At 40.6% G+C, this 72,089-nt stretch overlaps 1 long non-coding RNA gene across 4 annotated transcripts; it reads left to right on the plus strand.

The window, feature by feature from the left end:
• The first annotated feature begins 1,753 nt into the window (after nt 1-1,753).
• Nucleotides 1,754-52,850, plus strand: LOC126077475 (uncharacterized). 4 transcript variants are annotated; one of them, XR_007517757.1, is made up of 6 exons: nt 1,754-1,950; nt 11,632-11,722; nt 12,829-12,872; nt 13,243-13,440; nt 18,028-20,220; nt 52,615-52,848. It is a non-coding gene; the product is annotated as an uncharacterized LOC126077475 (long non-coding RNA). The 4 variants fall into 4 exon arrangements; XR_007517756.1 differs by having other exon boundaries at nt 12,829-13,440; nt 52,615-52,850; XR_007517754.1 differs by lacking the exons at nt 12,829-12,872; nt 13,243-13,440 and having other exon boundaries at nt 52,615-52,845.
• The last annotated feature ends 19,239 nt before the right edge of the window (nt 52,851-72,089 follow it).

Here is a 72,089-nt window from a genome sequence, read left to right on the forward strand (position 1 = left end):
AATCTAAGAACTTCACCTAACTTTTTTGAGCCCTGAAATTGCTAGAGCCAGAGATTCTTGAAAAAATGATATCTCAGCTCTGCTAAGGTCGAGAAGGGCAGAGTTAAGCTGTGAGGTGGAGTTTTTATCCTCTGGGACAGATGGGAGACTGACACCAGCCCTGTAGTAACCTTTAGAACCTACAGGGTAAATTCTGGAAAGAACCTGGCCTGGGAAATCCAAGTATCTGTAGGCAAAGTAGCTGAGCCTACCCATGTGAGTTTACCTTGGGGACCAGCTGATCCCTCTGATTCCTCCAACCCTTAGGAGCCACAGGGAAGCCAAACCACTGGTGCCCTGGGTCTTCTCAGCCCCTCAAGCTGGATGAGTAATATGTGCAGCAATTGCAGATGAAGAACTAGGCAGCAGAGCAGCTTCCTTATGGTTTGTGGAACTACCAGCTGGAGCTGAGACCACTATGCCTCCCAGGACTATGGAACTGCTACCCTTTAATGTATGCAAACAGCTGGACATCAGCTCTGAATAGCAGATGGTGGAAACCAATCACACTCCCCAAGAATCCAGAGAGGAAGAATAAACAGGACATGGAGCATGAAATAGACCAACAAAATAGTCCAGTTGGAAGAACAAAACATATTGAGTACACTTGAGGAAATTGACATCTAGCACAAATAAGTGATTTTAGAAGTGGGTTCCCTGTATAAAATTCGTCTTCATGGAAATTACTACGTGTAAAGAGAATGTGCAGAAAAATGGAAACACTGTGCTGTGTTGTAGGACTTATAGGTGACTTTTTTTTTCTTTAATCAAATTTTCATTTAAATAAATGTGATGAAGAAATTGCTTTCTAAAAGAGAAAACTGATGCATAAAAATTGAATGACTGAGCTATATAAAGTACTAGATTCATACGGTAGTGGAACCAAGGGAAAGCACATTAATAGAGGGCCTAGGGGCATGGGTTCTAGTCCTGTCTTTGCTCTTCACTATGTGAAGTTAAGTGAGTCATTTTTCTCATCTCTGAAGAAAGCGGGACTTTTCCCAGGAAAATTTCTCAGATTCTTTGGTTTAAAAATTACCATTATTTCAAAGAAATTGTTTGTCAAAAAGCACTGAGACATGATTATAAAGACTGAAGTTATTATAGTTTCACATTCAGCCCTCCACTTCCCTTCTGAGGCTCAAAAAGTCCTAGGGGTTTGAATGTCACCTAGCAACTGGGGACGTGGCCTCTGGTCTTCAGTCTCTCCTGGTTGTAGTTGAGATGCTCAGTGTCCATGCTTTTCTGGGTGGTAGGTCAATTCTCTCAGTACTTACCTGAGGTTTCCAAGCCATGGCATCCTGAGTCCAGCCTCTATAACCTTCCATACTAGAGACCCACCTGACCACCACGAGGGATCTTTATGGGAGTGGGGCACAGGCCCCTACCATGTTGAGAAATATGCCATCTCTCCAAACCCCCAGTCTTTGTGGAATCCAGTGCTCTTTCTCTGAGTTTGGATAACTTCCTACTGTCTACCTTAGAGCTCCTTCTGTTCCCCTTTGATGGTTAACATTGTGTGCCAACTTTGCTGGGCCATGATTCTCAGTGTTTTGGCAGTTGTATAATGCTGTGATCACTTCCCTGTTGAAATTCAATGTGTGATGTAATCTGCTGAGTGTTACTGGTAGGGGCGGGGCCTGTGGTGGCTCATTGCCCCTTAGCATTCACCTGTCCACGCTCTGCCACCTACTTCCTTTCTGCTCGCCTTGTCAAGATTTTTGGCTTGCTCTGGATTCAGCAGCTGCCTCTTGTCTGACCTCCCATTCTTGGAACTTCTGCTAGCAGTTTACCTGTCAGTCTTGGGACTCGTCGATCTTCACAGCCTTCAAGCAAGAGTTCTGCTCCCTGACCTGCCGTTCTTGGGTTTTCCTACCCATGGACTTGGGACGTTCCAACCTCTACAATCGTGTAAGCTGTTTCCTTGATATAAATCTCTCTATATATATATATTTATACTTTTTACTGGTTTTGCTGCTCTAGAGATCTCAGCCTAAGACTTCTTCCCCCCCCCATTCAAAAATTGGATCTCCATTTGTTAATAAAACAGAGTCTCATGAATTCTCCCTTGGATCTTTAGAATATAGAGCAGTAGTGGGGGGTGGGAAAAGTTGACCTGAGAAAAGTATTCTCAGCTTTTCATAGTCAGTTACAGCCAGAAGAGCAAGGTACAAATAAGCCATGCAAATAGTGAATCCTGAAATATTTTATGAAATTCTATACAATATCCACAATCCACAGTCCACTGCCATCGAATCAATTCTGATTCATAATATAAAAATATATATATAAAATACCATAAGTTTTAAAAGGGCACAAAGAAGGTACTTATAAGTATAAGCACCTAGGTTCCTTTAGAAGCCTTTAAGATTGAGTTTGGTTCTATTCAGTCATTCTGATAATCCTGATAACTCATCTACAAATATTTGTTGACCCTTGTCTACATGTAGGAGTTCCTCAGTGGTACAAAGAGTTAAAATGCTGGGCTGCTAACCCAAAGACTGGAGGATTGAGTCCACCCAGGGACACCTAGGAAAAAAGGCCTAGCAATCAACTTCCAGAAAATCAGCCATTGAAAATCTCATGGAGCACACTTCGACTCTGACATGTATGAGTTCACCATGAGCTAGAATTGACTCAACAGCAACTAGGTTTGGGTCTACATGTATGAGGCACTTCCATAAATCGCGGTCTTTGCTGTAAAGAAATTTACAGCCTATTTATATGAAAAAGAGTTCACGTATCAGAGTAAAATAAGAAAACTTGGTGTTTAGTATGTGCCGTGTGAGTGGTACTAACAATTAGTAGTTGATGGTTCTACTGATATGTTTACAGGGTCCAGAAGAGCATATGAGAGAAGAGCAGAGGCTGGTGTGGACACTGACATTTACTAATAATGTCACCTTGGGCAGATTGCTCTCTGTGCCTTAGTGTCTTCATCTATAAAATGAGGCTAATAATAAATAAGTGAATGATAATCTATCTCATATGTAGACAAGACTCAGTCTACTGCACAGATAGGATATAAGGGTTGAGAGGATCCATTTAAGCAATAAAAATAACATGGCTCCTGGCAGAGTCAGCAGTCATTATATGTTACCTATTACTATTATTACTATTATTAAGGAGCCATGGTAGTGCAGTGGTTAAGTAGTTGGCTGCTAACCAAAAGGTCGGCAGTTCAAATACACCAGCAACTCCATGGGAGAAGGATGTGGCAGTCTGCTTCCATAAAGAATACAGTCTTGGAAACCAGATGGGGTGGTTCCACTCTGTCATATATTGTCACAATGAGTTGGAATCTACCTGACAGCAAAAGACTTTTTTTGGATATTATTACTATTCCAAAACCAACCAAACCCAGTGCCATCGAGTCGATTCCGACTCATAGCAACCTTGTAGGGCAGAGTAGAACTGCCCCATAGAGTTTCCAAGGAGCGCCTGGCAGATTCAAACTGCCGACCCTTTGGTTAGCAGCTGTAGCACTTAACCACTACACCACCAGGGCTTCCATTACTATTAGGAACCATCAAAAGAAGATAGAATACACAGAGTCACTGAACCAAAAAGAAATGATTGACTTTCAGCCATTTCAGGAGGTAGTACATGGTCAAGAACTGATGGTACTGAAGGGACAGGTTCAAGCTGCACTGAAGGCATTGGCGAAAACCAAGGCTCTAGGAATTGATAGAACACCAATTGAGATGTTTCAACAAACAGATGCAGAGCTGGAAGTGCTCACTTGTCTATGCCAAGTAATTTGAAAGATAGCTTCTTTGCCAGCTGATTGGAAGAGATCCATATTTGTACTCATTCCAAAGAAAGGTAATCCAACAGAATGTGGAAATTACTGAACAATATTATTAATATCACAAACAAGTAAAATTTTGCTGAATATCATTCAAAAACAGTTGCAGCAGTACATCAACAGGGAACTGCCAGAAATTCAAGCTGGATTAAGAAGAGGAGGTGGAACTAGGGATATCACTGCTGACGTCAGATGGATCCTGGCTGAAAGCAGAGAATACCAGGAAGATGTTTACCTGTGTTTTATTGACTGTGCAAAGGCATTCAACTATGTGGGTCATAACAAATTATGGATAACATCGAGAAGAATGGGAATTCCAGAACACATTTTTGTGCTCATGACGAACCTGTACATAGATCAAGAGGCAGTTGTTTGGACAGAACAAGGGGATACTGGTTTAAAGTCAGGAAAGGTGTGTGTCAGGGTTGTATCCTTTCGCCATACCTATTCAATATGTATGCTGAGCAAATGATCTGAGAAGTTGGACTATATGAAGAATAATGGGGCATCAGAATTGGAGGAAAACTCATTAACAACCTGCAAAATTCAGATGACACAACTTTGCTTGCTGAAAGTGAAGAGGACTTGAAGCACTTACTGATAAAGATCAAAGATCACAGCCTTCGGTATGGCTTACTCATCAACAGAAAGAAAACAAAAATTCTCACAACTGGGCCAATAAGCAACATCGTGAAAAATGGAGAAAAGATTGCAGTTGCCAAGGATTTCATCTTGCTTGAATCCACAATCAAAGCCCATGGATGCAGTAGTCAAGAAATCAAATGATGCATTGCATTGGGCAAATTTGCTGCAAAAGACCTCTTTAAAGTAGTAAAAAGCAAAAATGTGACTTTAAGAACTAAGGTGCACCTGACCCACGCCATCGTGTTTTTAATCGCTTCATATGCCTATGAAAGCTGGACGACAAATAAGGAAGATGGAAGAAGAGTTGATGCCTTTGAATTGTGGCATTGGCAAAGAATATCGAATATACCATGGACCGCCAGAAGAACGAACAAATCTGTCTTGGAGGAAGTACAGCCAGAATGCTCATTAGAAGCAAGAATGACAAGACTTTATCTCACATAATTTGGACATGTTATGAGAAGGGATCAGTCCCTAGAGAAGGACATCAGGCCTGGTAACATAGAGGGTCAGCAAAAAAGAGGAAGACCCTCAACGAGACGGATTGACACAATGGCTGCAACAATGGGCTCAAGCATAACAAAGATTGTGAGTATGGTGCAGGACTGGGCAGTGTTTCGTTCTGTTGCACCTAAGATCACTATGAGTCAACAGCACCTAACAATAACATTATTATAATTATTACTTTTATTAATATTGCCACAGGAACTTAGACATGAGAAGATCACTAAGCTGGAGAGACCCAGGAAAGTTCGTGAATAAGATAAAAGGTTGAGCTGGACCTTACCAAAGCTGATCTATCTTAGATAGATATTTTTACCCCAAATAAACACCTGACTACAATTTCAGTTTCAGCTCCCATATGTAAAGAGCTTAGAAGTCATTGGTTCTATCTTTACAACAAGAAAAGGCTGAACAATTTGAAAACTAACTTTGACGCATCGAAGAGCTGAGATTGCGGGACAAACCACCACTCTAAAATCAGGAGAGACAAGCAAATTCGAAGACAGGGCTGAGAACTGCTTCCTTGCAGTAGAAATCAGTGGAGATGCAAGATGGTAGGAATACTGGAAACGGAAATTTTGAGGAATTGCTGCAGAGTGACTACAAACTAGCATGAGATTGAAAAATGACTGCACACCCCCACATTTTTATGAGTTTTACCTTTAGAAACCCTCACCAGGCTCTTACAGTGACAAGCCAAGAAAGATTCCCCTTGTAACTCTGGCAGGGTCTGGGGAACAATAAACTTTGTGAAATACACCCAGAGAATTCTCCATAGCAAAGGCTTACTCTCCAAAGAAACATCTTCGCCAGACTTTATCCCAGCAGGGGAAAGACATTCCTCCCACTCTGTTCCCTTCTAGCCTTTCTGTCTCTTTCTAAAGTGTATTGGGTACAGCGGAGGGAGGAGAGGAAGTGTGGAGAGAAAGCTACACCACTGGAAAAGCACTTGTGAAGCTTACACTCAGAGATACAGGCCTGCTAAAAGACTAAGGTTTAATAAGATTATAGAACGCTTCTCTCCCCCACTCATGGCCACCACAACAACACAGCTTTATACAATAACATTGGCTTATAGCTTAAACAGCTGGAAAACGAGGGCTGTCATTGAGGAGGAGTAGTTAGGAAAGCCCAAAATCAAGAGTAGAGAAGAAAACAAGGAAATTAGAGGAGTTGAAACCTCTAATACCTATAGCTACAGCAAATATTAAACACAGCCAAACTCCTAGCCCAATTAGCATAAATCCTCACACCAAAGAACTATTTATAAACACATATAGGAGGGTCTAGAAGCAATAACATCCCCATAGCCACAAGTATATTTAGCATCCAGATCTTGGTTTCAAATACCATTCGCCAAAAAAAAAGAAACCAGGGCTAATTCTACTCTGATTTTACTCTAGATTGGGGTAGGAAATATACAAGATAAGTCTGGAGCATCTTATAGCGACAAAAAGTAAGGAAGTTCCCCCCCAAAAAAGATACGGTATGTCAAAGAGACACAACAGCCTACTGAAAGAGGTTCCAATGGCCACAGCTGAAATAATTTGAGCAATAAAATAAAGTAGTATTGGATTATAGCCAAAACTATAAAACTTGTATGCATGAGTCCATACTGACATTAAATGTGGGATAAAAGACAAATCTTCCATGTAGAAGAATTCCAATGAAGTATTTAGGAATTCTGCCCTCAAGGAGGTAGAGCACAACTTTCCATTCAGTAAGTGTGGATGGCACATAGCAACTTCCTTTCAAAGAATACAGTATAGAAAGTGGGTAGGAGTGGGAAACAACTTTATAGTGGAGAAACCTGACAAACACTACCTCAGCCAGGTGACCGAGGTTACCACCAACACTGATGCTTCACGTAGATAGGATATACCCTTTGATAGTATGTACCCTTGATATGCTATGTGAAGAAAATGGCCTTTTATCACTGAGGTCTCCTCCCAAAATACATAATCCCAGTTTAATCATAAGAAAAACATCAGACAAATCCGGCTGAGGGACGTTCTACAAAATGCCTGACCGGTACTCCTCAAGACTGTCAAAGAAAGTCAGAAATCATCACAGTCAAAAGGAGCCTAAGGAGACATGACTACTAAATGTAATGTGGTACCCTGGATGGGCTCCTGCAACAGAAAAAGGACATCAGGTAAAAACTAAGGAAATCTGAATAAAGCACAGACTTTAGTAAACAATAATGTATCAATAGTAGTTCGTTAATTAACAAGTGTGCCCTACTAATGTAAGATAGTAATGGTAAGGCAAGCCCGCTATGGGGTATCCAGGAACTCTGCGCTCCCTTTGCAATTTTTACACAAAGCTAAACTGCTCTAAAATAAAAAGTTTATTTTAAAAAAGCACCTGACTACAGTAAGAGCATGAAATTTATTTTTTTAAAAAACTGTATACTATCCAATCACTCTAAAAAAAGTAGGAATAAGGAATGTTGGGTTGTAAAAGGCTTGAAGAAGTCTCTGGGTGGTGACAATGGGTAACACTCTTAGCTGCTAACCAAAAGGTTGGAGATTTGAGCCCAGAGGTGCTTTGGAAGAAAAGCCTGGCGATGTACTTTCAAAAAAGAAAAAAATCAGCCATTGAAAACCCTATGGAACACAGTTCTGCTCTGACACAGATGGGGTTGCCATGAGCCAGAGCTGAGTTGACAGCAACTGGTGTGGTTTTTTGTTCGTTTGCTTGCTTGCTTTCTGGTTTTTAAGGCTTGAAATAAGATAAGAAAACACCCTGGATTAAAATTGTACTGAATTCTGTTTGGAATCTCTCTGCTGATTCCCCCTGATTGGCTTGTTCACTCACTTTTGATGCTTCTTATGTTCCCTAGAACTGGAAATAACACCGATTTGTTTGTTCCAGTGGTTTCTGGCTTTTTTCTTGTTTTCTTCTGTTTGTTTTGTTGCTTTGTGTACAGAAAGTTACAGTAATCAAACTCTTCACTTCATGGAGTATTGAGATCACTTGTCCTTGAATCAATCATCTATTATTTTTCATTATGAAGTATTTCTGTTTAAACACAAACCCCACTTCCTCCTTCCACTCCACATAAGCAAACATCCTAACAGGTTTTACAAGAATCTGACAAGCACTCACCATCCCTCACCCCTACGTGTAGCCAGTGGTAATATAGCCAGTGCCTTCTTTCTGAACAGTAAAACCCTTATCTGAGATTAAAGTCACTTAAATAGGAGCTTTGGGGTTACCAGTGGTATCCAAAGGTTTGAAAGCTGGGGGTTTAATGGGACATTATTAAACCATTTAATCTCCCCTGCAGAGACATTTCATGCTGGCCCTTCAGGGGACCTGCCCTGCAGGAGGTTCAGGAGTCAGCCTGAGGCCAGGTTGGTGACAGTTTCAAGAAGTTCATCCTGCTCTAATTTCAATTGAGCAGCAAGGACACTCCCAAAAGGAAATTCAAATTTGAAAATCTCAAGGAAAAACACACACTGCCTTTCATTTTGCCACCACCGAGGATGTTAAACCCAGATGACCACAGTGAGGGCCAGGGAAAGACAAATGGCAAAAATAAGCACGGCTCTTCTAAGTCACCAGATCATTCCAAGTGACAAATCGGCATATTTTATTTCTAAGGAATTCACTGTCGCCTCTAGAGGGAATAAAAGCCAGCTCTTGGAACCTATTCCATCAAGGGAAGAGCAAGACCTAAGGAAAAGGATTATTTTGCAGAAATTCAGTTACATGAGATGACTTCAGGTTTGAATCAAGTATTGGGAGGTTTGTTCTGGCACCTTTTGCTGTGATCGAGCCCCTGGAAAACCTATGTATTGACATGCATCTCTGGCACCCCAAGTACAGCTGCCAACCTTTGTTCTTCTATACCCTGTGTGAGGCAGCAGACAAGAGCAGAGCTTTAGAGAAAGTTAATTTCCGCCCCCCCCCCCCCAAAAAAACCAAACCGGTTGCCATCTAGTGGATTCTGATCCATGGCGAACCCATGTGTTACTGAGTAGAACTGCTCAATAGGGTTTTCTTGGCTATAATTTTTACAGAAGTATATCATCAGGCCTTTCTTCCACGGCCCCGCTGGGTGGGTTAGAACAGCCAACCTTTAGGTTAGCAGCCAATCACAAATCACTTGTGCTACCCCAGGACCTTGAGGGAAGATACTTGGGTTCAAATCCCAACTCAGTCCAACGAACCCCTTTTGTGACCTTGGAGAAAGAAATAACCCTTTCTGGGTATCAGTTTCAGCTTGGTAAGATTAAGGAAAAAAAAAAAATACTAATGGCACATTCAGCAATTAAACTCTAAAGCAGATCACAGGGCAAAAATCATGGAGATTAAAAAGAATCTTTAAGAAGGCTGCTAGTGTGTAGTCAATGTGATTACTGTATTTCATTAAGTCCAAAGGAGCCAGCTTTTCCTCTAGTGTTGGAAAGGGTTGCTGCTTCTTCACTCGAGAGCCAGATGAAGTAGCTGGCTTGTATTTGGGGCTATATTGAATGCAAAATATGTAGCCTTAAACATTAAAATTGCACTCAGCAGAACTGATGTTCACAATATGAGAAGCATTTGAAACAGAGGACATGTAAGGGGATAATGGCTTCATGTGCCCATGTCAGGCCACTCCAAGCCCAACATTAATTAATTAATTAATGGAAAGGTAACCAGAAATGATTGTATTATTTAAATGCTTCCTGTGCAATTCTTCCCTTTCCCACTTACTACTTCCCCTTTTCCTCCTTCTCTCCACCTTCTGCCTCTTCTCCCTCTTCCTCTCCTCCCACACAAGTTTCAATGCACCCAAATTAAATGTACGTACAATTACACAGTGCAACCCCACTGTACCTAACTGGCAATGTGGTATCGAATGTGATAATAAGTGTAAAGCATGTAGCCTAGTGCCTTGCGCTTCACAGGTGTTCAGTAATTGGCAGCTGGTGTTTAAGACCAAGGCTTGGCTCTGTCAGCCCCTTATACACTCATCTCCACACCTTCTCACCAACTGCAGCTGAATGCAATTCCAAGACCTGGCTTTATCTTACCATGGCTTCTTCACAGAACTGCATTATTCCAAAAACCTTCACTTCTACTCTGCCAAAAGGCTGGTAATACACACAAACTCACATCAGAATTTTTGGAGTTTAGGAAAACGTATGTACTGCTGTTGTTGTTGGTTGCCGTTGAGTTGATTCCAACTCACAGTGAGCCCGTGGTAAGCCCATGTATACAGAGTAGAACTGCTCCATAGGGCTTTCAAGGCCGTGACCTCTCAGAAGCAGATCACCAAGCCCATCTTCTAAGGTTCTTTGAGTGAGTTTGAACCTCCAGTCTTTCAGTTAGTATTCCAGTGCTTAACCATTTGCGCCATCCAGGAATATGTACTAGAGTTTCACAATAAGGAAAAACCAAGAATGGAAAGGAAGAATGCATGGTATTAGTCAGTATGAAGCAAAAGAGAATGATGGAATTTGAAATTATATGTCCCAGAAATACGCTTTCCACAGTTTTACCTCCAGTAAAATAGATTGAAGTCGTCAAGGGTTTCATTTTACCTGGATCCACAACCAACACCCATGGAAGCAGCAGTCAAGAAATCAAAAAACGCGTTGCATTGGGCAAATCTGCCGCACAAGACCTCTTTAAAAGTATTGAAAAACAAAGATGTCACCTTAAGACTAAGGTGGGCCTGACACTAGCCATGGTGTTTTCAATCGCCTCATATGTGTAAGAAAGCTGGAAAATGAACAGGGGAGATGGAAGAAAAATTGACACCTTTGAATTGTGATGTTGGCAAAGAATGTTGAATATTCCAGGGACTGCCAAAAGAACGAACAAAAATGTCTTGGAAGAAGTACAACCAGAATGTTCCTTAGAAGCAAGTATGGCGAGACTGTATCTCTCACACTTTGGACGTGTTATCAGGAGGAATCAGTCTCTGGAGAAGGACATGTTGCTCGGTAAAGTACAGGGTCATCAAAAAAGAGGAAGGCCTTCAATGAGACGGATTGACACAGTGGCTGCAACAATGGACTTAAGCATAGCATCAATTGTGAGGACGGCGCAGGATTGGGCAGTGTTTCATTCTGTTGGAAATAGGGTCGCTATGAGTCAGAACTGACTCGACGGCACCTCAGCTTCTTCAAATGTAAAACTTGGACTTCTCATCAATTTATGCTTTATTCAGCATCCTAGAGAGGGGAAAACTAACCAATTATTTGTATCAGCCAGGGTCTAGACAAGAAAACAAACAACACCTTAGATATTTCAACAGGAAAATTTAATATTGTGAATTGTTTAAACTGCTTGATGGGCTGAAAAACAAAACGGAAGCACTGAGTTAGAACACTGTAGAGAAGCGGGTAAAGGAAGAGATTTAGGTGGTCAGAACCTAGCAGCTCAAACGAGAAGCCCTACCAAGCTGAGATAAGACCTCTAAGAAGATGCTGCTTCCAAGTGCTGGTGTCTCAGGAGTTTAGAGGAGGGACCCAGGGAAGCTGAACTTCAGCCTCTTTGAGAGGCATGATGTAGTTGGTTTCTTGGGTTGCTGAAAGAAGCCATAGGCTAGAGCCAAAGTGCTCTTTGGTGGCAATGTTAATGAAAAGAACACACAAAACAGGAAGAGTATGTCACTTTTCCCTCTTCCATCTTTCCAGTCCACTATAGTGCCTCCAGTGGTGGAAACTTACAGGGATGCAGCTGACAAAGGAGAACTGTAACTGCAGAGTCACGGCACAACAGAACATGGTAAGTGAGTTTGGAGCTAGGAGACAATAGCTTAATGACCAGCACTCTGTTCCTACTAAAACCACACAGTATAGCTCACACTGGACCAGCATTGACTCTTTAGTCTTGTATTCCAAAGAAAGAAGTTAAACTCTAAAAAAAAAAGAAAAGAAAAATGGAGCTCAGATGTTCTTGGTTATTTCCTGGAAAATTTATGGGTTGAATTGTGTTCCCTCCCCCAAAACACCTATTGGAATCCTAAATCCTATTTATACCTTGTTCAAACAGAACAAAGGGATATTGTTGTTTTTGCTGTTAGGTGCCATCCAGTCAGTTCCGACTCATAGCAACCCTACGTACGACAGAACAAAACACTGCTCTGTCCTACACCATCCTTACAATCATTGTTATGCTTGAGCCCATTGTTGCAGCCACTGTGTCAATCTCACTGAGGGTCTTCCTCTTTTTCATTCACCCTCTACCAAGCATGATGTCCTTCTCCAAGGACTGATCCTTTCTGATAACAGGTCCAAAGTATGTAAGACTTAGTGTTGCCCTCCTTGTTTCTTAAGAGCATCCTGGTTGTACTTCTTCCAGGATAGATTTGTTCATTCTTTTGGCAGTCCATGAAATACTCAATATTCTCTGTCAACACAACAATTCCAGGCTTCATTTCTTCTTAGGTCTTCCTTATTCATTGTCCAGCTTTCACATGCATATGAGATTGAAAACACCATAGTTTGAGTCAGGCGCATCTTCATCTTCAAGGTGACATCTTTGCTTTTCAACACTTTAAAGAGGTCTTTTGCAGCAGATTTGCCCAATGTAATGCGTCCTTAGATTTCTTGACTGCAGCTTCTGTGGGTATTGATTGTGAACCCAAGTAAAATGAAATCCTTGACAACTTCTTTTCTCTGTTTATCTTGATGTTGCTTATTGGTCCAGTTGTGAGGATTTTTGTTTTCTTTATGTGGAGGTGTAATCCACACTGAAGGCTGTGGTCTTTGATCTTCATCAGTAAGTGCTTCAAGCCCTCTTCACTTTCAGCAAGCAAGGTTGTGTCATCTGTATAATGCAGATTGTTAATGAGTCTTCCTCCAATTCTGATGCCGCATTCTTCTTCGTAGAGTCCAGCTCCTCGGATTATTTGCTGAGCATACAGATTGAATAGGTATGGTGAGTAAATACAACCCTGACACACACCTTTCCTGACTTTAAACCATGCAGTATCCCCTTGTTCTGTTCAAACAACTGCCTCTGATCCATATACAGGTTCCTCATAGGCACAATTAAGTGTTCTGGAATTCTCATTCTTCACAATGTTATCCATAATTTATTATGATCCATACAGATGAACGCCTTTGCATAGTCAATAAAACACAGGTAAACATCTTCCTGGTATTCTCTGCTTTCAGCCAGGATCCATCTGACATCAGTATTGATATCGATATTAATATGATATTAATGGTATTATTCAATAATTTCCACATCAGATTGTATCACCTTTCTTGCGAATAGTCATAAATAAGGATCTTTTCCAGTCAGTTGGCCAGGTAGCTGTCTTCGAATTTCTTCGCATAGACAAGTGAGCATTTCCAACACTGCATCCATTTGTCGAAATATCTCAGTTGGTATGCCGTCAATTCCTGGAGCCTAGTTTTTCACCAACGCCTTCAGTGCAGCTTGGACCTCTTCCTTCAGTACCATTGGTTCCTAATCGTATGCTTCCTCCTGAAATGGTGAGTGGCAACAAATTGTTTTTGGTATAGTGACCCTGTGTATTCCTTCCATCTTCTTTTGATGCTTCCTGAGTTGTTTAATAGCTTTCCCTTGGAATCCTTCAATATTACAACTCAAGGATTGAATTTTTTCTTCAGTTCTTTCAGCTTGAGAAACCCCGAGATTGTTCTTCTCTTTTGGTTTTCTATCTCCAGGTCTTTGCAGATGTCATTATAATACTTTCCTTTGTCTTCTCAAGCCACCCTTTGAAATCTTCTATTCAGCTCTTTTACTTCATCATTTCTTCCTTTTGCTTTAGCTCCTCAAAGCTTGAGAGCAAGTTTCAGAGTCTCTTCTGACATCCATTTTGGTCTTTTCTTTCTTTCCTGTCTTTTCAGTGACCTATTGCTTTCTTCATGTATGATGTCGTTATGTCATTCCACAAGCCTTGTGGTCTTCTGTCATTAGTGTTCAATGCATCAAATCTATTCCTGAAATGGTGTCTAAATTAAGACGGGATTATACTCAAAGCCATGCTTTGTCTCTCACTGACTTGTTCTAATTTTCTTCAGTTTCTACTCAAACTTGCATATGAGCAATTGATGGTCTGTTCCACAGTCGACCCCTGTCCTTGTTCTAACTGATGAGATTGAGCTTTTCCATTGTCTCTTTCCACAGATGTAGTCGATTTGATTCCTGTGTATTACATCTGGCAAGGTTCACATGTATAGTCACCGTTTATGTTGCTCAAAAAATGTATTTGCAATGAAGAAGTTGTTGGTCTTATAAAATTCTATCATGCAATCCCTGGTACCATTTCTAACACCAAGGCCATGTTTTCCAACTGCTGAGCCTTCTTCTTTGTTTCCAACTTTTGTATTCCAAATCACCAGTAATTATCAATGTATCCTGATTTCATGTTCAATCAATTTCAGACTGCAGAAGTTGGTAAAAATCTTCAATTTCTTCATATTTGGTCTTAATGTTTGGTGTGTAAGTTTTAATAATAGTCATATTAACTGGTATTACTTGTAGACATATGGATATTATCCTACTGACAGTGTTGTACTTCAGGATAGATCTTGGAATGTTCTTCTTGACGATGAATGCAATGCCATTCCTTTTCAACTTGCCATTCCTGACATAGTAGACCATCTGACTATCCAATTTAAAATGACCAATACCATTCCATTTCAACTCACTAATGCCTAGGATATCCATATTTAGGCATTCTATTTCATTTTTGACAATTTCCAATTTTCCTAGATTCATGAAATGTACTTCATACATTTCATGTTCCACTTATTAATGGATGTTTGCTGCTGTTTTTTCTCATTTTGAATTGTGGCTACATGGTTTAAAATCAGAAAAGATGTGCATCAGGATTGTATCCTTTCACCATACTTATTCAATCTATATGCTGAGCAAATAATCTGTATGTAGACAAACATACCAATGACCAGGAAGATGGCGCAGAACCAGGCAACGTTTTGCTCTGTTATCCATAAGGTCACCATGAATCTAAGCTGACGCTAGGGCAACTAACAACAACATGAAGCCATAAAAGATAGAATTTTTTTTGTTTTCAAATTTGATCTAAATGGAGTCTGTCATGCAGCATTTTTCATTCTACAACTTGCTTTTTTTATTATTACACAGCTTTGTGTTTTTGAGAAATATCCGTGAAGAAATATGTAGTCTCATTCGTTTTAACCACTATGAAGTGTTCCTAGTAAACATACACCACAATTTATTTAACTATTACCTTTTTGATGCTCACTCAGGTTATTTCCGGTATTTCCCTGTCATAGACAATACTGCTATGAATGTTCCTGTGTGTGTCTCCTGCTGCACAATGAGCAAAGATTCTCATAAATATACCTGGAAGTGGAATGAACGCACTGTGGTGTAGGCTTGTACTGGCATTGTTGATGTCCACCAAAATGTTTTCAGTTTTTTTGTGGCCTACACCACTTTAGGTGTTATAAGTGAAAGTTAACATCCAGCACCTGAAGATCTTCTTTGCCTGCAGGCAGAAAGCCTGAGGTATCAAACATACACTCCCCTACCCCCTCTGCCCTTGACTGATGTCCATGTGGTAAGCGGTGGAGAAGCAGGAAAGTCCAGTTTCCCCTGCCCTCGGTCAGGACACTCACAAGGTGTAACCTACACTCCAGGGCTCCCCTGTGGGATCAGGATAAAGCAGCCTCTGCAAGACTTTGCTGTGATTTCACCATTCTTTGGCCTCCTCCATTTCCCTGGCCTGCTCCGCAGCTCCCTCAGTGGTCTCCCCTGAGAACACTTCCTTAATAAACCACTTAGACACAAATCCTCAACTCAGAATTGGCTTCTGGGAAATCTAACTAAATACATGGGACCATTTCAAATGAACCAGATATGTCACATTGCTCCCCAAATTGATTGAACTACTAGATACTCCCACCAGCAGTAGTATGGGAGTTTCTAAGTTTTCACATCTTCCCCATGCCTGATCTAAACTTTAGAATTAACTGACTTAAAATTTGTTTTTTCAACCTGATAAGTGTTAAAAGGTATCTCATTACCATTTTATTTTGTATTTTCCAGATTGCTAGTGAGGTTGACCTTCAGTGTGTTGGCCATTCATATTTTCTCTTCTGTGGATTGCCTATTTATTTCCTTTATCCATTCCATTATCCTATTAAGGTGTTTGTCTTTTTCATATTGATATGTAGAAGTTATTTATAAATCTGAATACAAAAGCCTTATAACTAATATGGGTTGTAAATAATGTAACTTAGTCTGTGATTTGTCTATACTATCTTATAATGAACAATGTTCATTTTAATATACTCAAATTTATTCATCTTTTCCTTTATAGTTTGTGTTTTTTGTTACTCTTTTATCGTATCTTTTCCTAACCCAAGGTCATAAAGATTTTCTCATATATTTTCATCTAAACATTTAAACATTTTGCTTGTCACGTTTTTTGCCTATATTTTGTGTTCAGTGTGTGGTAGGGTTTTAATTTTAATTATTTTTTCCAAATATTATTTTGCTTGATAAATTTTGCCACTAATTTTTAGTGCCACATGTGTCATATAGCTAGAAGGCCTGGTGGCAAAGTGATTAAGCTCTTGGCTGCTAACCTAAAGGCTGGCGATTCAAATCCACCAGCCACTCTATAGGAAAAAGATGTGGCGGTCTACTCCTTTAAGAATTACAGCCTTTTACTGATTAATTAGTAGATAAGAACTGCTTTAGGTGAAGGGAAGGACAGCACTCAATACATGGAAGGTCAACTCAATTGGACTGGACCAAAAGCAAAGAAGTTTCCGGGATAAAATGAATGCTTCAAAGGTCAGCGGAGCAAGGGCGGGGGCTTGGGGACCATGGTTTAAGGGAACTTCTAAGTCAATTGGCAAAATAATTCTATTATGAAAACATTCTGCATCTGGCGTCTGGGGTCTTAAATGTTAACAAGCGGCCATCTAAGATGCATCAATTGGTCTCAACCCACCTGGAGCAAAGGAGAATGAAGAACACCAAGGCCACACGACAACTAAGAGCCCAAGAGACAGAAAGGGCCACATGAACCAGAGACCTACATCATCCTGAGACCAGAAGAACTAGTTGGTGCCCGGCTACAATCGATGACTGCCCTGACAGGGAGCACAGAAGAGAACCCCTGAGGGAGCAGGAGATCAGTGGGATACAGACCCCAAATTCACATAAAAAGACCATACTTAATGGTCTGACTGAGACTAGAGGAATCCCGGAGGTCATGGTCCCCAAACCTTCTGTTGGCACAGGACAGGAACCATCCCCGAAGACATCTCATCAGACATGAAAGGGACTGGACAGTGGGTAGGTGAGAGATGCTGATGAAGAGTGAGCTAATTATATCAAGTGGTCACTTGAGACTGTGTTGGCATCTCCTGTCTGGAGGGGGGATGGGAGGATAGAGAGAGTTGGAAGCTGGCAAAATTGTCACGAAAGGAGAGACTGGAAGGGCTGACTCATTATAGGGGGAGAGCAAGTGGGAGTACGGAGTAAGGTGTATATAAACTTATATGTGACAGTCTGACTTGATTTGTAAACGTTCACTTGAAGCTCAATAAAAGTTAATAAAAAAAAAAAATAAGGGAAAAAACTAAAAAAAGAAAAGGCAGGAAGGGACAAGAACTGGTCAAATGGACACAGGGAACCCAGGGTAGAAAGAGGTATGTTCTGTCATATTCTGTCACAAAACATTTTGTGTATAAATTTTTGAATGAGAAATTAACTTGAGCTATAAACTTTCACCTAAAACACAATAAAAATAAATAAATAAAAATGCAATCAGTTAAGGAAAAAAAAAAAAGAATTACAGCCTTGGAGACTCTGTGGGGCACTTATACTTTGTCCTACAGAGTAGCTATGAGTAGGAATCGACTCGATGGCAACTGGTTTTTTTTTTTTTTTTTTTTATAGCAAGTGGATATAATAACATAATACATTATAAGGGTCTACGAGTTGGAATTGACTCGACAGCAGTGGATTTAAGGAGTAAATTTAACAAGATATTTCAGATTTTTAATATTTTAAAAATTACAATTTTTTTTTTTTTTTTTTTTTATAATTTCCAGTCATTAAAACCAGATTCAGAAGAGGACCTGCAATAAGGAATATCATTGCTGATGTCAGATGGATCTTGGAGAAAAGCAGAGAATACCAGGAGGATGTTTATCAGCAACCTATGTTTTATCAATTTCCTGAAGATGTTTTACTGTGCCAATCACATCAAATTATGGATAACATTGTGAATAATAAGAATTCCAGAACATTTAATTGTGCTCATGAAGAACCTATACCTGAATCAAGAGGAAGTTCTTGGACGAGAATAAGGGGATACTGCATGGTTTAAAATTGGAAAAGGTGTGAGGCGAGGTTGTATTCTTTCACCTTCTGATTCAGTCTTTATACTGAGCAAATAATCTGAGAAACTGAGTTATATGAAAAAGAATTCGGCATCAGGATTGGAGGAAGATTCATTAACAACCTTAGATATGTAGATGACACAACCTTGCTTGCTGAAAGTAAAGACTACTTGAGGTGCTTACTGATGCAAGTAAAAGACTACAGTCTTCATTATGGATTACATCTCAACATAAAGAAAACATAAATTCTCACATCTCGACCAATAAGCACCATCATGATAAACGGAGAAAAGGTTGAGGTTATCAAGGATTTCATTTTCCTTGAATCCACAATCAACACGTATGAAAGTAGCAGTCAAGAAGTCAAACAACATATTGCATTTCTCAAGCTGAAAGAACTGAAGAAAAATTCGAGGCTTGAAGTGCAATATTGAAGGATTCTATGGGTAAAATATTAAATCATGCAGGAAGCATCAAAAGAAGGTGGGAGGAGTACACAGAGTCACTACATCAAAAAGAATTGGTCAATGTTCAACCATTTGAGGATCTAACATATGATCAGGAACTAATGGTACTGAAGGAAGAAGTCCACTGAAGGCATTGACGGAAAACAAGGCTTCAGGAATTGATGGAATATCAATTGAGATGTTTCAACAAATGAGTATAGTGCTAGAAGTGCTCACTCTTCTATGCCTGGCCAACCAACTGGAAGACATCCATATTTATGCCTATTCCAAAGAAAGGTGATACAACTGAATGTGGAAATTTTCAAACAATATCACTAATATCACATGCAAGTAAAATTTTGATGAAAATCATCCAAAAGCAATTGTAGCAGTACATAGACATGGAACTGCCAGAAATTCAAGCTGGATTTAGAAGAGGATGTGGAACCAGGGATATCATTGATGTTGTCAGGTGGATCCTGGCTGAAAGCAGAGAATATCAGAAAGATGTTGACCAACAAGGGGATACTGTGTAGTTTCAAGTCAACAATGGTGTGTGTCAGGGTTGTATCCTTTCACCATACTTATTTGATCTGTATGCTGAGCAAATAATCTGGGTAGCTGGACTACATGAAGAAGAACATAGACTCAGTATTAAGAGAGGCTCATTAATAACCTGCATTACGCAGAGGACACAACTTTGCTTGCTGAAAGTGAAGAGGACTTGAAGCACTTACTGATGAAGGTCTAAAACTACAGCCTTTAGTATGGATTATACCTCAACATAAAGAAAACAAAAATCCTCACTACTGGACCAAAAGCAACAACCATGGTAAACGAGAAAAGATTGAAATTGTCAAGGATTTCATTTTACTTGGATCCACAATCAACACCCATGGAAACAGCAGTCAAGAAATCAAATGATGCATTGCATTGGGCAAATCTGCTGCAAAAGATCTCTTTAAAGTGTTAAAAAGCAAATATGTCACCTTGAAGACTAAGGTGCGCCTGACCCAAGCCATGGTGTTTTCAGTTGCCTCATATGCATGCAAAAGCTGGACAATGAATAAGGAAGACCAAAAAAGAATTGGCGTCTTTGAACTGTGGTATTGGTGAAGAATATTGAATATACCATGACCTGCCAAAAGTATGAACACACCTGTCTTGGAAGAAGTACAGCCAGAATGCTCCTTAGAAGCAAGGATGATGAGTATTAGTGTCACATACCTTGGACGTGTTATCAGGATCAGTCCCTTGGGGAGGACATTATGCTTGGTAAAGTAGAGGGTCAGAGAAAAAGGGGACCCTCAAAGACGTGGATTTACGCAGTGGCTGCAACAACGAGCTCAAGCATAACAGCGATTGTGAAGATGGCACAGGACCAAGCAGTATTTTGTTCTGTTGTACACCAGGTCGCTATGAATGGGACCAACTCCACAGCTCTTAACAACAACATGTGTGTATATATATATATATATATATACGTGTGTGTGTGTGTGTGTGTGTGTGTGTGTGTATAGGAGACCCTGGTTAAGCGCTACGGTTGCTAACAAAAAGATTGGCAGTTTGAATCCACCAGGTGCTCCTTGGAAACTCTATGGGGCAGTTCTACCCTGTCCTATAGGGTCACCATGAGTTGGAACCGACTCAAGGGCACTGGGGTTTTTTTTGGTTATATATATATATGTATACACACACACATAAATGTTTTGTTGTACTGTGCTAAATTGTGAAGATTGTGCAGGACTGGGCAGTGTTTCCTTCTGTTGTGCATAGGGTAGCTATGAGTCAGAACTGACTTGATGGCACATGACAGCAACAACAACTGTATATGAACACATATGAAATCATGGCTAAGTACTAAATTTTATCCAGTGTCATTTTCTCCATTTGTTGAGATGATACATGGCATTAATCTGTTAATATGACAAATTACCTGATTAGATTTTCTCATGTAGCTCTAGCCTCACATTGCTGAAATAAGCCCTACCTGACATTGATATGTGTGAATATGTATGTATATGTGGCCCACACATATGTTGATTTCAACTTCTCTGTATTTTATTTAGGGTTTCTGCAACTGTATTCCCAAACGAAATTGATATATAAATTTATTTTATTTTACTTTCATGGCCTAGTTTGAGTATCAAGATTATAATATTCTCACAAAACGAGCTGAGTGGCTTTCATTCTATTTTAATTCTTTGCAACTGTTTTTATTATATGGTGATCTTTTGTTCATCAAAGAACTGGTAAAACTTTCTTATTAAAAACCATCTTGTCCAGAAGACGGATGACTTTGACGCTTGTATGGCTAGGGTTAATAGGTGGGAAGACAGAGAATTTTAATTACCATCTCAGCTTCTTTGATGGTTACTGTTTTATTTGTCTACATCTTACTGGGAGTCACTGTGTGGTGCAATGGTTCAAGTCCCCCCAGAGGTGCCTTGGAAGAAATGTCTGGCAACTATTTCCAAAAAAATCAGCTATTGAAAACCCTGTGGAGCACAGTTCTATTCTGACACACATGGGGTAGCTATGAGCTAGATGGACTCAACAGTAACTGAAAAAATAAAATCTTCCTGACTCAAACTGGCATTTTAAAAATAATTTTCTAAAATGTATAACAAAATTCTAACTCACACACACACACACAAAAATACAGACTTACTGGTCTGAAAGAGACTGGAGAAACCATGAAAGTATGGCCCCCAGACACCCTTTTAGCTCAGTAATGAAATCACTCCTGAGGTTCAGTCTTCAGCCAAAGGTTAGACAGGCCCATAAAACAAAATGAGACTAAATGGGCACGCCAGCCAGGGTCAAGGACAAGAAGGCAGGAGGGGTCAGGAAAGCTAATAGTGGGGAACCCAAGATTGAGAAGGGGAAGGAGCTGACATGTCGTGGGATTGGCAACCAATGTCACAAAACAATTTGTGCATTAATTGCTCAGGAGAGACTAGTTTGTTCTGTAAACCTTCATCTAAAGAACAATAAAAAAAAAAAATTTTTTTTTTAAGAAAATTGTTCATTTTACCAGTGCTAAAATTTAGTAGCATAAATATATGTCTGACATTTCCTTCTGATGTTTTTAAATCTCTATGGTATACTTTAGTTACATTTTTCATTCCTTTGCACCTTTTTTTCATTATCCGTCTTGCTAGTGGTTTTTCTATTTGATTAGTTTTTATTAAAGAACAGTATTTGAATTTCCTTGCTTCTTTTATTGTTCCTTTATTCTGTTTAGTTTTTACTCTTCTATTTATTATTTCCTTCTCACACAGCCTTTAGGTTTACCCTTTTTTAAGCCTCATAAACTGAATACTTAACTCATTTATGTTCAATCTTTTTTTTTTTTATGGAATGCATTTAAGGTACTATTATTGGTCTATTATTCCAATATTTTTAATTCTCATTGGGTCTTTTTATTTTATGAATGATTTGGAGTGTAATTTTATTTTTCTAAACACATGGGGATATTTTTACTATCTTATCATTGATTTCTAGTTTAATTTCTTTGTATTTAGATAACATGAACTTTATTATACTGATTCTTTGAAATTTATTGAAAGTTCCTCTGTGTTCTAATGTGATCATTGTGTAAATACTCCATGTACTGGAAAGGCATACAGATTCTCTGTTGGACTCAGAGTTCTATCTTTCAGCGTTAGTTTTTAATTATACTGCTTAAATCTTCTCTTAGTAATATCTCTTCGGCTTGTTCTGTAAGTATCTAATGGTGGCGTGTTAAATATCTCACTAAAATTGTAGATTTGCCCATCTTCCCTTACGTTTCGGTCCATTTTTATTTTGTATTTTTCTAGGATATGCTGTTAGGTGCAAACAGGCTGTGATCGTTGCATCTTCTAAGAGGGTCATTCTTTTAATTATGACTACGTTGGCCTCTTGTTCCTATTAATGCTTTAATTCTATTTTGTGTTATACTAATATTGCTAAAAAAGCTAATACGTTCTCTCATTTCTTTGTTTGTAACATGTCTATGTGATGTCCTGTTCTGTGGTGTCCTTTGTTAGTAGCATATGGTTGGATTTTGGTTTTGTATCCATCTATTAATCTCTGTCTTTCAAAGATTTAATCTACTTACGCATATTATAATACCTGATATATTTGGAATTATTTCTGCATTTTATTTTGTGTTTGGACTTTACCAAACTTTTCCTTTGCTTCTTTGTGTTTTCTCCTTTTCTTGCCTCCACTAGGTTGATAATGTTTCTTTCATACTTATTTTGTGCCACCACTGGCTTACAACCTATGGGTTTTATTTCCATTGTTTTAGTTAACTTTTTAACATATATAATTAGCAAACACTTTTTCTAATACCCAGAAGATTACAGTATATTATCTTCCTTCTGGACACAACAAGGATTTTAGCCTTCTTTAGCCATCAAATATTCCTCTTCCTTAGTTTTAAGAAAAGACACAAAGATACCGGGTTTTTTAAATTTCTGCTTCTTTTACATCACTTTTGAATGAAATTGGCCAACACAATTTATTAATTTCAGTACTCCCCAGTATGCCTTGTATCCTGAGACTTCCCTCTGTATTCACTTGTCTACTTTCTAATGCATATCTTTAATAATTCTTTATTGACCATCGAGCAAACACTTACAATTTTATATATTTAAAAATGTTTATTTGCCTTCATTCCTGAATAATAATTCATCTGAGTTAGAACTCTCGGTTGGCACTTCCTAATAGTACTCAAGAGCTCTCTGGCCTCGGTTTTTGCTGACTGAGAAGCCTGTCGAGAATCTCATTGGTGTCGCTTTGTAGGTAGCCTGTCTTTGTTGATTTTTCCCTTCCTCCTGATATTTTGCAGTTTCCCTACAATGAGAACACAGTGTTTTAGACAGAGGGAATTCCTCAATACTATATTCTATGTACTATACATGTATTACATACATAAAAAAAATACATAAATACTATTAAATAGATATTTTAAGGGTTTTATGCCTACAGTTTTTATCCTGCTTTAGATGAAGGTTTATAGAGCAAATTACTATACATATTGTTTTGTGACATTGGTTGCCAGCCCCACGATATGTCAACACTCTCTCCTTCTTGACCTTGGGTTCCCTGTTACCAGCTTTCCTGTCCCCTCTTGCCTTCTCCTCCTTGCCCCTGGGCTGGTGTGCCCATTTAGTCTCATTTTGTTTTACAGGCCTGTGTAATCTTTGGCTGAAGGGTGAACCTCAGGGGTGCCTTCATTACTGAGCTATAAGGGTGTCCAGGGGCCATACTCGGGGTTTCTCCAGACCAGTAAGTCTTTTTTTGTGTATGTGTGAGTTAGAATTTTGTTCTACATTTTTCTCCAGCTCTGTCTGGGACCCTCTATTGTGATCTCTGTCAGAGCAGCCAGTGGTGGTAGCCTACCACCATCTAGTTGTGCTGGACTCAGTCTGGTGGAGGCTGTGGTAGTTGTGGTTCATTGGTCCTTTGCACTAATCTTTCCCTTGTGCCTTTGATTTCCTTCATTCTGCCTTGCTCCACGTGGGGGTGGGATAAGTGAAGTATCTTAGGTCACCACTCACAAGTTCTTAAGACCCCAGACACTACTCAACAAAGTAGAATGGAAAACATTTTCTTTGTAAACTATATCATGCCAGTTGAGCTAGATGTTCCCTGAGACCATGGTCTCTAGCCCTCAGCCCTGTAATTCAGTCCCTTAGGGAGTTGGATATGTCTGTGAAGCTTCCATGACCTTGCCTGGGTCAAGCTGTGCTAACTTTCCCAATGTTATGTACTGTCTTACCTTTCACCAGTTACCACTTATCTATTGTCTAGTTGGAAACCCGGGCAGCTTAGTGGTTAAGAGTTTGGCTGCTAACAAAAAGGTCGGTAGTTCGAATCTACCACGGGTGTGTTTTTTTTTTAATGTCTAGTTAGTGTTTTTCCCTCCCACCCTTCCCCTCCCACCTAACCATCAAAGATTGTTTCCTTCTCTGTGTATTATATGAGTTTTCATAATAGTGGGCTTATACAGTATTTGCCCTCTTGAGACTGACTTGTTTCACTCAACGTAATGCCCTCTAGATTCATCCACATCGTGAGATGTTTTGAAGATTCATCACTGTTCTTTAGTGTTACGTAGTATTCCATTGTGTATGTACCATAGTTTGTTTATCCCTTCATCTCTTGATGGGCACTTAGGTTGTTTCCACCTTTTTACTATTATGAATAATACTGCAGTGAACATGAGTGTGCATATGTCTACTTGTGTGACAGATCTTATTTCTCTAGGGTATATTCATAGGAGTGGAATTGCTGAATCTTATGGTATTTCTATTTCCAGCTTTTTAAGGAAGCACCTTATCATTTTCCAAAATTGTTGTGTCATTTTACTTTCCCACCAGTAGTATATGAGTTCCAATCTCCCCAGAGCCTCTCCAAAGTTTGTTATTTTCTGTTTTTTGGATTCGTGCCAGTAATGTCAGGGTGAGATGGTATCTCATTATCATTTTGATTTGCATTTCTCTAATGGCTAGTGATTGAGAGCATTTCCTCATGTTTCTGTCAGCTACCTGAATGTCTTCTTTAGTGAAGTATCTGTTCATATCCTTTTCTCACTTTTTAATTGGGTTGTTGGTCTTTTCGTTGTAGAGATGTTGGATTTTCCTATAGATTTTAGACCTTTGTTGGATTTGTCATAGCTAAAAATATTTTTTCCAGTCCATAGGTTTTCTTTTTACACTTTTGGTGAAGTCTTTTGAGGAGAATAAGTGTTTAAGTTTTAGGAGATCCCAATGTGTATCGTTAGTTATGGTTTGTATCCTATTTTTGCTCTGTATTAGGGTATTGAACACCCATGGAAGCAGCAGTCAAGAAATCAAAGGACAAATTGCATTTGGGAAGATCTGCTGCAAAAGATCTATTTAAAGTGTTGAACAGCAAAGACGTCACCTTGAAGACTAAGGTGCACCTTACCCAGGTCATGGTGATTTCAGTCACCTCATATGCATGTGAAACCTGCAGACTGAAGAAGAATTGGTGCCTTCGAATTATGGTGTTGGCAAAGAATATTGAATATACCATGGACTGCCAAAAGAACAAACAAATCTGTCTTGAAAGAAGTACGATTAGAAGCAAGGATGCTCATTAAAAGCAAGAATGGTGAGACTTAGTCTCACACACCTTTGATGTGTTAACAGGAGCAACTAGTCCCTGGAGAAGGATATCACGCTTGATAAAGTAGAGGGTCAGCAAAAAAGAAGAAACCCTCAACAATATGGATTGTAGCTACAGCAATGGGCTCAAGCATAACAAGGATTGTGAGGATGGCACAAGACCAGACAATGTTTCATTCTGTTGTACATAGAATTGCTATGAGCCCCACCCGACTGGATGGCACCTAACAGCAACAACATTGTGTATATTCTATAATCCCAGTGCTATATATCCTATATATTCAATACTAATTCTTACTTCATGTCCAGTCTAGAGATGATTTTCTTAGGTAGGAACATTCATCCCCATTCTTCAAGTATCTACATAGAGGGACGCCCACTAGAGAGTAATGTCCTTTCTTCTTGCTCCACCTCTTACCAATCCTCCCACCTGATTGGTGGATAGTGACCATTACGCCACATCCTTTGATTGATAGGGTCACTCTGAGTCCAAATTGACTCCACAGCAGCAAGTTTGGTTTTTGGAATTCATTAAAAGGCTGGGGATTCAATCTATTTCTCCCTCTTTCTGGAGTCATGTGAGGAAGCAATCCGGGGTGTGTCTGTAGCCCCAAATTATTCCAAGAATGGGATCCAGGCTTTGTTGTGGGGATGAGCTGGAGGCGGGGCAGACAGGTAACATCAGCAAGCTCATTTAGCATTTGGTTGCATGGTTTGGCCATATCTTTCAACACAGCTTTTTTCCTTTTTATTTTTTTTAATTGAGATATAATTCACATACCATAATATTCACCCTTTGAAAGTGATCTTTATTAAGTGAAAGCAGCCAGATACCTAAGGCCACATATTGCATAGTTCCATTTATGTGAAATATCCAGAATAGACAAATCCATAGAGACAGAGTAGATTAATGGTTTCCAGAGGGTGGGAAAGGGGGTGACTGGGGAGTCACTTTTAACCACCATATCTGACTCCTTAATCTTTCTTTCAATTGGTTTCAAATACAGCACTGTAAAGAGGGGTGTTAATTATGGAACCCTTAAAACCCCAATGTAATTATTGACTTCTTAGTTTCAGTGATTATACTTTTCATTCCCAAGATTTACTTACAAAGGCACTTGTTCTTATTTCTGCCTAATTTTTTCCATTAAAAAAAGAAAAACTTGTGTTACAATATACATACAGAAAAATACATAAATCACTGGTGTGTACAGGGGTGTATATGATTCAACAAATTACGACAAGTAGCCAAGAAATAAGACATTGCTGTCTTATCATCCCAGAATCCCCTCAGAATCCACCTCACGGAGCTCATTGTTCTTCCTTTCTTTCACAAAGTAAATACTATGCAAAATTCTAACCCAGTATGAGTTTTACCTGTTTTTAAACTCTATTAAAAAAAGGAACCATGCAGTACATTTTATTATGCATTGGCTTCTTTTGCTCACCTTGTTTGGAAACGTTTTTCATTTTTAGTAAATAGTATGCCTTTGTTTTTTTTTTTTCTTTGAATGTCCTAAATGCAATAACACAAAAGTCTTTGTCATACTAATTCATAAAATAATTTCATCTGCAATGAATTCATGCTCTGATTTTGTTTCTGTTTCTGTTTTATTTTGTTCATTGTCCTTTTCAACATTAGTCTTTTTATACGTTTTAAAATTTTTACATGCTTGTTTTGAGTGGATGGATTTTTATTTCTCTGTTTGAAAGGTTTCTGGGTGGTGCAAATTGTTTACACTGGGCTACTAACTTAGAGGTTGGCAGTTCAAGCCCACTCAGTGGCACTGAGGAAGAAAGACCTGGCAATCTTTCTTCCATAAAGAGTACAACCGAGAAAATTCTATGAAGGAATTCTACTCTGTAACCCTCCTGGGGTTGCCATGAGCTGGAATTGACACAACAGCTACAGTTTCGCTTTTTTGTCTGTTTTAATGCTGTATTTGTATGTGTGTTTTGTTTTTCACACTCACATCTTTCTTGTCTATAACTTTTCCGGTTATCACCATCTGTCAACCTGGTCTCATAGTCCAGAACCACGCCTCATGATTACATTTTGCAGCTCCTGCTGTATTCTAGTGGGAATGCCACAGATCCACTTACAAAGCAAGCTGGCAGCTGGCCCAGTTCCTGATATGAAGTCATGTCTTTGTCCCTCCTGAACCTCAGCTCCCACCCTCGCTTTCCAAACTCTTACCCACTTCACAGCCCACAGCTTTTATAAGCCAATCACCAATTACAGTTATCACACTTTTTTTGTTCTACTTGGATCAACAATCGACACCCATGGAAGCAGCAGCCAAGAAAACAGTATTGCATTGGACAAATCTACCGCAGAAGGCCCCTTTAAAGTGTTAAACAGCATAATGTCGCTTTGATGACTAAGCTGTGCCTGACCCAAGCCTTAGTGTTTTCAACAGCCTCATATGCATGTGAAACCTGGGCAGTGAAAAAGGAAGACTGAAGAAGAATTGATACTTGTGAATTTGTGATGTTAGAATATTGACTATACCATGGACTGCCAGAAAAACAAATGAATCCATCTTTGAGGAAGTACAGCCAGAATGCTACTTAGAAGTGAGAATGGCGAGACTTTGTATCGCTTCCTCTGGACAAGGCATCAGGAGAGACCGATCACTGGAGAAAGACATCATGCTTGGTAAAGTGGAGGGTCAGCAAAAAAGAGGGAGACCCTCAATGACACAGTGGCTGCAACAATAGACTCAAACATAGCAATGCTTGTGAGGATGGCACCAGACTAGACAACGTTTCGTTGCTGTGCTAAAGCCGCTGTGAGTCAGAGTTGACTCAATGGCAACTAAAAAAAAAAAAAAGACATTTTTTATTCCAGTCTCCTTTCTTAAGGACTGGGGTCCTCGTGCAGCTGTAGTCAATGGACTTGACCCTGCTCCCCCACGTCACAAGGAGCATGTTTGCAGAAACTAAGATCCTAGATCCACTCCCTGCTTAAAAATGTAAAGCCTGGAAGGCCTGCAGCTACAGCTATGATCAACATTGTGTGCTTCTGTTCACTTTAGGCTTAGACCCTCCTACTAAGGCTTTTGTTACCTTTTTTATTTTTTTAATCTCTTATTGTTTGCTTAGAACAAAAAGGTATTTACACAGCATGAACTCATTGCCCCACCTTGAACTGATAGCTCTGCTCCTTCCTTAAGCTCTTATAACCTGGTTTATGGCAACAACACTCTCCAAAAAGACTCCCTTACATGACCGACCGGTCAGGACATCCAAGAGAAACTAGCTTTATTTCAGTCTTTATCCTGGTTGATCTTCCTGGGACATTTCACATTGAGGGCATCCCCCTGGACCATGCAGCTCTCATCTTCCTTGTTTTCCATTACTCTGTATCTTCCTAATTATCTTCCTGCCTCTCTAAGTGTTCCTTCTCTAGTTCCTACTCACTCTTCTTTGAGTACCCACTCCCTAAATGTATGAGTTTCCCAAAAGAAATCTCTGGCTTTGTTCCTCTTAACTTCCTCCCTATACTCTTCCTTGCATTTTTTTTTTTTTAATAACTTTTATTAAACTTCAAGTGAACGTTTACAAATCCAATCAGTCTGTCACATATAAGTTTACATACATCTCACTCCCTACTCCCACTTACTCTCCCCCTCTTGAGTCAGCCCTTTCAGTCTCTCCTTTCTTGACAATTTTGCCGGCTTCCCTCTCTCTATATCCTCCCATCCCCCCTCCAGACAAGAGTTGCCAACACAATCTCAAGTGTCCACCTGATATAATTAGCTCACTCTTCATCAGCATCTCTCTCCCACCCGCTGACCAGTCCCTTTCATGTCTGATGAGTTGTCTTCGGGGATGGTTCCTGTCCTGTGTCAACAGAAGGTCTGGGGAGCATGGCCGCAGGGATTCCTCTAGTCTCAGTCAGACCATTAAGTTTGGTCTTTTTATGAGAATTTGGGGTCTGCATCCCACTGATCTCCTGCTCCCTCAGGGGTCCTCTGCTGTGCTCCCTGTCAGGGCAGTCATCGATTGTGGCCGGGCACCACCTAGTTCTTCTGGTCTCAGGATGATGTAGGTCTCTGGTTCATGTGGCCCTTTCTGTCTCTTGGGCTCTTAGTTGTTGTGTGGCCTTGGTGTTCTTCATTTTCCTTTGCTCCAGGTGGGTTGAGACCAATTGCTGCATCTTAGATGGCCGCTTGTTAGCATTTAAGACCCCAGACGCCACATTTCAAAGTGGGATGCAGAATGATTTCATAATAGAATTATTTTGCCAATTGACTTAGAAGTCCCCGCAAACCATGTTCCCCAGACCCCCGCGCTTGCTCCGCTGACCTTTGAAGCATTCATTTTATCCCGGAAACTTCTTTGCTTTTGGTCCAGTCCAATTGAGCTGACCTTCCATGTATTGAGTGTTGTCTTTCCCTTCACCTAAAGCAGTTCTTATCTACTGATTAATCAATAAAAAACCCTCTCCCACCCTCCCTCCCTCCCCCCTCGTAACCACAAAAGTATGTGTTCTTCTCAGGTTTACTATTTCTCAAGATCTCATAATAGTGGTCTTATACAATATTTGTCCTTTTGCCTCTGACTCATTTCGCTCAGCATAATGCCTTCCAGGTTCCTCCATGTTATGAAATGTTTCAGAGATTCGTCACTGTTCTTTATCGATGCATAGTATTCCATTGTGTGAATATACCACAATTTATTTACCCATTCATCCATTGATGGACACCTTGGTTGCTTCCAACTTTTTGCTATTGTAAACAGAGCTGCAATAAACATGGGTGTGCATATATCTGTTTGTATGAAGGCTCTTGTATCTCTAGGGTATATTCCTAGGAGTGGGATTTCTGGGTTGTATGGTAGTTCTATTTCTAACTGTTTAAGATAACGCCAGATAGATTTCCAAAGTGGTTGTACCATTCGACATTCCCACCAGCAGTGTATGAGAGTTCCAATCTCTCTGCAGCCTCTCCAACATTTATTATTTTGTGTTTTTTGGATTAATGCCAGCCTTGCTGGTGTGAGATGGAATCTCATCGTAGTTTTAATTTGCATTTCTCTAATGGTTAATGATCGAGAGCATTTTCTCATGTATCTGTTGGCTGCCTGAATATCTTCTTTAGTGAAATGTGTGTTCATATCCTTTGCCCACTTCTTGATTGGGTTGTTTGTCTTTTTGTGGTTGAGTTTTGACAGAATCATGTAGATTTTAGAGATCAGGCGCTGGTCGGAGATGTCATAGCTGAAAATTCTTTCCCAATCTGTAGGTGGTCTTTTTACTCTTTTGGTGAAGTCTTTAGATGAGCATAGGTTTTTGATTTTTAGGAGGTCCCAGTTATCGGGTTTCTCTTCATCATTTTTGGTAATGTTTTGTATTCTGTTTATACCTTGTATTAGGGCTCCTAGGGTTGTCCCAATTTTTTCTTCCATGATCTTTATCGTTTTAGTCTTTATGTTTAGGTCTTTGATCCACTTGGAGTTAGTTTTTGTGCATGGTGTTAGGTATGGGTCCTGTTTCATTTTTTTGCAAATGGATATCCAGTTATGCCAGCACCATTTGTTAAAAAGGCTATCTTTTCCCCAGTTAATTGACACTGGTCCTTTGTCAAATATCAGCTGCTCATACGTGGATGGATCTATGTCTGGGTTCTCAATTCTGTTCCATTGGTCTATGTGTCTGTTGTTGTACCAATACCAGGCTGTTTTGACTACTGTGGCTGTATAATAGGTTCTGAAGTCAGGTAAGGTGAGGCCTCCCACTTTCTTCTTCTTTTTCAGTAGTGCTTTGCTTATCCGGGGCTTCTTTCCCTTCCATATGAAATTGGTGATTTGTTTCTCTATCGCCTTAAAATATGACATTGGAATTTGGATCGGAAGTGCGTTAAATGTATAGATGGCTTTTGGTAGAATAGACATTTTTACTATGTTAAGTCTTCCTATCCATGAGCAAGTTATGTTTTTCCACTTAAGTATGTCCTTCTGAATTTCTTGTAGTAGAGCTTTGTAGTTTTCTTTGTATAGGTCTTTTACATCTTTGGTAAGATTTATTCCTAAGTATCTTATCTTCTTGGGGGCTACTGTGAATGGTATTGATTTGGTTATTTCCTCTTCGGTGTTCTTTTTGTTGATGTAGAGGAATCCAAGTGATTTTTGTATGTTTATTTTATAACCTGAGACTCTGCCAAACTCTTCTATTAGTTTCAGTAGTTTTCTGGAGGATTCCTTAGGGTTTTCTGTGTATATAATCATGTCATCTGCAAATAGTGATAACTTTACTTCTTCCTTGCCAATCCGGATACCTTTTATTTCTTTGTCTAGCCTAATTGCCCTGGCTAAGACTTCCAACACGATGTTGAATAAGAGCGGTGATAAAGGGCATCCTTGTCTGGTTCCCGTTCTCAAGGGAAATGCTTTCAGGTTCTCTCCATTTAGAGTGATATTGGCTGTTGGCTTTGCATAGATGCCCTTTATTATGTTGAGGAATTTTCCTTCAATTCCTATTTTGGTAAGAGTTTTTATCATGAATGGGTGTTGGACTTTGTCAAATGCCTTTTCTGCATCAATGGATAAGATCATGTGGTTTTTGTCTTTTGTTTTATTTATGTGATGGATTACATTAATGGTTTTTCTGATATTAAACCAGCCTTGCATACCTGGTATAAATCCCACTTGATCAGGGTGAATTATTTTTTTGATGTGTTGTTGGATTCTATTGGCTAGAATTTTGTTGAGGATTTTTGCATCAATGTTCATGAGGGATATAGGTCTATAATTTTCTTTTTTTGTAATGTCTTTACCTGGTTTTGGTATCAGGGAGATGGTGGCTTCATAGAATGAGTTGGGTAGTATTCCGTCATTTTCTATGCTTTGGAATACCTTTAGTAGTAGTGGTATTAACTCTTCTCTGAAAGTTTGGTAGAACTCTGCAGTGAAGCCGTCCGGGGGAGGGCTTTTTTTTGTTGGAAGTTTTTGGATTACCGTTTCAATCTCTTTTTTTGTTATGGGTCTATTTAGTTGTTCTACTTCTGAATGTGTTAGTTTAGGTAGGTAGTGTTTTTCCAGGAATTCATCCATTTCTTCTAGGTTTTCAAATTTGTTAGAGTACAATTTTTCATAATAATCTGAAATGATTCTTTTAATTTCATTTGGTTCTGTTGTGATGTGGTCCTTCTCATTTCTTATTCGGGTTATTTGTTTCCTTTCCTGTATTTCTTTAGTCAGTCTAGCCAATGGTTTATCAATTTTGTTAATTTTTTCAAAGAACCAGCTTTTGGCTTTGTTAATTCTTTCAATTGTTTTTCTGTTCTCTAATTCATTCAGTTCAGCTCTAATTTTTATTATTTGTTTTCTTCTGGTGCCTGATGGATTCTTTTGTTGCTCACTTTCTATTTGTTCAAGTTGTAGGGACAGTTCTCTGATTTTGGCTCTTTCTTCTTTTTGTATGTGTGCATTTATTGATATAAATTGGCCTCTGAGCACTGCTTTTGCTGTGTCCCAGAGGTTTTGATAGGAAGTATTTTCATTCTCGTTGCTTTCTATGAATTTCCTTATTCCCTCCTTGATGTCTTCTATAACCCAGTCTTTTTTCAGGAGGGTATTGTTCATTTTCCAAGTATTTGATTTCTTTTCCCTAGTTTTTCTGTTATTGATCTCTAGTTTTATTGCCTTGTGGTCTGAGAAGATGCTTTGTAATATTTCGATGTTTTGGACTCTGCAAAGGTTTGTTTTATGACCTAATATGTGGTCTATTCTAGAGAATGTTCCATGTGCGCTAGAAAAAAAAGTATATTTTGCAGCAGTTGGGTGGAGAGTACTGTATAAGTCAATGAGGTCAAGTTGGTTGATTGTTGTAATTAGATCTTCCGTGTCTCTGTTGAGCTTCTTACTGGATGTCCTGTCCTTCTCCGAAAGTGGTGTGTTGAAGTCTCCTACTATAATTGTGGAGGTATCTATCTCACTTTTCAATTCTGTTAAAATTTGATTTATGTATCTTGCAGCCCTGTCATTGGGTGCGTAAATATTTAATATGGTTATGTCTTCCTGATCAATTGTCCCTTTTATCATTACATAGTGTCCTTCTTTATCCTTTGTGGTGGATTTAAGTCTAAAGTCTGTTTTGTCAGAAATTAATATTGCTACTCCTCTTCTTTTTTGCTTATTGTTTGCTTGATATACTTTTTTCCATCCTTTGAGTTTTAGTTTGTTTGTGTCTCTAAGTCTAAGGTGTGTCTCTTGTAGGCAGCATATAGATGGATCGTGTTTCTTTATCCAGTCTGTGACTCTCTGTCTCTTTATTGGTGCATTTAGTCCATTTACATTCAGGGTAATTATAGATAAATAAGTTTTTAGTGCTGTCATTTTGATGCCTTTTTATGTGTGTTGTTGACAATTTCATTTTTCCACATACTTTTTTGTGCTGAGGCGTTTTTCTTAGTAAATTGTGAGATCCTCATTTTCATAGTGTTTGACTTTATGTTAGTTGAGTCGTTACGTTTTTCTTGGTTTTTATCTTGAGTTATAGAGTTGTTATACCTTTTTGTGGTTACCTTATTATTTACCCCTATTTTTCTAAGTAAAAACCTAACTTGTATTGTTCTATATCGCCTTGTATCACTCTCCATATGGCAGTTCAATGTCTCCTGTATTTAGTCCCTCTTTTTGATTATTGTGATCTTTTACCTATTGACTTCCATGATTCCCTGTTATGTGTATTATTATTTATTTTTTTAAATTAATCTTAATTTGTTTGTTTTTGTGATTTCCCTATTTGAGTTGATATCAGGACGTTCTGTTTTGTGACCTTGTGTTGTGCTGATATCTGATATTATTGGTTCTCTGACCAAACAATATCCTTTAGTATTTGTTGTAGCTTTGGTTTGGTTTTTGCAAATTCTCTAAACTTGTGTTTGTCTGTAAATATCTTAATTTCTCCTTCATATTTCAGAGAGAATTTTGCTGGATATATGATCCTTGGCTGGCAGTTTTTCTCCTTCAGTGTTCTGTATATATCGTCCCACTCCCTTCTTGCCTGCATGGTTTCTGCTGAGTAGTCAGAACATATTCTTATTGATTCTCCCTTGAAGGAAACCTTTCTTTTCTCCCTGGCTGCTTTTAAAATTTTCTGTTTATCTTTGGTTTTGGTGAGTTTGATGATAATATGTCTTGGTGTTTTTCTTTTTGTATCAGTCTTAAATGGGGTTCGATGAGCATCTTGGATAGCTATCCTTTCGTCTTTCATGATGTCAGGGAAGTTTTCTGTCAGGAGTTCTTCAACTATTTTCTCTGTGTTTTCTGTCCCCCCTCCCTGTTCTGGGACTCCAATCATCCGCAGGTTATCCTTCTTGATAGAGTCCCACATGATTCTTAGGGTTTCTTCATTTTTTTAAATTCTTTTATCTGATTTTTTTTCAGCTATGTTGGTGTTGATTCCCTGGTCCTCCAGATGTCCCAGTCTGCATTCTAATTGCTCAAGTCTGCTCCTCTGACTTCCTAGTGCATTGTCTAATTCTGTTATTTTATTGTTAATCTTTTGGATTTCTACATGTTGTCTCTCTATGGATTCTTGCAACTTATTAATTTTTCCAGTATGTTCTTGAATAATCTTTTTGAGTTCTTCAACAGTTTTATCAGTGTGTTCCTTGGCTTTTTCTGCAGTTATCCTAATTTCATTTGTGATATCATTAAGCATTCTGTAAATTAGTTTTTTATATTCTGTATCTGATAATTCCAAGATTGTATCTTCATTTGGGAAAGGTTTTGATTCTTTTGTTTGGGGGGTTGGAGAAGCTGTCACGGTCTGCTTCTTTAAGTGGTTTGATATGGATTGTTGTCTCCGAGCCATCACTGGGAAACTAGTTTTTCCAGAAAATCCGCTAAAAAAAAAAAATGCAGTCAGATCCCTATCAGAGTTCTCCCTCTGGCTCAGGCTATTCAGATGTTAATGAAGCCGCCTGGGGAGGGTGGGGGAGGGAACAGAGAGATAGGAGAGTAGCACCTCAGAATATAGCCAGAGTTGCTCCTCTTGCTTGGAATGACTATTATATCTGAGATTCCCGCGGGCGCGTCACCTATGTGTGCTGGCTGTGTGGAGATTGCCCCCGGGGGGTCTGGCCCGCTGGAGTCACGGTCAGATCCTCCGCTTCCAGCCCCACGCCCAGCGTCAAGGCTCCCCTACTGGGACGGTGCACTCTCGACTCCAAAATCAGTCTCTGCCTCCCGAGGCCTTCTCGTCCCTCCAGCCGCGTGGCCGTGCTGCCCCGAGAACCAGTTGAGTCTCCTCCCGGGGTTAGTTCAGATGGGTGGAGCAGGTCCCCGTGCTTGTGCTGTGACCGAGTGTCCCGGCTGGGACGCTGTTCTCCCCGCTCCAATACCAGTCGCTGCCTCCCGGGGACTTCTCCTACCGGCTGCGTCCCACGCCGCCCGCGCGACCCGGCTGGTCCCCTTCCCGGGCTTAGTTCAGGGGGGTGGAGCAACTCTCCGTGCTTATGGCGTACCTGCGTCCAGTCCAAATCCCTGCGGGACAGTTCCCCGGCTCGGATGCTGCTCTTTCTGCTCCAAGACCCGTCACTGCCTCCCGGGGACTTCTCCTACCGGCTGCGTCCCACGCCGCCCGTGGAACCGGCTGGTCCCCCTCCGGGGGTTAGTTCAGGAGGGTGGAGTAGGTCTCTGTGCTTGTGCCGTACCTGACTGGTACGCTGGCTCCAGGCTCTGGAAACAATCGCTGCTTCCTCGTATTAGTTCGTTCTCCGTCTCTAAATCTGTGTTTGTTGTTCAGGGTTCGTAGATTGTTATGTATGTGATTGATTCACTTGTTTTTCCGTGTCTTTGTTGTAAGAGGGATCCGAGGTAGCGTCTGCCTAGTCCGCCATCTTGGCTCCGCCCCCCCTTCCTTGCATTTTTATGGCTTCTAACATCACTTCGGAGCCCTGGTGGAGCAGTGGTTAAGAGCTCAGCTGCTAACCAAAAGATTGGCTGTTCAAATCCACCAGCTACTCCTTGGAAACCCTATGGGGCAGTCCTACTCTGTCCTATAAGGTCACTATGAGTCAGAATGTACTTGATAGCAACAGGTTTTTCTGTGTGTGTGTGTGTGTTTTTTTCTAAGCAGAAAAAAAAAAAAATCCCGTGTTTAACTGTGACTTCTGACATGTTGTTTTTAGGTGCAGTTGAGTCATAGTGACCCTATAGGACAAAAATAGAACTGCCTCATAGGGTTTCCAAGGAGCAGCTGGTGGATTTGAACTGCTGAACTTTTGGTTAGCAGCCAAGGTCTTAACCACTGTGCCACCAGGGCTCCAGTTCTGACACGGTATATAATAAAATACTCTCTTCTGGGAGGAAGCTGGAGGGGTAGGATGGATTGATGTTCTCTCTGTAGGAAGCCAAGGGAGCCTTGTTTTCTCTATGGTCTGTTCACTTATACAGGTAGCCGGGGAAGCAGGTGTTCCATGGGGTTAATTAGCAGTGTCCACGAAGGAGAAAGTTCCCAAGTAGGATGCGGAGGTAGAAGGAATCACTTGCAGGAGCACACATACTGGCTACATTGTTTCCTGAACAGTGATGACAGATGGAGGCAAGAGTCTGGATTAAAAAGCCCTTCTGGTACAGTTGTAGAGACTTGAAAGTCCAATGTCCGTGGGTCAGGCATCAGGCTGGAGGCTTCTGCTGACTCACTTAGCTGCAGGGACTGATGAACCCAAGATCAGCAGGGCAGACAGCAGACCTCTGGCTCTTGGGCTACAGAGACTGACAAATCCAAGATTGGCAGGTAAGACAGTAGACTGTCAGTTCACAGACTGCAGAGGCCAGTGAATCCCGAGATCAGCAGACGATACAACAGGCTGCTGGCTCAAGTCCCAAGAGCCAGAGGTCAGATGATGACAAGCTGGATGCAGGATCCAGAGCAAGCCAGCAAGCTTTGCTGAAAGGTCTGTATATATGTTAGATGCAGGCCACACCCATGAGGAAATGCCATTTAAAACTGATTGGCCAATCATATCAGATCACATCATGGAGGATGATTACATCATTATATAACTGCCAAATTACATCATTATATTACTGCCAAACTACATCTTTGCATAAATGTCAAACTACATCGTGACATAATGCCAAACCACTGAGAATCATGACCCAGCCAAGTTTACACACAACTTTAACCATCAGTTGATATCAACTTAACGGCAATGGGTTTGGTTTTTTTCTGACCTAGGGAGCTCTTCCTACAGTGCTATGTTGTACAGTGTTCTGTTGTGACCCATAGGGGTTTCACATGTCTAATCTATGGAAGTGGATTCCCAGGCCTTTCTTTCTAGTCTATCTTAGTCTAGAAGGTCCAATGAAACCTGTTCAAATGTGGGTGACCCTGCTTGTATTTGAAATACCAGTGGCATAGCTTCCAGCATCACAACATGCAAGCCAACACAGTAGGACAAACTGACAGATAGGTGTTGATTTTCCCTCCCGTAGCCTAGCCAAAATGCCCTTTGCTTATGACACAACGTTGCAAAGGGCTTCTCTTTCTTTTTTGAGGACCTATAAGCCTGAGCGCTCAGTGTTCTGGCCAATTGCATTTGAATTCTTCCCAGCGTGTATGGTCAGAAGGGGTTCTATTCAGCTTCTTTTGGCAAGAAGAGCAACTTCTTGACTTGGAACTCTCCTCTGATCAAAAGCAGGGATGCTGGGGCACTTCCTACATACCCCTGTGACAAATCCTCTGGTTACAGTACCTCAAGGGTGTTACTGTTAACCTTTTCATATGCAGTCCTGAGTGGTCTGCAGTAGGATACACTGCTATAGGATCAAACAGTCTGTTGTTGTTAGATGCCATCAAGTCGGTTTGAACTCATAGCGACCCTACATACAACAGAATGAAACACTGCCTGGTCCTGTGCCATCCCCACAATCAATGTTATGCTTGAGCCCATTGTTGCAACCACTGTGTCAATCCATCTCACTGGGGGTTTTCCTCTCTTTCACTGACCCTCTACTTTAAAAAAACATGGAGTCCTTCTCCAGAGAATTGTCCCTCCTGATAATATGTCCAAAGTATGTACCTAAGGCAAGGTCATGGAAGTTCCATAGATATGACCAAATTCCCTGAGGGACAGTATTACTGGGCTGAAGACTGTGAGGTCCATGGTCTTGGGTAACATCTAGCTCAACTGGCATAACACAGTTTATAAAGAAAATGTTCTACATTCTACTTTGGTGAGTAGCATCTGGGGTCTTCAAAGCTTAGAAGCAGCCAACTAAGATACTCCACTGGTCTCGCCCCATCTGAAGCAAGGGAGAATAAAGAAAATCAGACACAAGGGTAAGATTAGTCCAAAGGACTAATGGACCACAACTACCACAGCCTCAATCAGGCAGCCCAGCACAACTATATAGTGCTCGGCTACCACCACCAACTGCTCTGACAGGGATCACAATAGAGGGTCCCAGAGCTGGAGAAAAATGTAGAACAAAATCCTAATTCACAGAAATAAAAAAGGACCAGACTTACTGGCCTGACAGAGACTGGAGAAACCCCAAGAGTATGGCCTCCTAATACCCTTATAGCTCAGAAATGAAGTCACTACAGAGGTTTACCTTTCATCCAAAGATTAGACAGGCCCATAAAACAAAAAGAGACTAAATAGAAGTGGGCACACCAGCCCAGGGGCAAGGAAAAGAAGACAGGATGGGACAGGAAAGCTGGTAAAGGGAAACCCAAGGTCAAGAAGGGAAGAGCGTTCACGTATCACGGGTTCACAACCAATGTCACAAAACAATGTGTGTATTAATTATTTAATGAGAAAATAGTTTGCTCTATAAACCTTCATTTAAAGAACAATTAAAAAAAAAAAAAGTATGTGAGCTGAAGTCTTGCCATCCTTGGCTCTAAGGAGCATTCTGGCTGTACTTCTTCCAAGACGGATTTATTGGTTCTTCGGGCAGTCCATGGTATATTCAATACTCTTAGCCAATACCATAATTCAAAGGAGTCAACTCTTCTTTGGTCTTCCTTATTCACTGTCCATCTTTTGCATGTATATGAAGTGATTGAAAGCATCATGGTCTGTCAGGTGCACCTTAGTCCTTAAAGTAACATCTTTGCTTTTTAACACTTTAAAGAGATCTTTTGCACCAGATTTTCCCAATGCAATACGTCTTTTGATCTCTTGACTACTGCTTCCATGGGCATTGATTGTAGATGCAAGTAAAATAAAATCTTTGACAACTTCAAGCTTTTCTCCATTTCCCATGATGTTGCTTATTGGTCCAGTTGTGAGGATTTTTGTTTACTTTATGTTGAGATGTAATTCATACTGAAGGCTGTGATCTTTGATCTTCATCAGTAAGTGCTTCAAGTCCTCTTCACTTTCAGCAAGCAAGGTTGTGTCATCAGCATATTGCAGGTTGTTAATGAATCTTCCTCCAGTCCTCATGCTGCATTCTTCTTCATATAGTTCAGCTTCCTGCCTTATTTGCTCAGCATACAGATTGAATAAGTATGGTGAAAGCATACATCCCTGGCACACACCTTTCCTGACTTTAAACAATGCAATATTCCCTTGTTCTGTTCGAACGACTACCTCTTGATCTATGTACAGGTTCCTCAAGAGCACAATTAAGTGTTCTGGAATGTCCATCCTTCGCAATGTTACCCATAATTTGTTACGATCCAAACAGTCAAGTGCCTCTGCATAGTCAATGAAACAGGTAAACACCTTTCTGGAATTCTCCGCTTTCAGCCAGGATCCATTTGACATCAGCAACGACATCCCTCATTTCATGTCCCCTTGTGAACCCTGCTTGCATTTCTGGCAGTTCCCTTTCTATGTACTGCTGCAACCACTTTTGCATAATCTTCAGCAAAATTTTACTTTCATATGATATTAATGATATTGTTTGATAATTTCCATAATCTGTTGAATCATCTTTCTTTGAAATAGGCATAAATATGGATCTCTTCAGTCAGCTGGCCAGGTAGCTGTCTTCCAAGGTTCTTGGCATAGACAAGTGAGTGCTTCCAGTGCTGCATCCATTTGTTGAAACATCTCAATTGGTATTCCATGGATTCCTGGAGCCTGTTTTTAGCCAACATCTTCTGCACAACTTGAATTTCTTCCTTCAGTACCATCGGTTTTTGATCATATGCTAACTCCTGAAATGACTGAACATCAGCCAATGCCTTTTGGCACAGTGACTCTGTGCATTCTCCCCACCTTCTTTTGATGCTTCCTGCGTCGTTCAGTATTTTGCCCATAAAAACCATACCAAACCCATTGTCGTGAAGTCGATTCCGACTCATAGCAACCCTATAGGACAGAGTAGAACTGCCCCATAGAGTTTCCAAGGAGCGTCTGGTGGATTCAAACTGCCAACCTTTTAGTTAGCAGCCGTAGCACTTAACCACTACACCACAACGGTTTTCATTTTTCACATAGAACCCTTCAATATTGCAAATCCAGACTTGATTTTTTCTTCAGTTCTTTCAGCTTGAGAAACGCTGAGCATGTTCTTCCCTTTTAGTCTCCTATCTCCAGGTCTTTGCACATGTCATCATAATACTTTGTTTTCTCAAGTCACCCTTTGAAATCTTCTGTTCAGCTCCTTTGCTTCATCATTTTTCCATTTGCTTTGGCTACTGGACATTCAAGAGCAAGTTTCAGAGTCTCTTCAGACATCCATTTTGGTCTTTTCTTTCTTTCCTGTCTTTTTAATGACCTTTTGCTTTCTTCATGTACGATGTCCTTGATGTCATTCCACAACTCGTTTAGTCTTGGGTCATTAGTGCTCAATGGGTCAAATCTATTCTTGAGATGGTCTCTAAATTCAGGTGGAATATTCTCAAGGTCATACTTTCGCTCTTGTGGATTTGTTCTAATTTTCTTCAGCTTCCACTTGAATTTGCATATGAGCAATTGATGGTCTGTTCCACAGTTGGCCCTTGGTCTTGTTCTGACTGATGATATTGAGCTTTTCCGTCATCTCTTTCCACAAATGTAGTCAATTTGATTCCTGTGTATTTCAACTGGTGACGTCTACATGTATAGCTGCCATTTGTGTTATTGAAAAAAGATATTCACAATGAAGAAGTCATCGGTCTTACCAAATTCTATTATGTGATCTCTGGTATCCTTTCTATTGTCAAGGCCATATTTTCCAACAACCAATACTTTTTCTTTGTTTCCAATTTTCATGTTCCAATTGCCAATAATTACCAGTGTATCTCAATTGCCCATTTCATCAGTTTCAGTCTGCAGAAGTTGGTAAAATCTTTAATTTCTTCATCTTTGGCCTTAGTGGTTTGTGTGTAAATTTAAATAATAGTCCTGTTAACTGGTCTTGCTTATAGGCATATGGATATTACCCTGTCACTGACAGCACTGTACTTCAGGATAGATCTGGAAATGTTCTTTTGGAAGATGCATCTGATGCCATTCCTCTTCCATTCATCATTCCTGGCATAGTAGTCCATATGATTTTCCTATTTGGAGTGGCCGATACGAGTCCATTTCAGCTCACTGATGCTTAGAATATTGATGCTTATGCTTTCCATTTCATTTTTGATGATTTCCAATTTTCCTTGATTCATATTCCACATTCATTCCACATTCTGTTATAAATGGGTGTTTGCAGCTGTTCTGTTTTATTTTTAGTGATGCCGCATCAGCAAATGAAGGTCCTGAAAGTTTGAGTCCATCCATGTCATAAAGGTGGGTTGTACTTTAAGGAGGGAGATCTTCCCCAGTCGTATTTTGAGTGCCTTCCAACCTGAGGGGCTCATCCTTCAGCACATTATCAGACAATGTTACACTGCTATTCATAAGGTTTTCACTGGCAAGTTTTTTTCATAAGTAGACACCAGGTCCTTCTTCCTAGTCTGTTTTTTCTGGAAGCTCAGCTGAAACCTGTCCACCATAGCTGACCCAGCTGGTATTTGAATACCAGTGGCATAGCTTCCAGTATCACAGCAGCACACAAGTCCCCACAGTACAACAAACTGACAGACACATAGGGGAAAGAGTCTAGGTCCTTAAAAGAATCCACTGAAGTTTTGATGATACTCACCAAACCCACTGCCGTCGAGTCAGTTCTGACTCATAGCGACCCTATAGGACAGAGTAGAACTGCCCCGTAGAGTTTCCAAGGAGCGCCTGGCAGATTTGAACTGCTGACCTTTGGTTAGCAGCCATAGCACTTAACCACTATGCCACCAGGGTTTCCATTTTGATGATGGGGGAAGTAAATTTAGTGTATTCCATGTAACTAAAATGTGAATACCTTTTATGTACTAGGTGGTATGCTAGGAACTTCACATAAATGCTCTCATTTAATCTTCAGGATAGCTCTAGGAGGTACCTTCCAGGTGAGGAAACTGAGACTCTAAGAAATTAGTTGACTTCTACAAGATCAAGTTCACAAAGCCACTAAGACTAGATCCAGGATTTTAACCCAAGTTTGTCAGGCTCCAAATCCTACATTCTTTTCCTGTATGTCTACCATGCTACTTTGTCAGTGCTTTACCAGCCACACATTATACAGTGAACAAATACAAAAGAGAAGTGAGACACAGATATAAGGTGATTTCCAGGGGCTAGTGGGTGGGAGGGAAGAGGACTCACTGCTTAGGAGAAACTGAGCTTCTGTTAAAAGATGATGGAAAAAAGTTGTAAATGGATCATGGTGAGGGCTGCCCAACATGATGAATACAATTAATGTTACTAAATGTTACTAAATTGCAATTGAAATAGCAAATATTTTGTTACTTGTTGCCATCGAGAGGATTCCCGCTCATAGCAACCACATAGGACAGAGTAGAACCGCCTCACAGGGTCTCCAAGACTGTAATCCCTACAGAAGCAGACTGCCACATCATTCTCCTGAGGAATGGCTGGCGGGTTTGAACCACTGACCTTTCAGTTAGCAACTAAGCACTTTAGCCACTGTGCCACAAATATATTTTACAAAGTGAAATGAGAAAGTGGTGTCCTGGCTCTGCTCTAAATCTTCCAAGCTCAGAAATGGAGTTGCAGAGGGCTGAGACATCCTTTGCTGACTTACATATCTCGGAGTGTCCTTTCTCATCAGACAGAGCACAACTTCCCAATCCTACATTGCTCTCCCATCACATCCTACCTCCAGCCATACCCTGGCCTGTTCTCATCCCTCAAGTCACGTATCCAGAGCTCCAAGACATCTCCAACTGCGTATAAGTAGCCCTGTGACCTCAAGCTCCTCACCCTCCCCTTACCCAGCTTCCCTATTGTCCAGCTTCTCTGTCCTTGCAGGCTCTGCTGGTGTCCCATCAGGTCTGCAACGGCAACAGGTTTTAACATCATGTCTACGTGAGTGACTTCCAAATCTTTGCTTATACTGCTGATGCTTCTTCCTGGTAGTTTTATTTTCCCATGTCCCATTGTTTCCTGGACATCTCTACCTTGATAATCAACTTCCAGCTCCTTACACTTAGTCATCCATCTCTCACATTAGCTCCACAGACCTGTTCTTCCTCCTCAGCGTCACCACTTTCCCAGGTATTTGAATAAAAACTGCTATGGTAACTTCTACCTCTTTCTTTCCCTTGTCCTCCAAAATTACTCAGCCCTGAAATCCCCCAAATTTAACACCTGTCCCATTCTCGTGGTTACTGCAGCCAATTCTCTAGAATGAACTCTAATTACCTCTTCCCTGCACCATGTAATCGCCCCCAGTTTTTTTCCCTGACTGTAGTCTCTTTCTTCACCAATCTACCAGACATTAGCTCCTTCAGTCATCTTCCGGTAGTACAATTTCATCATGTCATCTCCTTGCTTGAAAACTGGTAGTGATTCCTCAGTTCCTGCAGAATAGAGCATGACTTATTTTGGCTGCCCTTCAAAGAATCCAATGTCCTAGCAGAAACATGCCTCTTCACATGTTTCCCTCTAGCCAGGCTTCTAACCAGTTACTTCTCTAATCATGTTCTATGATGCAGCCAAAACTAACTTCTCCAAGTTCCCTTTATGCAACTCTTTCATCTTCTCTCTTAATGGTCCACCTGGAATTCCATTCTCTCACATCCCTACAAACTCAAACCTTTCATCACTTCTGTATGCCTCAGCGGAGAGCCACCTCTTCCAAAAAAAGAAAAAAAACCAATACCCCTGTTTTATTCCCTCAGCCAAAACTCATCTTTCCCACCCAGAAACTCCTCTACCATTTTATCTCTATTTTTATAGCACCCATCCCTGTCCATCATCTAGTACATGTAAGAACTTGTAACATACTTGCTACTAGACTATAAGTCTCTTACTGATATCTGAATCTTTCGCAGAATCTGGCACAGTCCCTGGCTGGCTCAGTGTAGACATTCAATAGTATTTCCCAGCTGAGCGAAAACATGAGAGAACTAATAGAAGACTTCCGTGTCTTGGGTTGGAGGCTGAAATAAATGAGCTAAAAAATTTTCTTCTCTCAGTTTCAATAACCCACAAATTCTCAAGGTTCTGATACATCGAAATATATTACCATAGAAACTTGTGGAAATTTCTCATCCAGACAGAATTAATAGCATAGACAGAAACCTTTTTGGCATATTTAGGCATAGTAGTACTTGGGCCAAGTGAAACATTTAAGATGTGTCTCAATGTTATATCTAATCCTACATGACACTATTAACCAAAAAACAAACCTGTTGCCATATAGTCGATTCCAACTTATGGTGACCCAATGTGCTACAGAGTTGAACTTTTCCACACGGTTTTCTTGGCTGAAATCTTTATGGAAGCAGATCACCAGGACTTTTTTCCATGGCACTGCTTGCTGGGTTCAAACTATCAACCTTTACTTTAGTAGTCAAGTGCAAACTGCATGCACCACCCAGGGACCACCTCAACATACAAGCCCAGGACACTATTCCAAAAAACCATTGCGATCAAGTCTATTCCGACTCATAGCAATCCTATAGGACACAGTAGATCTGCTTTATAGGCTTCCGAGGAGCAGCTGGTGGATTCAAACTGCCAACCTTTTGGTTAGCAGCTGATCTCTTAACTACCGTGTCATCAGGGCTCCATGACACTTTTCCAAAAAACCAAACCCACTGCCATCAAGTCAATTCTGACTCATAGCAACCCTAGAAGACAGAGTAGAACTGCCCTATAGGGTTTCCAAGGAGTGCCTGGTGGATTCGAACTGACAGCCTTGGTTAGCAGCCAGAGCCCTTAACCACTACATCACCAGGGTTTCCATGACACTATCAGGCTTCCATAATTTCAAAATTCCGAAGGAAAAACTTAGAAGCTAAAAAACACCTTTAGCTCTCCCTCTGGCCATAATGAAGCTTAGCAAAAATCATGCTTGGCCTCCAAAACTCAGACTTTACACACCCACCAAGCATTTTTCAGGCTCTCTACCTCATCACTAAAAGGGTCACTGACACAACATGAAGCATAGTCTCTAGTGCTGAAACTAGGATGTTTGATGCTGAGTTGAAATAGTTACATATGTATCTTACAGGCAGGAATAAAGAAACTTTTCAAGAAGTGAAAGCAGCAGGTAAAACTTAAATTTTTAAGTACAAAATCTATCTAGTATCATGGATGGGCAGAATGGGAAAACCAGAGGCAGGGACCACCCCTCATATTCTAAGATGTAATACAGTCAGAATCAGGAATTCTAACCCCTCCAAATCAAATTTGCAATTAATATATTGGCACTGTTTTCAGAGCATAACAACATATTTCTAGAAAAAGTCTGAGCAAAAATGGTAAATTGCCCTCCAGGCATGTAAATGTTATTGCATGATTAACAGAGACATGGATTAATGTAACTAAATTCATGAAAACAATCTCCATTACTGTATCCTGAGAGTTTTTTTAACCCGAGCACCCACAGAATTCACTGTTTCAGCTCTGTTGTAACATCTAAGATTTTCTCTCCAGTAAAGGTTCAAGATTTCAAAAAGCCACGGGCTTTAATGAAGAAGGAGCTCGGAGCACTTTGAAAGATGCTTAAAGAGAGCATTGCCAAAGACAAGCTTTCAGCCAGCTCCAGGAACATTTGTGTATCCGTGCTCCCAGCGGGACGTTTACCTATCTCTGGGGAAGATGTTTTCTCTATAAAACCTCTGATCACTTAGGCAGTAATTAAAGTGAAACTAACTGCATACATTCAGAAATCACTACTCTCTTAATGAGGTGTCAGAAAGTTAGGATGTAATTTTTCCTACCACCTTTACCAACACTTTAACCTACCTCTTCCCACCAAAAAAAAAAAAAAAAAACTAAACCTGTTGTCCTTGAGTTGATTCCAACTTTCAGTGACTCTATAGGACAGGGTTTCCAAGGCTGTAATTTTTATGGAAGCAGACTGCCACATCTTTCTTCCAGAGAGTGGCTGGTGGGTTCAAATCACCCATCTTTCACTTAGGAGACAAGTGCTTAACCACTATGCCATCAAGGCTCCTCCCAGACCTAGATGAGCTCCTATGGGACTAAATCAGAGGCATTTCAACTCTTTATTATGTTTTGCCTTTAGACAATTTCATATGTGAAGCCCATGTATCACTCCACATCTTCTATTCTCCCCTCAAAGCTTGTTTTTTAGTGCTATTAGGTTGTATTTAGCAAGCAACAAACATACCAATTTAGTTACACGCAACATAAAGCTCTGTTTGAGGCATTATTTGTCATTTTCTCAGCAAATCGCTACTTAATTCCAGACAGACAATGGTACAGTCTACTGAATTCTTCCTCCCAGACCTCCCAGGCCTGTATTCTAGGTTATGCCCTGGGAGAATAAAAATATCTTAAGCCATTCACGCAGTGGTGTCAGGAAACTTTTCTTTGAAAAGCCTATGAAGATTTGATGAACTAGAGAGAATAGCCAAAGGTCCACAGCATACTACACCTTATTAGGATAAAATGTCTCATTTTGTGGTTATCATTTGCATTATTCCAAATACCAAGTCTCTTACCGTAATTCTTAACCACTTCATAAAGGATTTAGTCCTAGTATTAAAAAAAAAAGAAAAAGAAAAACCCTTGCCATCAAGTTGATTCCAACTCATAGCAACCCTATAGGACAGAGTAGAACTGCCCCATAGAGTTTCCAAGAAGTGCCTGGGGGATTCAAACTGCCAACCTTTTGGTTAGCAGCAGTAGCTCTTAACCACTATGCCACCAGGGTTTCCAGTCCAAGCATAGTTTTTTTCAAAATCCAAAATTTTACCTTTGCCTTTTTTCTAAAGAAATTGATGGAAAATGGACTCTACCTCTACTAAAACGACAACTGCTAATCATAGTAGTAGACTTTTTGGTTGAACATTATTAAAACCAACCCAAACAAACGTCATTGCAACTCAAATTAGCATAAGCAAGTGAGAAAGAAATTCACTAGTGTTGGTGGCTGGGAGGAATATTTTATAACTTGAAGGATCAAAGGAAAAGCTATAGGAATAGAGGCCTTAAGAACTTGGAACTGCTCTGACTCTCTCAGCCTCTTCTCTTCTATCTCTATTTGTCTCTGCTTTTTGTCCTAATTCTTGCCCATTCCAACTGACTTTCTACTATGTGACTAGGGAATATGACCATTGGCAGCTCCACACCTACATCAGGCCAGCTGTCTTAGTTTCCTAGTGCTGCTGTAACAGAAATACCACAAACGGGTGGCTTTAAAGAGCAGACTTTTATTTTCTCACACTTCCGCGGGCTAGAAGTCCAAATCAAAGCTCATGTTGATTGCTTCTTTGTAGGTAGTCCCAGGCGTCCCTTGGTTCCCTAGCTTGTAGACAATCCTCGTGTGCATCTGTCTTTCCTCTATGTGTGCATATTTCTGTGTCTATCTGTTCTTTTTATAATTTAGATTTGATTAGATTTAGAACACACCCTATTCCAATTAACATAACAAAGAAAGCTCTGTTTCTAAGCAGAATAACATCTATAGGTATTAAGATTACAACACATATTTTGAGGGAGACATAATTTTTCCATTATACCAGCTGATCAAAAAAAAAAAATTTTTTTTAGCTGATCACCAGAGTGGGTAAAAGATAGCTTAATGCTCCAAAGGTCCACATATGGAGCCCTAGAAAGAACCTGATTAGTCCTACCTAGGTGAAATGTCCACACCTTAGATAGGGAATGTTGATTGGTCAGACCTGAGTCATATGTCCAACCCTGTTACAAGGGAAAAAGTATATTACCAGAAACAAGGAGATGGGCAGGCTTATACTGAAAGGCTAAAGAAGAGTAGCTTCCAATACCCATTAAAATTTACAATAATTGTCATCTGCATAATTTAAAGGTAGTACAAAGAGGCAAAATGTGTTTTCCTTGGTCTTTTAAAAGTTGAATTACTCTCTACATTTCAAAATCCTGAGGTTGTCGCCATCTCCTCCAAAAAAAACTTAGCTCCCGATTCCCTTCAAAAATGCAAATATCTGCTCACATTCCTGAACGTTAACAAATAGAGTGAGTTGTGGTCACCTCTTTTCATTGGGGCATACCCTTTCATCTTTACCCTGACCTATTCCACTCATCTATGTCACCAGCCTATAAAGAAAATAAAAATTCTCACAACTGGACCAATAAGCAACATCATGATCAATGGAGAAAAAATTGAAGTCGTCAAGGATTTCATTTTACTTGGATCCACAATCAATGTCCACAGAAGCACTAGTCAAGAAATCGAAAGACCATTGCATTGGGCAAATCAGCTGCAAAAGAACTCTTTAAAGTGTTAAAAAGCAAAGATGTCACCTTGAAGACTAAGATGCGCCTGACCCAAGCCAGGGTGTTTTTAATCACCTCACGTGCATGTGATGTGAAAGGTGTATAATGAATAAGGAAGACTGAAGAAGGATTGATGCCTTTGAATTGTGGTGTTGGAGAAGAATATTGAATATTCTGTGGACTTCCAGAAGAAGGAACATATCTGTCTTGAAAGGAGTACAACCAGAAAGCTCTTTAGAAGCTTTTTTTTTTTTTTTTTTTTTTTGGCTTTTTAACTTTTTTATTTGGTGTTAGCTCCACAAGAAAACAAAAAATCAGTTACTCTGGTGAAGGTGAAATCAGAAGGCCACAGCTGGGTCTGGGCCCGAGATAGAGCGGGCTCAGGGCTCTGGGTGTGCGATCGCATCATACCGCAGTGCAGGTCGGCATTTTGCCAAATTTTTAATGCTTTTTCTTTGTGATCATCCTTCACCAAACTAAAAACCACAATTCTAACTCTGTTGCCAAAATCCTCTGAGTTTCAGGCACTGAACTTTCTGCGGAAGCCGTGTGTCTGTGCTCCCGAGAGCCTCTCCCCAGCGCACCTGGCTTCATACATAAAATAGGACACCCTTTTTTTATTGAAGTCCAACAGGTGCTCGTTGCTGGGCATGTCTTTAATATCTTGTTATTCTTCTAGGCCATTCTCTCCCTTGGCATTAGTGTAACATTCTTCACACTCGGACTCAGGAAATAGAGGAGAGAAGAAGGCTTTTCTCCACCAGGTTGGCTCCTCCTGACATCTCCTTGTTGCTTGCACCTCCGTATTCAACACACGAAACTTGTCCAGCTGTCCTGAAGAAACCAGATTATCTTCATAAGCAGGAAACTGACAACCTGCAAAAAAGACTAATTTCTTCTTCACATTGTGCCATTGGTGAGTCTATCTTACATACTTTGACATGGTGTCAGGTGGGATCAGCCCCTAGAGAAGGACATCATGCTTGATAAAGTAGAGGGTCAGCAAAAAAGAGGAAGACCATCAACGAAATGGATTGACACGGTGGCTGCAACACTGGGTCAAGCATAACAATTGTGAGGACGGTGTAAGACCAGGCAGTGTTTCATTCTGTTGAACATAGGGTAACTGTGAGTTGGAACTGATTGGACAGCACCTGACAACAACAACAACATGTCACTGGCCTAGTCCCTGCAGGCATTTGAGAGCATAACCCTTGACTAGTCCAAACCCTTTGCCATCGAGTCAATTATGACTCATAGCGACCTTGTAGGACAGAGTAGAATTGCCCCATAGGGCTTCCAAGGAGCAGCTGGTGGATTTGAACAGCTGGCCTTTTGGTGAGCAGCTGAACACTTAACCACTGCACTACCAGGGCCCTCCTTGACTAGTGGAGCCCTTCAAATTTACAGACATTATTTCTTTTCATCTTCTCAGCAACCCTTTGACATTGGTATCGTCGTAGCCCTGAGGAAGCCGAACTCAGAGAGTTTTCATGATGTGCCCATGGTGATACGGCTAGTAAGTGGAAGAGCTGAGACTTGTAATGCACGTTTTAAAGGGAAGTTTTCCATCTTATTTCAAGCAGCAAAACACTTTCTGTCAAATGAAATCTTAGGTGGATCACACATATGTCAATAAATCGAAGCTGAGCTCTCTAACTGAAACAGGAGTGGAAGGTTGAGAGTTCAGATTGGAGTCTCCCCAGGCTTGAAGCCCCATCCTGCACTCTTTGTCATCACCCCTACTTCTGTCCTCTCTCCAAGGCACTTTTACAAAGCAAAGTGGGAGATCTTCTTGTCATATTAGAATGACAAGTATTAGGTAGAATGAACCAAATTGGCTGCAAAAGACCTCTTTAAAGGTTCAAAAAGCAAAGATGTCACTTTGATGACTAAGGACAGGCTGACTCAAGTCATGGTCTTTTCAGTCACCTCATATGCATGTGAAAGCTGTACAGCTTAAAAGGAAGACAGAAGAAGAATTGATGCATTTGAATTGTGTTGATGAAGAATATTGGACTGGCAGAAGAAGGAACAGTCTTAGAAAAAATACAACCAGAATGCTCGTTAGAAGAGAGAATGGTGAGACTGTGTTTCACTTACTTTAGACATGCCGTCAAGAAAGACCAATTGCTAGAAAAGGACATTATGTTTGGTGAAGTAGAGGGTCATTGAAAATGAGGGAAACCCTCAACAAGGTGGACTCACACAGTAGCCACAACAAACATACCAATGATCATGAAGATGGCGTAGGACTGGGCAACATTTCGTTCTGTTGTACATAAGGTCACCACAAGTCGAAGCCAACTAAATGGCAACTAGCAACAAACTCTGAAGAGGGGTGATATATACATATATGCATGTATGTATGTATATGTATAATTCACATAAATTGCTTTTGAAGATGTTTGCAATGTAAAATAATATACATGCTTGGTTATGGAAATACTATTCTAGGAGAAGAGTTCCCAAAACTTTAGTAACCAAATAACTCAGGAGGAAGGGGGTATCTCAGCCAGGATTCATCCAGGAAAAGAGAAGCCACTGCATTGTTTCACTATAAAGGATTTAATATAGGAATTAGGAATTTACACTATCACTGGAAGATCTAAAGAACAGGTGAGGAAAGTTGCCTGCAAAATCAGGAAACTGACACCCAAGGTCAGGGAAGTGGCTGCTGAAGAACTCAGCTGGAATCACCAAAGGGTAGTGCCTAAAGCTCCCTGGGGAACTACTCTGAGTCTGCAATGAGCCTCCCCTCTTCATCCTTGCAAATTTTATATGAATTCCTCTCATTCGCAAATTTAAGCCAGAGCAATATAAGGAAGGGGGCATGGATAAGTGTGATTCTTGGCTTCTCCTGCAATGCAGAGAAGATCTTAGAAATGGTGATAGAGACACCGAGATGACAACAAACAATCCATATAGAAAACTTTTCTAGTAAATAAATTTGTGCAAAAAAATAATATATTCATCATGTACATGGGTACCAATTGAGTTATATCTGTTCGAATGTTTCAGGGGTTTACACAGGGGCACGGTACCTCCTGGTTCTTCTCTCCCTTGATGAGCTGGAGTAATGAAAGTTTAAGAAGGAGAGAATCTGACCAAAAATTGTCAAATTCAGGACAATATGTACATCCATCAAGGCACAGAGCGTAAGTAGTATATAAGTTGAAATCAGCATTTAATGCAAGAAGAAAAATAGATACCAATGGAAACTGGTAGGATGGGACTCCAAACAAGAATGGTCTACTGAAAGTGTAAAGTTTCTTCAAAAAAAAAAAAAAGATGCATTAGAATGAAGGGTAGAGCCACATAACTACAGCAGAGGCTGCCAATTTCGTACTCTGACATCGAGTCTCTTCTCCCTTCTAATTAAAAAAAAAATTAAATATTTAGCAGGACACATTGCCACCTGAGATAAAAGTCTACTTTTCTCACCTCCCTTGTAGTCCTGTAACTAAAAGCTGGCCTTCTTATAATCATAAGCAGATGCATTATGTGGAACTTCCAGGAAGTATGCATCCTTTTATACTTCCTCCTTCCAGCTTCCTGGGATGGGAGTGTGATGTAGGGGTTCTTGCAGCTATTTTGTACCAGGTAACCTCAAGAATGGAAGCTATACACCAAGCATGGCAGAGGAAAAAAGAAGACTTAGTCCCTAATAAAACTGTAAAGCCTACTTCCAAACTTCTTTTATATGAGAGAGAAATAAGTTTCTATATTACTGAAAACACTATTGGAGGAGAGTCTTTGTTATAATAAACCCGATTGTTATAATAGGCAAACTTAATTCCCAATAGTCTTGGTTACCAATACTGCTGTAACAAAAATTCCACAAGTGAGTGACTTTAAAGAACAGAAATTTATTTTCTCACAGTTTTGGAGTCTAGAAGTAGAAATCAGGGCATTGGCTCTGGGGCAGGGTTCTTCCTCGTCAGTAGCCCTGGGAGGTCCATGGCATTTCTTGGAGTTTCATGGGATTCCTTGGTGTCTGTCTTCCCCATCCACGTATCTCCGTGTCTATTTATTCTGCTCAGATGGGATTAGGTTTAGGATCCACCTTACTCTGGTATGACCTTATTAACATAACAAAAGAACAACCCTATTTCCAAACAGGATCACATCCACAGGCATGGGGGCCAGGAATTTAATACATATTTTGGGACACACAACTCAATCTATAACATGAATTGATAGACAATTGAAGCTATCAAGGGATGACACTTGTTTGCAATGCAGGTCTAAGGGGCTGAAAGTGCAAATATCTTCAGAGGGTAGGTAAGTAATTAAAAAAAAACAAAAACCCATTGCTGTCAAGTTGATTCCAACTCATAGGACCCTATAGGACAGAGTAGAACTGCCCTATAGAGTGCCTGGTGGATTCAAACTGCTGACCTTTTCATTAGCAGCTATAGCACTTAACCACTACGCCACCAGCATTTCCAGGTAGGTAAAAAAAAAAAAAAAATTTTTTTTTTAATAGGAATAAATAAATGTCATAAATAAAGCGGAGGAATTAGGAAGTCCAAAACATGATCAGAAAACAGAGAGAATGCTAACTGGCTTTAACATAGAGAGTTGGAGATAAGTTATTAAGCATCCCTTTCAATATAAAACCCTCATCCTCAATAAGCTGGTTCTTCTACGTCACAAATATGACCATGTTTCTTCCCTGCTTAGAGTCATCTCATTGCCTCAGGATGCAATTCGAACTCCTTCCCATGGCCTACACAAGCCAGTCTTCTCTAGGGCCTGCCTGTCTTTCCAGCCTGGTCTCTGCCTGCTTTTCCTCACACTCCCTACACTCCACCAATCTACTGAAACATAAGAGTACTCTGCTCATTCTGGAAGGTCCTGCCTGGCCCCTGCCCTTCACTTTGTCTTCCTCGGAGAAACTCCTCATCATCACTTTCACAGAGGAATCCCAGTTCATCACCCTCTGTGTGAAGTCTTCTCTGAACACTGCGAGTGTTCAAAGCCTGGAGCTATTCCTTGCACTGGTAGGAATCCAAACCAAAAAAAACCCAGGAATCAGGGGGTAAAAAATATTAGTTGTAGAGGTGTGGCTTTAGATGGACTTAAATGATAAAGGAAGGGGAATGTGTATATTGAAAACAAAAATATCATAAACAAAGGTATAAAGGTGAGAAACGTGTTGTTTGTTCAAGGAGCAGCAAGTGTGCCGCTTGTTCACAAGACAGGACACACATAAGGCAACCTTATTAGCTGTTGTTAGCCGCTCAAGTTGGCCTCCAACACATGGCAACCCCATGCATAATGGAACATAATGCTGACTGGTCCTGCACCATCCCCATAATCAGTTACAATCGAACCGTTGTGAAGCAAGGGTTTTCATTGGCTTATTTTCAGGGGTAGATTGCCAGGCCTTTCTTCCTACTCTGTCCTAGTCTGGAAGTACCACTAAAACCTGTTCAGTGTCATAGCAACACACAAGCCTCCAGTGACAGACAGATGGTAGCTGTGCATGAGGTACACTGACCAGGAATTGAACCTGGGTCTCCCACATGAAGGCAAGAATTCTACTACTGAACACCAAAGCCTCATAGTAGGGGGAACTCTCAATGCTTGACTAAAGATGTGCAGTGAAAACAACATGGTGCAGTGGTTAAGAGCTACGGCTGCTAACTAAGAGGTTGGTATTTCGAAACCACCAGCCACTCCTTGGACACCCTATGGGGTAGTTTTACTCTGTCCTTTAGGGTCGCTATGAGTCAGAATCAACTCAACGGCAAGGGTTTTTTTTTTTTTTTTGGGGGGGGGAATCACGGGAGGGGTTCTACATCTAGAGCCTTGTGCTAGATTCAGCAATGATAAAGTCAAAGACACAGCCCCGACCCTTAAAGACTTCAAGTCTACTATGAGAAACAGAAATATAAACAAGTTATTTCAAAATGTTTTCGGTAATTATTATGATATGGATATGCATAGTATGCTGTGGGAGCACTTGAAAACAAGGCTGCTATCTTTTACTCAATGTCTAAAACACTGGGCACTTTATGTATATTTTATTTAAGAGTCATTGCAGTCCTTTAAAGTAGGTATTTTTATCTCCAAGTTAAATGATGAGGAAACTGAAATTCAGAGAACTTAAGCAACCCTGCCCAAGGTCACACAGATAAATTAGTAACATTCCTTCCACTACATCATGCTAAGGGGAGTTTACATAATTTGATAGGCAATGAGGTGTCAGGGAAGGGATTTGAACAGAGAAATGACAGACCCTGAGCTATGCCTCGGGAGGATTAATGTGGCAGAGAGACCAATTAGAAGACTATTGCAAGCTCAGGCTTGAAATGATGATGAACTGAACTAATTGCTTAAAAAAAAAAACCAAAAGATCTAATTATTCTTGTGTGTGGCGGTTATTAGCACTGTTCACCAAATATTCTCTTTCTCCTCCTCCTGTGCATATGGTAGGATTACACTTCCTTATCCCCTTGGAGTTAGATGTGGTCATGTGACTCGCTTTGGCCAATGAAATGAGAATAAAAATGAAATATTTTACCAGGCTGTTTGCCTTCTACCACAAAAACCAAAAATGATCCAGAGAGTAATGGTCCATTAGCTTGGGAGCTGGAGTGAAAATGATGTCAAGAAGAGCCCTCTCGGACACACGATGGACAAGTAGCACTAGCAAGAAATAAAACATGGTGGTTTGAACCTACCCAACTGCTCCACGGGAGAAAGACCTGGTGATCTGCTCCCATAAAGATTACAACCTAGAAAATCCTACAGCGGCAGTTCTACTCTGTCACGTGGCTTCACCATGAGTTCAAATTAGACTCAACCGTGCCCAGCAACAACAACATTTTTAACAACTAGGATTTGGGGCTTGCTTGTTACCCCAGCATCACCTAGCCTACCCTAATTGATAGTATGTGTTTTTCCAAGACCCAGTCGTTTAAAGCAGTGCTTCTCAGACTTTAATGTGTATGCTAAACACCTGGGGGTCTTGTTAAAATGCAGATTTTGGTTCAGTAGGTCTGAGGTGAGGTCCAAACCAAATAAACCAAGCCTGTTGCCATCAAGTCAATTACAACTCATGGTGATCACATGTGCTATAGAGTAGAGCTGTTCCATAGGGTCTTCTAGGCTGTTGTCTTTACAGAGGAAACCCTGGTAGTATAGTGTAGTGGTTAAGTGCTATGGCTACTAACCAAAGAGTTGGCAGTTCGAATCTGCCAGGCACTCCTTGGAAACTCAATGGGGCAGTTCTACTGTGTCCTATAGGGTTGCTATGAGTCGGAATCGACTCAACGGCACTGGGTATCTTTACAGAAGCAGTTTTTCAGTCCTTTCTTCTTTGTAGCCATTGGTTGGTTTCGAATTGCCAACCTTTACCAGCTGACCAAGGTTCTGCATTTCCAATGAATTTCCAATCCCAGGAGATGCCTATGCCATAGGTTCACGCTTCAGTACCCCAAGAGTTTAAAACTGCACTGTCTGAAATGGTAGCAACTAACCCTACGTGGCTACTTAAATTTGAACTCCTTAAAATTGAATAAAACTTGAAAACCATTTCCTTGGCCACACCAGCCATATTTGAAGTACTCAAAACATGAGGCCAGGTGGCTCCAGTACGGACATAAAGCATTTCCATCATCACAGAAAGTTTTGTTGAACGGTGCTGCTCTGGAGCAACACCCAGAAACATAAAGCGACCATTAGCCTTGGCAGCTTGAGGAACGGAATTGATCATGGTACAGGCAAGGAGAGCTGCTGATTTCAAACAATGACCCAGTGGAGAGCAGAGAGGTTAGAGTCCCAGGACACAAAGCTGAGCCAGAAACCAAAGTGACATTGGATCTAGATACAGGACAAATCCCTGCCCTGCCTAATCATTTTCTTTCACCTGTGGGTCATTTCAAGAGATCCCATTTCAGGGAAGGCAGTTCCAGGGAGCTTCCTCTCTTGTTGCCCTGATCTTGTCTGTCCAATTTGGCTGATCTATTTACCACCCCCAGAAAACCCACGACACCAAGGATAACACTTGTTTTTGATCTTTCCCAAGAAATCAATAACACTCAGAGAGTGTGTGGCTGTAAGCACTGCCAAAAGAGCTATAGGATTACACAGGACAGTAGGCAGGTGGCTGTGACTGGATGATAGCTGCTGCCTGCTGCTACTGATGTTCTACACTCGGTTGCCTGCTCAGCTCCCACCCCTTCCCTTTACTGGCAACTCAGACAACAGGAGAGAACCTCCTGGTTCATTTCATCCTCTTTTCCTCACCTCTATTCACCCTAAAAATAGTTATTGTTGTTAGGTGTCTGTCAATTCCAACTCATAGCAACTCCATATGACAGAGTAGAACTGCCCCATAGGGTTTCCAAGACTGTAAACTTTAAGGAAGCAAATTGCCAGGCTGTTTCCCATGGAGCCACTGGGTGGATTCGAACCACCAAACTTTTGATTAGCAGCCGAGCACATAAAGTTGCATCACCAGGGCTCCTTCCCTGAAAATAGTAGACCCCTTTTTTATTTAGACCTGGGCAAGGGTTAAAGAACCCTAGAGGTGCAGTGGATAAGTGCTCAGCTGCTAACTGAAAGGTTGGTGGTTTGAACCCACTGGTTGCTCCTAGGGAGAAAGATGTGAAAGTCGGCTCCTGTAAAGATTACAGCTTTAGACACCCTATAAGTCAGTTCTACTCTGTCCTAAAGGGTCACTATGAGTCAGAATGGACTCGAGGGCAGTGGGTTAGGTTTTGGGGCAGGAGTTCTTAACCTGAGATCCATGGACACAATGGAATCGTATCCACAAGTTTGGTGTATGTTGCATGATCCCCGATGGTCCATGAGATTACCAGGGAAGCGAGGACGGACCATAGCTGGCTCCATCCAGATTCCAGTGGCCCAGTGCAGCGTGGAGGTGCACAAAGAACACAAAATGAGCATAGGAATTAGCAGAGAGAGGGAAGGACAGACAGAAGTAAGGGACCACTTTGGGGGAATCTGCTGGAAAAACCACTGAAGACCAGCTGGGATTGAGGATAATGTCAACAAAGAAAAAAATCTACACCAGATGCCCTGCTAGACATTAACTCTATTTTCACTCTTCCCCATATTACAAAGGTCTTAGTCACATTCCCAGGGAAAAGAGAATAACTCCAAATGGGTTGATATTAAAGTTCCTTATTCCTGGCAGCCAAGAAGCCTATGTTGTTGTTGTCATTAGGTGCCATCAAGTTGATTTTCAACTCACAGTAATCCCATGTGACACAGTAGAAGTGCCCCATAGGGTTTTCTAGGCTGTAGACTTTACAGAGACGGATCACCAAGTCTTTTTCCCACAGAGCTGCTGCGTGGATTCGAACCACCAACCTTTCAGTTAGCCGCCGAGGGCTGAACCATTGCTCCACCAAGTCTGCTTAAGAAGCCTATACTAACATTGAATCAAAGTTGCCTTCTGCCTCTCTAAAGTTTCTGAATAATATAATTTTTTTTTAAAGAGTCTACAGCTTTTAGCAGATTCTCAAATGGCACGTTGTACTTAAGGTCCATGTCTGTGCCCAGGAGCCTGACAAAGGCTATGGTGCATCTGGCTGGGGTCAGCCTTATCCTTTCAGGGCCTTTCCAATCCACCTTCTCACCTCCTGCCCAAACCCTGCAGGAGGTTTGATTTCACTGCCCCAAGCCCCACTGTTGGGAATGTTGGGTTCAGGACTTGCAAAAATGCAGTGACTTAGCCCTTCTCAGACAATTCCACCCAAAGACCTCTAATTGCAGGAGAGAAGAAATTTGTACCTGTCACCCACCTCCGCATTCCAGGGGTTTAAGGCAGAGCTCAAAATTGTTCCCAATTCAAATAGCATTTACATAAATTTAAACAGCCACATGTGGCTAGTTGCTGGTCAATTTCCTTGAAGTCTTGTCCTCTACCTTCAAGCATTCTGAGTTTTTCCTCTGTAATCTAACCATGGTTGTTTAAATATAAAAAGTCATGATTTTTACCATAGATCTCCGTGTACTATCAATACCGCAGAAAGCTAGATCATTGTCAGATCTGTGGATGCAGTTACTTCCTGTCATGCCACCACGAGCCCCCCAAACTTGTAACTCAGTGTGACCAGCAGGACAATTTTCTGGGATTCCTTGGACATTTTGTGTGTCTCTACCATAGGCTTGCCATTGTCAGATGCTTATAATACACGGTTTTTTTTTTATTAGTAGTATTGTTATTATTAAAAAAAAAATCTTGCCCTCAAGCAACTCACTGTCTAGTAGAAGGTACCACCAGTTGCCATCAACTCAATTCCAACACATGTATGTCAGAGTAGAACTGTGCACCGTAGGGTTTTTAATGGACGATTTTTCAGAAGCAGATTGTCAGGCCTTTCTTCCAACATGCCTCTGGGTAGATTCAAGCCTCCAACCTTTCAGTTTTCAGCCAAGCACATTAACCGTTTGCACCACCCAGGGACACCTCCAGTAGAAGGTACAGACCAGCAAATGGACATGATTCTGTACATCGGTGTGAAAGGGGTGCTGGGGACAACAAAGGCAAATGAGAACTACCAAAGGTATATAGAGATAATCTAGACAAAAGCCTTTGCTTTATAATTTTTCTCAGCAGCGTGAGGCCTTTCAAGGATGGAACAAAGAATTCCTTGGGTTTTCTTGAGTACCCAAGGCCATATGCTCGATCTTTTAAAAGATGAAGGTGGTGGACTTGTTGGCAGTAGATCCAAGCACCAGTTCTACCTTCTCTGCAGAAACATGTGTGGTCCCTGCCCCGTCAGTTATGTTCTGTGGGTGTTGATTATCACATAAATCAAAACCAAACTAGTTACCATGGAGTTGATCCCAATTCTTGGCGACCCCACGTGTACCACAGTAGAACTGTGCTCCGTAGGATTTTCAAATACTGTGATCTTTCAGAAGTAGATTGCAGGCCTTTCTTCTAAGACACCTCTGGGTGGACTTGAACCACCAACCTTTTGGTTAGCAGCTAAGCACTTTACCATTTGTGCCATCCAGGAACTCTGATTATCACACGAACTCTGATAAAATGGAAGGATGACAGAAGAGCAAACAGAGATGTCTGTAGCCACACATCTTCCCTCAGAAGGGGGGCTACAAGTTGAGGCCACTGGAAATATAAAATGGGTTCTTGAGCAAGTCTCTGGTAAATTTAAAATGAGTCAGTTAAAAAGTCCGTATGCCTGTAATGCATGGGCCAGCTTTTTTTTTTTTTTTTTTTGTAAAGGGCCAGCTAGTATTTTCTCTGCCAAAACTACTCAACTCTGTCATTGTAGCAGGAAAGCAGCCATAGAGGATACATAAGCAAATGGACATGGCTGTGCTCCAGTAAAACGCTATCAAAACCAAACAAGCCAGTTGTCTGGGGTGGATTCTGACTCATGGCGACCCCATGTGTGTCAGAGTAGGACTGTGTTCCTTCAGGTTTTCAGTGGCTGATTTTCAGAAGTAGGTTGCCAGGCCTTTCTTCCAAGCCACCTTTGGGTGGACCTCCAACCTTTCGATTAAAACCAAATCTGTTGCCATCCATTTGATTCCAACTCATAGCAACCATACAGGAAAAAGTAGAACTGCCCCATTGGGTTTCCAAGGAGTGGCTGGTGGATTCTAACTGCTGACCTTTTGGCTAGCCGCTGAGCTCTTAACCACTGCACCACCAAGGGCTCCGATTAGCATCCTAAAATTTGAATTGCATATATTTTTCACTTGTCGAGAAATAGTATCCTTCTAATTTTTTTCCAAGCATTTAAAAATGTAAAAATCGGTCTTAGCTCTCCCACTATACAAAAACTAGCTGCAGTTGGCAGACCTAACTCCTGTTCTCTCAGTAAAGCTTCTGCTCATCCATACAGGATGGAGGTTGATGTCCAGTAATGCCTTCCCCTGTGCACCTCATTACCTGAGTCTGCATGGCTACATGGCCATGATGACTGGAGTCTAGTTGAGGTTATGAAGATTAGCTTGTGTGAACAAAATACTTCTTTTCACTCTGAGCAATCTTTCATACTGTCAGATCTAAACCACAGTAAGTCTGGTTTCCAGGAGATAAAGGTTTTTTTTATTTTATTTTATTTTTGGTAAAAATGTACACAACAAAACACACACCGGCTCCCCAATTTTTATATGTCCAAGTCATTGACAATGGTTCCTGCTTCACATTGTGTCACCATTCTCACTATCTCTACCCCTATTGTTTCACCACCATTAACTTAGACTTTCTGCCCCTTCAGGTTCTCATCTGTGGTTTAGAGTTACTGTTGTCTGTTTAATGGCATACAGGTATTTCTTTAAAAGAGCACAACGCTTAAGGCGAACATTTTTTATTAAATGGGCTAAATTGTTGTTTAGTTTAAAGACAAGGTTTAATTTTTTCACTGCTTAATTCCAACAAACAAATAGGAGGAATGGGAAGCCACACTGCAAGCAGAGTATAAGCAGCAGCCTGGGAACAATAACAAATGGAACAGGTGTTGGGTGGGCAGTACCAGGTGCTGCGCGTCTATGAGCCTCCAGAACCTGGGTGCAGCATGAATGACTGCAGTCAACCCACTATGTGCAGCTCCCCCTGCCACCTTGCCTATTAAGGAAACCATGATTCATATGCAAATCACCGGAAGTTGTGTATTCCTGTGAGTAAGATGAAACCCCTGAGCCCCACACACTTCACATACCCACCAATTCCAGGAAATGTTTGTCACCAAACACTGTTTGCGTCATAAGCCGTGAGCAGGGCGAGATGCTCAAGGGTGGAATGTTCTAGTTGTGGGAGAGTTCTCTGCCAAGTAAAGTGCTGCTGAGCTCCTTGGAGACCCAAATTGAATTTCTTTTTCTTTCCTTTTTTTTTTTTTTGTTCTTCTTCCTTTCTAACTTCAGGGTTCATCTTGGATAGCAATTTAGGTATTTGTTCAAGGGCCTGGGAAATAAACTAATTGTTTTTGTGCATTTTGCCAACTCTATTCCCTTTCCCCTCCCATGTCTATCCTCTCACACTCAGACTGTGAGACACTTCATTTTCCTTCGGTTCACTTTATACTTACTGAGTTCATGCTATGCGTCCTATGCTAAGCTAGCTGCTGGGGTAAATCAGACAGATCTCTTGGACTAGAAGCCTAGCAGAGAGAATAAGCATTTAAATAGTAATTCAAGTATGAGAACTAGGACAGTAAGAGACAGATCAAATGCTATGACTGCCTCTAACCTTCTCCAGATGTAAAGAAGGCCTCCCTACAGAAGGAACCCAAAGCTGTTGACTAGTGAAGAGGAACAGATAAAATTTCCAGAAGATAAAATAAGGCATGTGGAGAACTCAGAGTCAAGAGAGAGCGTAGTGCATTCACAGAAATGAACTTTTACGCCCAGAGAAGCTGGAAGCGGGAGAATAATGATAGGGGGCTGTGTTCTTGTTCAGCTCTGATTCCAGCGCAGTACCTGGCATGAGTATTCAAAAACTGTCGGGTGTAACACCCAGAATATTTCAGTGGTCGGGTGTGGGTATTACACCTGACAGTCACTAAATGATTCTTCTGGAGATCATATGGGGTCACTACGAGTCGAAATCGACTTGACGGCACCCAACAAGAATATATACACCTACCTTCTGTATAGAACTTTATTACAGAACCTCTTACATGGTGGATCAATCATTTGTTTAAGTTCATTTTCCCCTTTAAACCAGAAAAACCTGTTGCTGTCAAGTCAGTTCTGACTTATGGCGATCCCTTGTATTACAGAGTAGAACTGAGCTCCATAGGTTTTCTTGGCTGCAATCTTTACCGAAGCAGATCACCAGGGCTTTCTTTTGCAACTCCACTGGTTGGATTCAAACCATCAACTTTTCAATTAGTAGTTAAGCACAAACAATTTGCGCCACCCAGAGACCTTTTTAAACCAGAAGAGAGATGTTACTTATTTTGCATTCCTAACATTTATTATTGGGGGCCCTGGTGGCATAGTGGTTAACTATTTGGCTGCTAACCAAAAGGCTGGCAGTTCAAATCCACCAGCCACTCCTTGGAAATACTATGCGGCAGTTCTGCTCTGTACTGTAGGATTGCTATGGGTCAGAACTGACTCAATGGAAACAGGTTTTTTAGCTGCTGTTATTCAATGTCATCAAATTGATTCCAACTCGGAGGCGGAGCCAAGATGGCTGACTAGGTAGAAGCTACCTCAGATCCCTCTTGCAACAAAGACTCGGAAAAACAAGTGAATCGATCACATACATGACAATCTACGAACGCTGACCATCAAACACAGATCTAAAGAGTTGACCTGAGTGACAGAGACTGAGAAAAAACAACCACAGGGAAGCAACGACTGTTTTCGGAGCCTGGAGCCAGCGTCCCAGTCAGAAAACCTTGGTGCTGGGCTTTGGACTGGGTGCAGGGAAGCTGAGCATGACATCCTGAGACAGCACAAACATGGGACTCAGCACTTGCCCCCAGAAGTGACCTCGGGGGAAGCCTAGCCAGTGCACGCAGGCAGTGCAGTGATGTGGCTGACAGGAGGAGAAGTCACTGGGAGGCAGCGAATGGTTTTAGAGCTTGGAGTGATGTGTCCCAGCCAGGGAACCTTGGTGCTGGGCTTTGGACTGGGAGCGGAGGAACTGACCATGGCTTCTGAGACAGCACAAGCACAGGACGCGGGCCTGACCCTCAGGGGCAATCTTGATCCAGCCAATGCACACAGGCTACACACCCCTCAAAAATCTCAGATAAAACAGTCATCACCAAACAAGATAAGTAACTTTGTCTATATTCCTGGGTGCTACTTCCTCCTATCTATCTGATCCCTCCCCTCCCCTTCCCAGGCAGCTTCATTAACACTGGAATTTCCTGACCCAGAGAGTAAAGTGCTCTGTGGGCTTTTTTTTTTTTTTTTTTTTTTTTGTCTTTTCCAAACCCTTTCTCCTGGCCAGAGAGAAGCAGCTACAAAAAACCCAGGGACCAAAAACCCTTCCCTGACTTCCCAAAATTGGACTAAAAATACAGAACCAGCTCCAGCCAAGCATATGAGATCCACAGTCTTGGGCTTTCATCCTACAGGGAACAAGGTGGCTATTATAATGCAAAGGCATTTCTAATAGGGATCTGACTGTAATTGTTTTAGCAGATTACTGGAAAGACAAGTTTCCCAGGTCTGATATCTCTACCTATTAAACAGAGCCCTCACTGACCCACAAGGGGGAACTGAGGGCTGAAGCCTCCCCTAGACCACCTAGTCTCCTGCCATAGGGGTCTGAGGATGGTGACATCTACCAATCTGTAGAGGTACATGCATTAGGTGCCTAAGGTACAGCTGCAGAGCCCACCCACCAAGGTGCTTTAGGAATAGAGACACACCTACCTCACTGGCACTTGGAGGAAGCCTGTCAGCATCCTGCCACCATGTGACCCCCTGGTGCTACTAGAATCTGGTGCACACAACTATCACCACTGCTTCTCTAGGTGGATAGGTGACAGTCTGCACCACACACTTGGTGACCCAAAATCAGATTCTACTCAAGAATAGTGAATGGACTCTTAGGCTTATATATCTGGTAACAGACCAAACCAGCTGGTAACAGGACATAAGTGATTCAAGGGCTACAACAATCAAGACAGCACAATCTAGTAGCCCATCTACGTATATTGAAAGAAAACAAAACAAGATAAGACTCAGTGAGCAAATATAAAATAAATCATTACAATATCTTATAGATGGCTGGGAGACAGCAGTCGATATCAAACCACATAAGGAAGCAGACCATGATTGCTTCTACAACTCCCCAAACTAAAGAATCAAAATCTTTCCCAAATGAAGATACAATCCTGGAATTGCCAGATGCAGAATATAAAAAACTAATTTACAGAATGCTTCAGAACATCAGGCATGACCTCATAAATGAAATAAGGCAATCTACAGAAAAAGCCAAGGAACACACTGAAAAAGCAGTTGAAGAAATCAAAAAGATTATTCAAGAACATAGCGGAAAAATTAGTAAGCTTTAAGAATCCATAGAGAGACAGCATTCAGAAATCCAAAAGATTAACAGTAAAATTACAGAATTAGACAACTCAATAGGAAGTCAGAGGAGCAGAGTCGAGCACTTGGAATGCAGAGTGGGGGAGGTGGAGGATAAGGCAATTGACACCAATATAGTTGAAATAAATCAGATAAAAGAATTTAAAAAAATGAAAAAACCCTAAGAATCATGTGGACTCTATCAAGAAGAATAACTTGCATGTGATTTGAGTCCCAGAACAGGGAGGGATAACAGAAAATACAGAGAGAATATTTGAAGATCTGTTGGCAGAAAACTTCCCTGACATCATGAAAGATGAAAGGATATCTATCCAAGATGCTCATCGAACCCCATATAAGATTGATCCAAAAAGAAAATCACCAGGACATATTATCATCAAACTTGCCAAAACCAAAGATAAAGAGAATATTTTAAAAGCAGCCAGGGATAAAAGAAAGGTCTCCTACAAAGGAGAATCAGTAAGAATAAGTTCAGACTACTTAGCAGAAAACATGCAGTCAAGAAGGCAATGGGATGACATATATAGAGCACTGAAGGAGAAAAACTGCCAGCCAAGGATCATTTATCCAGCAAAACTCTCTCTCAAATATGAAGGTGAAATTAAAACATTTACAGATAAACACAAGCTTAGAGAATTTGCAAAAACCAAACCAAAGCTACAAGAAATACTAAAGGAAATTGGTCAGAAAATCAATAATATCAGATAACAACACAACACAAGGTCACAGAACAGAACATCCTGATATCAACTCAAATAGGGAAATGACAAAAACAAATTGAGATTAATTTTAAAAAGAAAAAACGCTCAAAACAGGGAATCATTGAAGTCAATATGTAAAAAATCACAATAATCAAAAAAAGGGACTAAACACAGGAGGCATAGAACTGCCATATGGAGAGGAAAACAAGGCGATATAGGACAATATGAGTTAGGTTTTTACTTAGAAAAATAGGGGTAAATATTAAAGTAATCACAAAGAGGTCTAACAATTCCATAACTCAAAAGAAAAACATAACAACTCAGCAAACATAAATTCAACTACTATGAAAATGAGGAACACACAATTTACAAAGAAAAACATCTCAGCACAAAAAAGTAAGTGGAAAAATGAAATTGTCAACAGCACACACAAAAAGGCATCAAAATGACAGCACTAAACACGTACTTAGCCATAATTACACTGAATGTAAATGGACTAAATGCACCAATAAAGAGACAGAGAGTCTCAGACTGGATAAAGAAACACGATCCGTCTATATGCTGCCTAAAAGAGACACACCTTAGACTTAGAGACACAAACAAACTAAAACTCAAAGGATGGAAAAAAATATATCAAGCAAACAACAAGCAAAAAAGAAGAGGAGTAGCAATATTAATTTCTGACAAAATAGACTTTAAAGTTAAATCCACCACAAAGGATAAAGAAGGACACCACATAATGATTAAAGGGACAATTGACCAGGAAGATATAACCATATTAAATATTTATGCACCCAATGACAGGGCTGCAAGATACATAAAACAAATTTTAACAGAACTGAAAAGTGAGATAGACACCTCCACAATTATAGTAGGAGACTTCAACACACCATTTTCAGAGAAGGACAGGACTTCCAGTAAGAAGCTCAATAGACACACTGAAGACCTAATTGCTACAATCAACGAGCTTGACCTCATAGACTTATACAGAACTCTCCACCCCACTGCTGCAATGGACTTTTTTTTTCTGGCACACATGGAACATTCTCTAGAATAGACCACATATTAGGTCATAAAACAAACCTTTGCAGAATCCAAAACATCAAAATACTACAAAACATCTTCTCAGACCACAAGGCCATAAAAGTGGAAATCAATAACAGAAAAATTAGGGAAAAGAAATCAAATACTTGGAAACTGAACAATACCCTGCTCAAAAAAGACTGGGTTATAGAAGACATTAAGGAGGGAATAAAGAAGTTCATAGAATGCAACGAGAATGAAAATACCTCCTATCAAAACCTCTGGGACACAGCAAAAGCAGTGCTCAGAGGCCAATTTATATCAATAAATGCACACATACATAAAGAAGAAAGAGCCAAAATCAGAGAACTGTCCCTACAACTTGAACAAATAGAAAGCGAGCAACAAAAGAATCCATCAGGCACCAGAAGAAAATAATAAAAATTAGAGCTGAACTAAATGAAATAGAGAACAGAAAAACAATTGAAAGAATTAACAAAGCCAAAAGCTGGTTCTTCGAAAAAATTAACAAAATTGATAAACCATTGGCCAGACTGACTAAAGAAATACAGGAAAGGAAACAAATAACCTGAATAAGAAACAAGATGGGCCATATCACAACAGACCCAAGTGAAATTAAAAGAATCATATCAGATTATTATGAAAAATTATACTCTAACAAATTTGCAAACCTAGAAGAAATGGAGGAATTCCTAGAAAAACACTACCTACCTAAAGTAACACAATCAGAAGTAGAACAACTAGATAGACCCATAACAAAAAAGAGATTGAAAAGGTAATCAAAAAACTCCCAACAAAAAAAAAGCCCTGGCCCGGATGGCTTCACTGCAGAGTTCTACCAAACTTTCAGAGAAGAGTTAACACCACTACTACTAAAGGTATTTCAAAGCATAGAAAATGATGGAATACTACCTAACTCATTCTATGAAGCCACCATATCCCTTATACCAAAACCAGGTAAAGACACCCCAAAAAAAGAAAATTACAGACCTATATCCCTCATGAACATAGATGCAAAAATCCTCAACAAAATTCTAGCCAATAGAATTCAACAACATATCAAAAAAATAATTCACCATGACCAAGGGAGATTCATACCAGGTATGCAAGGCTGGTTTAATATCAGAAAAACCATTAATGTAATCCACCGTGTAAATAAAACAAAAGACAAAAACCACATGATCTTATCAACTGATGCAGAAAAGGCATTTGACAAAGTCCAACACCCATTCATGATAAAAACTCTCAGCAAACTAGGAATTGAAGGAAAATTCCTCAACATAATAAAGGGCAACTATACAAAGCCAACAGCCAACATCACTCTAAATGGAGAGAGCCTGAAATTGATTCCAACTCATGGTGACCCCATGTGACAGAGTAGAACTGCTCCATAGGGTTTTCTTGGCTATAATCTTTATGAGAGCAGATTGCCAGGTCCTTCTCCCTTGGAGGTGCTGAGTGGATTCAAACGCCCCACCAGGGCTCCTCTGTATCCTTAGTACCAAGCACAATTTAGGGGTTCAGTAGTTAAAGAGAATAAAAGAAGGAAAGAAGGGAGAGAGGGAAAGAGAGAAGAAGAAAGGGAGAGAAAGAAAACTAGAAAGAAAGGGCTTGAATTAAGACAATCATTACTGTGATTGATTAAGTTCTTCCCTTTGCAACCAGAGGACTGACAGAAATGTGGCCTTCTGGGCATGGAAAGAAGAGCCAATCTTTTCTCCATCCTTTGATTCTTCATTATTTAAGTGCCAGGTTGTATTAGTCAGCTATTGCTGTGATAATGCTGTATGACAAATCACCCCCAAAATATTGAGCTTTTCCTTGCTCACAAGTCTCCAAGACAGCTGCAAGTCAGCTGGTCTAAACTGGACTCTGGGACCCAGGCTCCTTTCTGAGGAGGGGTGGATTTAGGTCTCCTCTACATTCGTACATTCTCCTTGAGTCCTCAGATATCCAAGGCACAATCTCTCATGAGAGATTACAGAAGTGTAAGAGTGAAGCCAAAACAAGCAGGCACTTTGAAGGCTTTGTCAACCACATCCCACTGACCAAAGCCAGTCAGGAAGGAAAAGAGGTATCTGCCACCTCTGTGGTTCTCAAGTGTGGCCGCTGAGGTCAAAACTGTTTTCATAATAATGCTAGAACATATGCCTCTTTCTTATTGTCATGTGTACAGTGGAGTTTTTGTGTATTATCAAAGAACTTGAAATACTTGTCCTTTTCTAACTATTTTTCTGGGTGAGGTCAGACTTTTTTCATAAACTTCAACTGAAAACAACACATCACAACGGATTGAACGTGGAGACAGATTTTAGCATCCAGCTGTCTCCTATTAAGCCAGGCACTAAAGACATTTGCAAAATACAAAACATTCTTTTCACTACTTTTTTTTCTTTTTGGCTAGGGAAAATGCAATTATTTTTCATAAAACTATTTATGTTAACATAAATAAATATATTTATTCTTATTCTCCAATTTTCTAATTTCTCAGTTTTAATTTATATTAAATTTAAATATTGACAGATATAACCTACATAAGCAGAAGTTAAATGGGGTCACGAATAATTCTTAAGAGAGTAAAGACGCCCTAAAACCAAAAACTTTGAGAACTGCTCCTCTATCCCAAGGGAAAGGGATTGAAGAGTGATTAGTTGTTAGCCAATAACCCAATCAAAGACAAAGACAGAGTGCCAAAGCTTTACATATGTACCAATATGAAAATAACTTCATTCAGTAAATTCTTAAGGAAGCTAGAAAAAAAATCGATCAGTCCTGTAGAGGCACTTGGAAAGCAAAGTCACATTCTGGAAAGGGTGGAACATGAGGAGCCTGCACTGAAGGACAGAGAGGAGATGGAGCAGATTGTGAAAAGGCCACCAATTCTTCCCCACTCTGTACCCACGCCCCAATCAGGCAATTCTGAGTGGCCTCTAACTCTGGCATCAGAACTCAGCTGCATGACTCGCCGACGAAATGTTGGCAAGTGTGATGTCAGCGAAGAACCCTGATGGCACAATGTTTAAGTGCTCAGCTGCTATCTAATAGGTTGGAGGTTCAAACTCACACAGCAACTCTGCAGGAGAAAGATCTGGCTATCTGCTTCTATAAAGATTACAGCCTAGAAAGCCCTACGGGGAGGTTCCACTCTGTCACATGGGGTCGCTATGAGTCAGAATCAACTCAATGGCACCAAACAACAACTACTACTTGATGTCAGCAGAGGCTAGAAAAGCACTTGCACATTTTTTCCACCCTCTCTTTGTGCTCTTGGAACCATAAGACTGTCATCTGAAGCAGGGAAGACAAATCAGTGGATGATGAAAGAAAATGGCTCAGTCACCCCCACCACTGATCAACAACCTGACCTATGAATGAGGCTATCCTAAATCATCCGGCACCAAGCCAATTGCCAGTTAACTGCCAACACATGAGCAAGCCCAGCTGGAGGCCCAGACCAGAACCGCCCTGCTGACCCCCAAATTAGGAGCTAAATAAATGGATGTTATTGAAGCCACTACGTTTGGGGTATAGTTTGTTACATAGCAAAAGCTAATGATAAGCTAAAGGATAACCTATAAGCAAGTAAGATCATATATAGCCACTGGTCTGCGATGAGATTCACTTCCACTCTTGATCCCACAAATCTTTAGTTAAACTACAAAGATTAAAATATGTTTAGTCTGGTCTCATTGACCTTCTCCCCCACTCACTAGATGCTGCCCTGGCCCCCTGAATGGGCATGTGTAAAGAAAAAAGTAGTGGAAGTTCTTCATTGACTAGTGTTCTTGTAACTTGGTTTACAACTCTCAAAACCTGGGAAATGTTTTAAAGCTTTTGTTTTTGTGCTTTTGCGGGCTCTCTGCTGAACTCCTCTTACCTCCACTCCTGTGAAGTAGGTTATCATCTCATTTCTGCAGCTGCTGCTGTCCCTCAAATCCCTGGTCTTTCTTACCCTCCAGATCAACACTTCCAATAAAAGGATTCAAGTCACAAATGCAAGCCACATATGGCAGCCATGTGTTTTATTTTAAATATTCTAGTAGCCACATTAAGAAAAGGTAAAAAGAACATGCGAAATTAATTTTAATCGTCTATTTTACTTAACCCAACATATCCAAAATTTATCATTTAAGTGTGCAATAAATATAAAAAGTATTAATGAGATATTTTTACATTCTTTTTAGTATTTGAAATCCACCCCATCAGTCCAACCGGGACCAATTACAGGAAGCACACATTGAGTTCAAGAAGGGATCCCAGAGGAACCTGCCACACTTCCTTACTGGTACCACCTTTCTACCTTGTTTGAAAGTCAGTCTTCTAACCAGTTCTTGGTACGTGTCACAGGTCCCTCTGGAATTTCACATCTATCAGGTTGACTCAGTCAAAGCTTCCAGTCTATTATCTTGCAGCAAGAACAATAAGCAGAGAGGTGTCGCTGGGTACCAGAATCATTGTTTTAGTGTGGAAGATATTTGCATCTTATTTTATGTTCAGAGAAAAGAGCACGTAGAGATGAAGGGGTTAATGAGCCAGGCAAGAAAGAGATCAATTGATGGAGCAAGAAAAGGCCTGGAAAAGGCCAGAGGAGAGAGGATCAAGGGCATATGTAGAGAGATTGCCTTAAACAGGGGAGAAAAAAAAAGAAAGAAAAGGAGTCGCTTCCTCTCAAAAAAGAGGAAGAAATTGAGGATGAGAGCTGCTAAAGATAAAGGAGGCAGG

This window comes from Elephas maximus, chromosome 5 (assembly GCF_024166365.1).
Source record: "Elephas maximus indicus isolate mEleMax1 chromosome 5, mEleMax1 primary haplotype, whole genome shotgun sequence".
NCBI lineage: Eukaryota > Metazoa > Chordata > Mammalia > Proboscidea > Elephantidae > Elephas > Elephas maximus.